The following is a 57,011-nucleotide window of genomic DNA, read 5'->3' as shown; positions in this document are numbered from 1 at the left end:
AACCCCCAGTAAACCTGTGGCAGTGCAGAAAGAGGAGCACTGAGTACCTTCACCTGGCGTTTTGGTGCCTGTTTTGCCTTTGCCCCCGCACAAGAACCTTTCTTTCTTTTGGGCTATCGCATGACGAGCGGGTAATTACCGGCTGCAGAACAAAACACGTTCATAAACAGTTCATTCTGCTGGCGTTGTCCATTCGCCCGATTTGCCCCTTCGAGTCTCAACGTTTCGGCCGCCGGAAGCCACTCAAGCGTGCTTCCCGTTCTGCGCAGGCGCACGCAGCGAATAGCAGTCGCATTCCCCTCGGCGGTTACCCCAATTTTTTGCCATGACTCATGGAGTATTTAAATAACACAGGCAGATCCGATCGTTCTGGCTGTTTTACTTGTTTCACATGCAAATTTTGAACCGATCTATGTCCAGAATTTCGCGTCTAACAATCTTCGGCTGGTGCGTATAACAATTTAGTGAGCTAGAGTCTGCTTAGGGGCTAGTTAATTGCTGCTCTGGTGCTGGGAGCGAATGATCGCCTCGAGCGTGCGTTCCGTCTGCTCGCCGCACTCGAAGCGATGGTAGTCGACGACCTCGCAGTTGTGATCCTGCAAAGCCTCGCCCACAGTCTTATCCGCATCCAGGAGGTACTCCTGGTGGATCAGGCACGTCTCGTCGTCCTTGTTCTCGGCCGGCTTGTCCTTGTCGTACTCCCCGATCTTGGAAGGCTTCATTCCCACGATCTGCTGGCAGATGCTCTTGTGGAATTCAAAGTCCAGCAGCTTGTGAGTCGATCTGTAGGCCACGATCGCTCCGTACTTGCCCACCTGGGTGATGCCCTCGGTGCTGCCTACGTTGGTGGGTGCCGGGTGGGCGTAGCCGACTAGTTTCAGATCGTTGTTGACCTTGAAGCACAGTGCCCGTCGGATGCTGGCATTCTCGCCGATGGCTCCGATCAACAGGGCCAGGTGGTCGCCCAGAGTGCGACCCTCCTCGGTGCGCAGGTTCTTAAGGGCGTCCGCATCGAAGCCGAGCTGGAAAGGTAGATATTTTAATACAAGGCCGATTTATAAAGCCGAAGAGTTTTTAGGTATGTTCAAACTAGAGCCCTTCGTGAATCATTAAATTTTTGTATTATGAAAATTCTGATTAAATTCTGTGTTAAATAAATTAAATGTTTTTCTAATTCATTTTAAATTGAATGAAAAAATGAATAATTTTTATGCATTTTTTTTAATTTTCCAGATTTTTTTTGTGCTTTCTTTTGAGAACAAAAAGTGGAAAATTTATAACAAATCAATGTTAACTGCTTAGATAATAAAATTCATGCAGATTTAATCACAAAATGATGGCCCTTTCTTCTTCAATAAAAATTGTCGTTTGGATTATTTCGGAATTTATGCCATTCATTCATTCAATTCTATTAAACTCAAAATTCAAATTCATTCAATTCTATTAAACTCAAAATTTTAATTAATTCATTCATATAAAACAAAAAATTCAAAATAATTCATTGAATCCATTCATGCAGGGCTCTAGTTCAAATACTTTAAAATCAAATTAATCAACTAGAATTTACAAGCTCTAAAAAAACAGAATTCTTAAACATTTGTTTGGTTGATAATTTGTATTTACTATTACTTTTATTTTTGTTACTAAGCGGGATACTAAGCTATGTCTATTAAATTTGTTCATCCTTCTCACCTTCCACAGATCCCCATCGAAGTCCGTCAAATCCGTGTAGTGCAGACACATGCAGGCAACATGGTCCACGAACCGCTTGAAGGTGTCGTTCCTGGCCACGAAATCCGTCTCGCAGTTGAGTTCGACCATGGCACCGCGATTGCCGCGGATGAGGACTCCAATCAGACCCTGGGCGGTGGCTCGATCTGCGAGTTTGGTGGCCTTTGACCAGCCGAGCGTCTGGGCCTGTTCATGCAGCCACTTTTCAGCCTTTAAAATGTGGAATTTATAATAAGATAAGATACATAGTCTAAGGAAATAATTTTGGTTGTAAACGATGCAGCGGCTGCATGAGAGTACTTAAACCTAATTAGTATAAATATTATAATAATTATAATGCTTTGTGGCTGCGAGTGAAGTATTTATGACTGTGAGGCTCTAATTTCAATTATTGGCTTCAGTAACTAAAGGCAAATAGTTATGTAAAATGGTAAATATACATTTTAACAGCTGCGAACAGCGGATTCAAATTATAGAACTTTAGCAATATCATGAAAAATAAGTAATATGGGCACTTCCAAAATGTCGCTCGGGACATTTGCACACCTTTAAAGTTGAAAAAAAATTGTAAAACAATGGATTTTAATTTTAATTATGGGCTTTTCTTTTCACTCTTCCCAAGCTCTATTTTTGGGAAAAATCTTAATTTTGTACCACTTTTAGTTTTTAAGATATCGGTAAAAAACTGCCGTATTCGCTCGGGACAAAAATAGAAGTGGATTTCGGGGAAGTTCATACAACACCAGAAATTAGCAAATTCTGATGGAATATTTGAATGCGATTTTTTTTAGAATGTTGTTCAAACATGTCGCTGTGAAATGCTTTTGGTTTTACTCAAAAATTCTTTGCCGTTTTTTTTTTATGCAGTTTCAACCACATTCGCTCGGGACATGTCGCTCGGGACATTTTTTCCGACTGTTTTGTAAAGCGGATTTCTTTACCTCTATCTCTCAATTGCTGGATGTTTTGCTTTTAACTTAATAGTTTAGCATGTGAATGAAGCATTCAGTACAGAAAAATGTCACATATTAGCATTCCTATAGGATAAATTTACAACAGAAGACAGGTCCAAAAAATAACAAAAAAATAGCCAAAAACTGATTTTTGCGTATATTGGTGGGGTTTGTCATAAAAATAATCAAACTATGCTCCAAATTTGTAGTTAAGCTCAGTATCCAACTAATTAGAAACTAATATCGGGGCAAAATCATGTGGAAATATGTTTTATTCAAGTTTCAAGGTTTTTGGCTTGGTGGACTTTTTTTTGGAAGTGCCCATATGCATTAAAGTCATAATCCTAAATAGCAAATATATTGTGAAGGATTCTGGCTTCAGGAATGCTCCAGATACAAAGAAGCTGCTAGATCGTTTACAATAAACTGAAAGAATAACCCAATAACCCACCAATCCGACATCGTTGTTGTGCTTTTCCAGAGCTTTCTTGCAGTTGGCGAAGGTGTAGCCGGTCTTTTTCCTCAGGGCCGCCAGAGCGCTCTTCTCCAGACCTCCGGAGCTACCAGTTCCGGCGTAAAGTTGCCGCGTGGAGTGGAAAGCGCGGGTGAAAATTCTTTGCAGCAACATTTTGTGCCAACCGAAGTTCAAACTAAACAGATGATTTTTGGGGGGTGATGTGTGTAGACTTGTTGCTCTTTGCCTGCTGCCACGGGCAACTCTCTGGCTTGTTTGTTTTTCCTTGTTTTCGACCTGTCGTTATGTAGTTGCCAGGAAAATCAATTCATTCTAAACAACGGAAAACTCTGTGTGTGATTTGCATTTGTTTTCAGCTCCCTCGTATGTTCGGATCGAGTCAGTTTAATTAATCGCGTTGCGGCGCGAATTAATCCAAACCGTGTGTGTTGCCTCGATAGGTGAACGAGTGGTGAGTCGGCAGGCCAATTTGCCGGTTTTGTGTGTGTCCGGTGTGTGTAATTTATTTGGACACTATGAAAATTTTGACAATTTTCCGGGTTGCACAATTCGAGCGTTAGGGATGGCAAAAAAGCCGGCCAGGCGCGTGTGCCGAACAGCTGTTCGCTTGCTATCGATAGTTGCGCAACTATCGTTTGCCCACAACGTGTAGTGGAGACCACAACCGCTATACCGTTTATAACCGCTTCGGTTCAAAACTTGAATTTTCAAAAAGTTGAAAAATAAAATTAATTCAGTGGTTTATGAACTTAAATTGTATAACATTAAACTTTGAGAGAAAAAATTAATATATTGTCAAAAATAAAATATAGGTCATATACCTTTTTTTTATTATTGATAATTTCGTTCGTTTATAATACATTTTATTTGTATTTCAGGCTACACCATGCAGGGCAGACAGAATCCGAATCGGGAGATCAGCATCCCCAGCTTCACGTCCATATGCGGTGCCCGCCGCCTGTGCGACAAGTCGAAGATGCTGTACACCCGACCCAAGCCCGATGTCCTGCAAAGTATCCTGCAGTCCAAGGCCAATCCGGAGTACAAGTCGCGTCGCCTGTGGTACGAACTGAACATGCCGGAGTGCGCCAGCTCGCTGCTGGACGGAAAGATGCAGTCCGACCTGCCCGACAACATCCTCTGCTACAAAAAACAGCAAAAGAAACGCCAGAGGAAGCGCGAAAGCACGGTGGCCAAGGCCAACTACATGACCATGCGACTGGAGCGCGAGCATTTCCGGCGCAAGCTGGTCGAGCTCATACTGCACATGGACGACGACCAGGACCCGGAGCTGGCCGCCCAGTGTGCCGTGCCCTTTCCCGACCAGGAGGAGCGCGAGATTCTGCGTTATTACTACTACATCAAGCACGGAATCGACACGATTCACGTGTCTCCGTTGAGCAAGAAGATTCTCAAGAGGTGGGTAAACCATACCTAACTTTAAATAAGATTTGTATTGGATTTTAAAAACCAAAAATAATATCCCAATTAAATCTAAACTGCTTATAATTACAGAATAACCGATCTTGTGCCTCCGTTGCTCTACAAATGGCAGACTGCCCTGAATGAGAACATAGCCGAGGTCCGGGCGGATTATGTTTTCGCCATGAAAAAGGCCGTTGTAGACTTTGTCCTGCGTCACACGGTTCTCGATCGACTGACTAAAGAAGGAGTGGGTGGAAAATTCGATACCGCCGAGCGGAAAGAGGTGCAATCCATGACGAACTTCTGGCGATATCGGTGAGTTGGATTGGCCATCAATAATTTAATATATAAATACTATTTTTATGCTCCAAAATGGCCAAACCAAAAATGGAAACTTTCCTTAAGCCAATATAATTCAAATTGAAAATGACTCCCAGTGAAATAAAAGTAAATAAAGAACAAGTGAAAATTTCCAGCCAAATGGATTTTAAGTCTATAAAACAAACAAATGAATATGTAGATGTCACACCGAAAAGGGTTCGACTTTTATTTAAAAATAATTTTCGCATTCATTTTTATCATTTTATTTTGCGTATCAAATCGAAACTTTCTTAAGCCAAAATGATCCAAATTGAGAATGACTTTGCCAGAAAAATATATACGATTTTTATTTAAACAGTAAATAAAAAATGAAATTTTTAAGCCAAATAGATTTTAAGACTATAAAAAAAAAATCAAACCGAAAAGGGTTCGATTTTTATTTAAAAACAATTTCCGCATGGATTTAGCCTTTTTTGATTTTATTTGGTGTATCAAATCGAAACTTTCCTTAAGCCAAATGGATTTTAAGAGTATAGAACCAGATTTCTCTAATTGATAATGACTGGCGCTGAAATGTTTGCGCTCTTCATGTACAAAAAGTGGGAAAAACAATGCATACGAAGGCCAAATTAAAGTTAGAGCTTCCCCGCATGTGGAAAATTCAAATTTTTTAATTAAAATAAATTACACCCGCACCAAGTGCCAAGTAAATTGTGCGCATTGTAAAGAGGAGGCAGGAAAAAAGTGGGAAAAAGAAAAAGTTGCCATAATTGAATGCGAGTGTTGTATGTAACTTCCCCTGTAACTGCCTGCCTCGCATTTGGCAAAAAAGGCGTGCAATTGACATGCAATTACACCCAACCAAACACTCGAGCCCAGAATCACGCCCCCACATATGTACTTTTATATTCACGGATGCCTTGGCTTTATTGTGGATTAAAACCCCAATCCGATTTTTACGAAATGAATTGCCCTTTGAGTCGGCAGCGCGCGAAATCTTATGAAAATAACTGACAAAGTTGCCTGGCACACAGGGGAAAAGTGGGGGAAAAGCGTTAAGAAAATAAGGAAAATAACGAAAGTCGTGCGACATTATTAAAAGCTTCTTGCAATCGGGGGAGAACGCGAGAAATCGCTTTGCGGCGTGCCAAAAACTTTTTAACCGCACTTTTTCAACTACAATGCCACGGAAATGGAAAAGTGGAAAAGGCTGTGTGGATGCGAAAATGGAAGCTCCAGAAAGTTAAGTCCTCCTGTGTATTGGTTTGACATTTGATGAGCAACAGCATTTTTAGCAGCTGGAGGGGAACGAGGGATAATGCCGCGGCCCAGAGATTCCGCCCGACATAAATTGCAAAGAGGATATGCTTAAAAATGAATTGAACTTGTTTGTGACACCGGGGGAAAGGGATTTTGAAGCACATCATCGCATTGTGCGGTTATCAGTGCTGACTTTGTCTATTGTGAGAATATCAAAAACTTTGGTTATCCTTTTGTCTTCTCGAAAGTTAAACAATGGCTCTATTCACCAGCATCAGTAATGATTGATGCACTCTTAAATTAAGCTAAGTAAAATTGGTGATTATCAGAAAATGAGAATGGAAAAACTATTGAGTGTCTTAGTATTATAAAGTATAGAGTAATTGAGTATATTGAAATATCTTATAAGAAACTTTAAAAGTATGTAACAATATACTAAACTACTTTCTTGATTTTACTTTTTACTGTATGACACATTTTTAACTTTTGAAGAAAGCGAAGTGAAGGATGCTTAAAAAAAAATACCTGATAATGTTGTATTATTATTATTTGCTTTTTGAATTTATTTACCATACATTTAAGACTTTTCAAAAAATGCTTTCATAAAGAACAAAAAGGTACATATACTTTTAGAAAACGTCTTCGCTCTTCTCGAGCGTCTTTAATGCGAGCTCAACCCAAGCTCTTATGTGGTTTCTGTTTAGTTTTTTTTTTGGGTGCAAAGTGGGTCGAAGGCCCATCGATATCCACGTCCGCGTGAGCTTTGCTAATTTATTGCCTTCGAGCATTTGGCATCATTAAGGAGGGCCTTAGGTGCTTTTTGTGGTTCGGTCGCTGGGTGGTTGCCCGCTGGGTGCTCCTGTGGTTGGGCGGTTGCGGTTCCCTGCACTGTTTAATGGGCTGTGACGGAATAGCTGGAGTGAAAAGTTTTCCCTTAGTCTCGAGATAATTTGCATAAAAAGACGGTACAAACTGTGGCCATATTCTCATCCCAACCAATCCAATTTATTCGACAGCTACGACGAGAATCGCAATGTCCTGATGAAAACGCTCTTCTGCATACATCGAAGTGTGGCCAGCATCTTGGAGCTCTGGAGCATGAAATATAAGGATAAGTCCTTAATCGACATCAAGGAGTTGGGAAAAATCGAGACCCCATTTTCATTATTTTCGTTTGTGGTAAGATCTAATGAGGATTATTACAGAAACTATATCGTTATAAATTACTTGGGAACATGGTAAATATTTTTTATCGTTGTAGTAAGAGCTGCAAAAGAAAGAGTTTTAAAGATTTGGCAGGCTTGTTTGATGTAGATATATATGGGCATTTCCAAAATAAAATATTCAGTACGACATCATTGCGTCATTCTAATAAAAATCGCTTTAAAATATTCCACCAAATTTCTGGGAAATTGGGAAAAAATGTAGCGTGAAAAGAGTGAAAGTAAAGCCCAAGACTAAAATATTTTTTATTTCCACTTCTTTTTTTTTTCAACTTTAAAAGTGTGTCAACTTTTTGAGCGACTTCCTGGTACTGCCCTGTACATCTTTCACTCTTAATTTACTTTAAGAAATCATTGAAGAGATAAAATCAATCATCTGTTAAGTTAAAAATTATTTATATTATTAAAATCTCTTTTAAATATTTAAACCCTTCTAATAATGACTTGTCCTTGGCAGTATTTGTGTGGTTCCCACATCGACAATGGAAAGACATTGCTGGAAGAGAGCTGGTACGGCGAAATTCACTCCTCCCTGCTGAAGGCCAGCAAACGAGGACAATTACCAGACATCCGTCGTTTTACGCTGGTCAAGCGATTCTTTAACTGCGTTGCCGCTCTGATGACCCAACAACTGGAGGACATTTGCATAAGGAGTCTGAAGGAATATGCGGACTTTATTTGCGACTATGGGGTTAGTAATTGATGAATGTAAAGTTATAATATTAAAATATTACATTTCTCGCAGCATTCTAATCCAGGCTTCGAAATCTCCGTAATGCTGGCCGACGAGGACACGATCCAGTTCAATCCCAGCTTTTCGAAAGTACAAAGCGAATTGCTTCGCGTCATAGACTCGATCCTATTGAGCATCCAGATGCTGCCGCGGATTGAGAGCAAGCTCTACACCGATCTGATCGTGTCCAAGAAGATCTTCCTCACACCGACGGTTCCCGATAGCATCGTTCAGGAGACGAAGAACCGGATTTGTGCCATGTTGGAGGATCAGCGCATCGGACCAGAATTGCGACTGCAGGACTTTGATCCGTTCATTGATCTAATAAATGGAAGCGATGCGGAAAGGGTGGGTAACTTCATGGAGGGCGATGCCACCTTCGAACAGTATACGGAAATGGTTTACGAGTACAAGGAGAAGGAGGATCGCATCGCCAAAGAAGTGTGGGCCGTGATCCGAATGGGTTTCTACGAGTTCCACAGGGATAAGTTCATCACTCACCTGGAAAGCTTGTGCCGGCAGCTTCAGTTGGATTTGCTGGCTAGGATGGTGACCGATCAGCAGGCAAGGATCTCTCGGTTGGGCAAGGAATACGATGCTATTGCCAAGAAGGCTCTAACTGTGCCCAAGGACACGGCCGAATTGATGCAACTAAAGGCCTATGTGGTCCATGCAGAGGAGAATTTAGTGCCAGAAATGGAGGCAAGACTTAAGGTCAACATGAGTGAAATCCTTTGGCTGATGGACCACACTCTGTACTCCCCGCTGGAGATCAAGAACAACAGCAACTCCTTCCAGTGGTATCTAAAGCTTCCGTCGATCTTTGAGCAACATCGTGCAATTATTGCCGAGAAGGTCATCGAGTATCAGGAGCTGCTCAAGAAACGCATCGAGCTATTCCGCCGGGAACTGCAAAATTATTACGAGCAGGTGCAAACCTACGACACCTGGGGCGACATTAAGCAACTGTCCAGGTACAAGAAGCGAGCTGGGGTGCTGGATCAGAGATTAGTCCAGGCCATGGAGACAATTGATCAAATTAACGAAGAGGAAACCTCTTACGGCTGGGATCTTTCCCAATATCCCATGAGAAAGAAAGCACACGACCAACTTAAACCGTACAAAACCCTATTTGATGCTGGCCAGGATTTCATGGACAAATGGGACCTGTGGATGCACTCTCAAGTTGGCTCCTTTGACCCCGACGAGATTGATGGCGATGTGTCCAACTTGTATCGCATTATCCAAAAACTAGACAAGCAGATGGGCGAGCATCCCATCACGATGCAGCTCATTCAGGATGTCAAGGCCCAAATCGAGGCCTTCCGCGAGCACATGCCTATTATAAATACATTGGGTAATCCAGGAATGAAGGCCCGCCATTGGGAACTGGTATCCGAGATTATTGGCTTCCCCATCAAGGTGTCGCCCGAGCTGACGCTGGAGAAGATCATCGAGTACCAGCTGGACGAGTATGTGCCCAAGTTCGAGGCCATTTCAGAGAGCGCCACCAAGGAGAACAATTTGGAGAGGGCGATGGCCAAGATGGTCAACGAGTGGGAAGGTGTCGAGTTCGCCATATCGCCCTACAGGTATGTACTCCCATTCTTGTTCGAGGGATGTCTCCTGTAATTGAAATGCCTCCCGCAGGGATTCCGGCACATACAAACTGGCTGCTGTGGACGACATCCAAATATTGCTGGACGATCAAATCATCAAAACGCAGACGATGAAGAGCTCACCCTACATTAAACCATTCGAGGCGGACATTCTGTAAGTGAATCGATTTGGGCTGTTATTTGAAACAAAAACGATGTCCTTTGATGTTTTAAGCACATTTTGGCTTTAAATAGTTTTTGTTTTCGGGGAATTTTACTTCCAATTATCTTTTAATCAGTTTCTAAGCATGTAGAGCGCTAAGCATTCCCATTATCCCGTCCAGTTGTTCAGCTTTTTGTTGGCCCGTCAATGTCAGCGGCAGACAAGTCACACATTGCTAACCTTTGTTGTCCTTTTGCAGTAAGTGGGAGGCCAAGCTCATGCTGCTTCAGGAGATCCTGGACGAGTGGCTGCGCGTGCAGGCCACCTGGATGTACCTGGAACCCATCTTCAGCAGCCCGGACATTCAGCAGCAGATGCCCGAGGAGGGGCGACGGTTCAGTGCCGTGGATAAGGTGAGTTTGCCACCTAGTCGGTGTCTTTAAGATTAGTTCTTGTTGGTTATGTGCCCGAATAAAAAACAAATATTTTTAAATTCCTACTTCATCGGTATCTTTAAGATTGTTTCTGTGTATGTTGCTATACCCTTGCAGAGGGCATTAAGATTTCAGTCAGAAGTTTGCAACGCTGTGAAGGAGACGTTTCCTACCCTACAAAGTATATATATTATTGATCAGCATCACTAGTCGAGTCGATCTAGCCATGTCCGTCTGTCCGTTTTGAAGCCATCGGGTTGAAACTTTCCCAAAAGTCTTTTTTCTAGTGCAGGTATACAAGTCGGAACCAGCCGGATCGGACAATTATATCCTATAGTATAGCTCCCATAGGAATAATCGGAAAAATAATGGAAACAAATTCTAGTTGCGGTGTTTTTTAAAATATTAACTTCTATTTTTGAAAATAATGTTTTATATATAGTTTTGAATTTTGGATTAAGTTTAAATAAAAAAAATTGAACGACTATATCATATAGCTGCCTTAGGAACGATCGGAAAATTAATGGGAAAATAATAGGAAATAAATTGTAGCTTCTTTGGTTTTTATTGTATTCTCTTCTAGGATATGATTTTGTTTGTATATTTCTGAATTTCGAATTAAATTTAACAGGAATCGGACTAATTTATTATAAAGCTGCTATAGGAAGGACAGAAAAAATAATGCCAAAATCATAGGAAATTTAAAATTTTAGCTATTTTTCAATTAATAGGAATGATCTGCTGACCGAAGCTAGCTTCCTTTCTTGTTGATGATTAAGATTAGTTATTGTTGAAACTCTCCTTTGTTGCAGATATGGAAGGAACTGATGAAACAGGTTGCCCAAGATCCCAAGGTCATGGTGGTGGTGCAAATTGACAAGATGAACGACAAGCTGAAGAAGGCCTACAGCCTGCTGGAGGTCATCCAGAAGGGTCTGAACGCCTACTTGGAGAAGAAGCGCCTCTACTTCCCGCGATTCTTCTTCCTGTCCAACGACGAACTTCTGGAGATTCTGTCAGAGACGAAAGATCCAACTCGGGTGCAGATTCACTTGAAGAAGTGTTTTGAGGGCATCGCCACACTGAACTTCACCGAGGAGTTGGACGTGACTGCAATGCGATCCTCAGAGCGCGAGGAGGTGACCCTGGTGGATGTGATCTCGACGAGCAAGGCGCGCGGCCAGGTGGAGAAGTGGCTGTTGGAGCTGGAGATAGACATGAAGAAGAGCGTGCATCACAAGGTGTCGGAAGCCTTCTACAGCTACCTCAAGATGTTGCGTCACGTTTGGGTGCTGACCTGGCCGGGCCAGTGCGTCCAGTCCATTTCACTCACCTACTGGACTCTGGAGATCACCGAGTGCTTTGAGAGCGAGGAGCCCAAGGAGAATCTGGCCAAGTATTTGCAAAAATGCGTCCTGCAGATCAACAAGATTGTGGACTTGGTGCGTGGCGACTTGAACACACAGAATCGCATCACCTTGGGCGCCCTGGTGGTCTTGGATGTCCATGCCCGTGATGTCCTGGCGGAAATTGTGGCGAATCAAGTGGAAGACTTGCAGGATTTCCAGTGGCTTTGCCAGTTGCGTTACTATTGGGAGGATAATAATCTCGATACAAGGATGATAAACTGCTCTTTGCCGTATGGATATGAGTATTTGGGAAACACCACTCGACTGGTGGTTACGCCTCTCACGGATCGGTGCTATCGAACCCTGTTTGCTGCCTTAAATCTGCATTTGGGTGGTGCTCCAGAGGGTCCTGCCGGCACTGGCAAGACGGAGACCACAAAGGATCTGGCCAAGGCCGTGGCCAAGCAGTGTGTGGTGTTTAATTGCTCCGATGGACTGGACTACCTGGCTCTGGGCAAGTTCTTCAAGGGATTGGCCTCGTGTGGCGCCTGGTCCTGCTTCGACGAGTTCAACCGCATCGACCTGGAGGTGCTATCGGTGGTGGCGCAGCAGATCCTGACCATCCAGCGGGGCATCAACTCGGGCAGCCCTACTCTGGTGTTCGAGGGCACCAATTTGACCCTGGATCCCACTTGTGCTGTGTTCATCACCATGAATCCCGGCTACGCAGGACGCTCCGAGTTGCCTGATAACCTCAAGGTGGGGTTATGAAGTTTTCCAAAGTTTTGTTTTATATATTTCCCTTTCTTATAGGCTCTCTTCCGTTCGGTGGCTATGATGGTGCCGGACTATGCACTGATCTCGGAGATAGAGTTGTACTCTTATGGTTTCTTGACCGCCAAACCGCTTTCGGTCAAGATTGTGGCTACCTACCGTCTGTGCTCGGAGCAGTTGAGCACGCAGTGTCACTACGATTACGGAATGAGGGCTGTGAAGTCGGTGCTCAAGGCAGCGGGTGCCTTGAAGCTTCGCTATCGGGATGAAAACGAGGATATCCTGGTGTTGCGGTCTATCAAGGATGTGAACTTGCCCAAGTTCCTCAACCAGGACATTCCTTTATTCCAGGGCATAACCTCCGATCTGTTCCCTGGAACTGTTTTGCCGGAAGCCGACTACGTACTGTTCAATAAGTGCACACAGATGGCCTGTGAAAGGCAGAATAAGCAGTGCACTCCTTTTGTCCTGGAAAAGGTGCAGCAGGTGGGTGAAATATAATTTTGGATACTTTTTTACAGACTTAGATATTCTATCTATTTATGTGTATAATTTAAAAAACAACCAAAATCCTTGTATCCTTCAGCTGTATGAAATGATTGTGGTGCGGCATGGCCTTATGTTGGTGGGTTATCCATTTGGAGGCAAGTCAACCACCTACCGCGTCCTAGCCGAGGCATTGGAGTGCATGGAAAAGACGGTTGGTTGTTATTAACCATTTATTTTTTTTAAATTTAAATTAACTCCTCTTAAATCCCAAGGATGGTTCGGAAAACAAAGCTATTTACACGGTTATCAACCCAAAGGCCATTACAATGGGTCAGCTGTACGGTCAATTTGATGCAGTGTCCCACGAGTGGAGTGATGGAATTTTGGCGGTAAACTATCGTATATTTGCCGTGTCTGATTCCCCAGATCGCAAGTGGCTCATTTTTGATGGACCAGTCGATGCCATTTGGATCGAGAACATGAATACCGTGCTAGATGACAACAAGAAATTGTGTCTGATGTCCGGTGAGATTATCCAGCTTTCGAATACCACCAATTTGGTCTTTGAGCCCATGGACTTGGAGGTGGCCTCTCCAGCGACGGTCTCTCGATGTGGAATGATATATTTGGAGCCCAGTTCCTTGGGTTGGGAACCCTTGGTGGCCTCATGGAAGAACACTCTTCCTCCGGCTTTCCACACGGTTAGCAAGCAACTAATATCGATGCTAATCTCTCGATTTTGTCCCATCCTCCTGTACATTCTACGCAAGAGTCTGAAGGAGATTGCACCCACCTCGGATGCCAATCTGATGGTCAGCTTGATGAACTTCTTCGAATGTTTTATAGATGACTTCCGGGATGAGAAGTATGTGGCAAATGTTTCAGACTTGGATTTTAGGGCCCAAACCGAGGGAATATTCCTGTTCTCTTGTATTTGGTCACTTGGCGGCGCTTTAGATGCCGACAGCAGGGAGAAATTTAATGTAGTTTTTAGGGCTCTGATGGAGAAGACCTTCCCACAAAATCTCTATGACACTTATGGAGTTCCGGAGGATCTCTACGTGGAAACCTTGGCCAAGCCATTCATATTCCCCATTCCTAAACAGGGATCAGTGTTTGATTATAGGTATATAAAGGAAGGCAAGGGCAAGTGGAAACCGTGGCAGGATGATGTAAACTCCGCTCCACCGATCCCTCGAGATATACCCGTCAATCAGATAATCATTCAAACCAACGAAAGTGTTCGCATTGGAGCTGTTTTGGATCTGCTAAATCGTCATGGCAAACCTATTATGTTGGTGGGACCGACGGGAACAGGCAAGAGTGTCTATGTGATCGATTATATGCTCAAGAGAATGGATCTAGCCGTTTATAAGCCCCTGCTGATCAGCTTTTCCGCACAGACATCCGCCAACCAAACTCAGGACATCATTATGTCCAAGTTGGACAAGCGTCGGAAAGGTGTCTTTGGTCCACCACTCAACAGTCGCTTTGTTATCTTTGTGGACGATGTTTCGATGCCATTAAAGGAGAACTACGGAGCCCAGCCGCCAATTGAGCTACTACGAATGATGCTCGATCACATGATGTGGTACGACAGAAAGAACATTGTGCCGATGAAGCTTATCGACCTGCAGATGATCGTAGCCATGGGACCTCCATCAACAGGAAATACGGTGACACCTCGTTTCCAGCGCTTTTTCAACGTGATATCTATTGATGATTTCAACAACGATATTTTGAATACCATATTTAGTAAGATTGTGCTGTGGCATCTGGACACCAGGTGAGTTTTTAAATCTGCTGTACCGAAAACGTATTGAAAAAATGTCCGAAAAAAATGGAAAAGCTGTCTGAAAAATATTTAAGTCATAAAATACCTAGTCGACATAATTATTTTTATCATAAAAAAATACAACGAAAGAGGTTTTGAATTTTTTTTTTTGCAGTTACTTTTAATTTTGCTTTGGGGAAATTTTTTTATACCCGTTACTCGTAGAGTAAAAGGGTATATTGTATTCGTGCAAAAGTATGTAACAGGGAGAAGGAAGCGTTTCCGACCCCATAAAGTATATATATTCTTGATCAGGATCACTAGCTGAGTCGATCTAGCCATGTCCGTCTGTCCGTCTGTCCGTCTGTCTGTCCGTCTGTCCGTCTGTCTGTCTGTATGAACGCTGAGATCTCAGAAACTATAAAAGCTAGAAGATTGGCATTTTGCATGCAGATTTTAGGAGTTCCTACGCAGCGCAAGTTTGTTTCAAAATGGTGCCACGCCCCCTCTAACGCCCACAATCGCTTATTTACGATTTTAAAAATTTTAATATTTTGGAAAAGTAAAAATGCAGTTTTATTGTGTTAAAAATACCTATCGAAATGTAGAAGAATTTTTTCAAATCGGACCATTCGTTAAAAAGTTATGCGTGATCAACGTTTTCTATCTCTATCTCCATCTCCCTCGCACTCCCTTTACCTGAGTAACGGGTATCTGATAGTCGGGGCACCCGACTATAACGTTCTCTCTTGTTTTTTTTAAAGCCCCAGGAAAAAAATTTTTTAACTTTTTAAAGGGTGCATAATGGGTTAAGAACATTTTTGTGTCATTTAAACCAAATTGAAGTGCTCTTTCCATAGGTGCCAAAAGTTTATATTATAAGTTCAAAATATAAGTAGATCCAACTTTAAAATCTGCAAAATAATTATGACGACTAGTGTATATTCCCAGCTTCGGTTTTCGAAGATTCTCCCCTATAATTGTGTTCGTAATGCATTTTCCCAACCCAAACCAACCCAGGGGCTTTTCCAAGGAGTTCGATCCTTGTATTGACGAGATCGTAGGCGCCACCCTGACCATTTACAATGACGCCAAACTGAATCTGCTTCCCACCCCGGCCAAATCGCATTATCTCTTCAATCTGCGCGACTTCTCGAGGGTGATACAGGGCGTCCTGCTGTCCGTTCCCGAGGCGACCGAAGATGTCAACTCCATGAGGCGACTGTGGGTGCACGAGGTGTTGCGGGTGTACGGGGATCGTCTGGTGGAGGATGCCGATCGCACGTGGCTGTTTGAGAATATCTGCAGCACGGTTAAGGCATCCTTCAACACGGATCCCTCGCGCCTATTTGGTCGACTTGTGGAGAAGGACAAATCCCTGCAGGAGTCCGATTTCCGTCAGTTGATATACTGTGACTTTACCAATCCGAAGGCGGACACCAAAAACTATGTGGAAGTGCAGGATCTGGAGGAGTTGCGCCGGGTGGTGGAGGCCTATCTGGTGGAGTACAACAACATGTCGAAGAAGCCCATGAATCTGGTGCTTTTCCGCTTCGCCATCGAGCATTTGTCGCGCATATGCCGCATCATAAAGCAGCCGAGGAGTCATGCTCTGCTCATCGGGGTCGGTGGCTCCGGGCGCCAGAGCCTGACTCGATTGGCTTCGCATATATGCGACTATGAGCTGTTCCAGGTGGAAATCACGCGATTGTATGGGCCGTACGAGTATCACGAGGACATCAAGGCGATCCTACGCAAAATTGGGGCATCCGAGATGCACGGAGTCTTTCTCTTTACGGACGTTCAGGTGGGGAACCGCAATTGGCAATTCGACTGTGTCCCGGGCTTTCCTTGGTCTCGCTAACTCTTCTAGACTCTTCCAGATCAAAGATGAGTCCTTCCTGGAGGACATCAGCAATCTACTCAACTCCGGCGAGGTGCCCAATCTCTTTAGCAACGAAGAGAAGATCGAGGTGCAGGAGAAGATGGCCCAGATTGACAAGCAGAGGGACAAGGCCGTGCAAACGGATGGCAGTCCCGTGGCCCTCTTTAACTTTTTTGTCACGGTGGGGTTCTTAAGCACAAACTATATAACTATCTTTATTTTCAAAGTCGATTTTAATGGAGTATTTGTAATCCGTTTAAATCGAATATTTCAACTAATTTTATAGGACCTTTTATTTTAAGTCTGTTTCTTTTAAACACATAAAACTTAAACAGAAAAACTCAAAAGTGTATTATCTTAAAATTTAAATTTCCCTACTAATCCCTGTAAATAATTCGCTCGACAGACCTGCAAGGATCAGCTACATATTGTCTTGGCTATGTCGCCAATTGGCGATGCACTGCGGACCCGCATCCGTAAATTCCCCTCGATTGTCAATTGTTGTACGATCGATTGGTTCCAGTCCTGGCCGGAGGACGCACTGCTGGCCGTCTCCACACGTTTCCTGGCCAACGAGGATCTCACTGCGCTGGAGCGCCGCACAGCCATTGATATGTGCATGGACTTTCACACTTCCACCCAAGAGCTTTCCGCCAAGTTCTTCTCAAGGTTGCATCGGTACAACTATGTGACACCCACTTCCTATCTGGAATTGATCCAGACCTTCAAAACATTGCTTGGACAAAAAAGAAAGTGAGTGTGTAAAGTAAAAGTAAACAAAATATAATCAAGACAGTTCGCTATAGTCGAGTACTTCGACTATCAGATACCCGTTACTCAGCTAAAGGTTACTCAGCGGCTGTTGAAATTTTTTATGGCTCCATCTAGCGGCTGTTTAAATTTTTGCTCATAACTTTTTAATGAATGGTTCGATTAAAAATTTGCATTTATACCTTCCTTATGCACGAATTCTATATAACAATTTACTCCACGGGTTTAACTTTCACGCAAAAGGTGTGAATTTTATGTTTAAAATCACTGATAAATTTAAACTTTTTCCCCTTTATTTTAGCAACATTACAATGAATCGCAATCGCTATTTGACGGGAATTTCCCAGCTGGACATTGCTGCTCAGCAAGTGGCTGTGATGCAGGAGCAACTTATCGCCCTGGAACCGAAATTGAAGGAAGCCTCTGAGATTGTGGCTGAACAGGTGGCCAAGGTGACAGCCGATAGCAAGCTGGCCGAGGAGCAGCGGGAAATTGTAAAGCTGGATGAGAGTGCGGCCAAGGAACAGGCGGCCGTAGCCCAGGAGATCAAGGACGAGTGCGATGCCAAGCTGGGAGAGGCGTTGCCCATTTTGGAATCGGCTTTGGCCGCTTTAAATACCCTAACCACTGCGGATATTGCGGTGGTCAAGACCATGAAGAGTCCGCCCATTGGTGTGAGAATCGTAATGGAGGCGGTTTGCATTCTGAAAGACGTAAAGCCCGACAAGGTGCCGAATCCGAGTGGCCTGGGCACTATTGAGGATTATTGGGGACCCTCGAAGCGTGTTCTCAGTGACATGAAGTTCCTGGACAGTCTGCTCAACTTCGACAAGGATAATATTCCCGTGGAGGTGATGAAGAAGCTGGCACAGCGCATTCTTAGCAACGAGGCCTTTGATCCGGAAAAGATTAAGAGCGCCTCCACGGCCTGCGAAGGTCTGTGCCGTTGGGTTATTGCCTTGTCTAAGTACGATGTAGTGGCCAAGATTGTGGCGCCCAAAAAGTTGGCTTTGGCCGAGGCCGAAGCCACTTACAATGCGGCTATGAAGACGCTCAACGAGAAACTGGCCATGTTGGCCAAAGTGGAGGCCAACTTGGCAGCCATTCAGAAGATTCTCGATGAGCAACTTCGGCAATATGGGTGAGTCGAAGAAAGATTCTAATTTATCAAATACTAATGCTGTATTCCATATAGTATTTTGCTGGCGGAGCATGAGGCTTGTACCAAGAAATTGCAGCGAGCCCAGGAGCTCATTTCTGGTTTGGGTGGCGAGAGGACTCGATGGTCTGAGACGGCCAAAATGCTGCAAGCCAGCTTTAAAAGCGTCACCGGCGATGTACTGATCTCATCTGGCGTCGTCTCGTACTTGGGTCCCTTCACCATCGATTTCAGGTTGGAACAGATTCGCAAGTGGGTGGCCAAGTGCCTGAATTTCGGTGTTACTTGCACTCCCGACTTTCAACTGGCTGTTGTCCTGGGCGAACCTGTGGAAATTCGGTTCTGGAACATTTGCGGTCTGCCAACGGATGCTTTCTCCGTCGAGAGTGCTATTATGATGAAGTGAGTAGGAACTTGTTATAGCAACAAATAATTAAGTTAAGGTAACCAGTGATTTATACATTTTCAGTCACTGATAGATTTATAGATAGATCTAATTTTGGGAAACTCAATAATATTTTACCTTTACATTTAAATTAATCAAACACAATTATTTTCAAACACAAATATGCTTCAGGTTGATATTATATAACTACAAATTTAACCCAATACCATTTCAACCACAAGTTATGACAACATCTGGCACTGCCCCTCGGAAAATCCCCTGTGGTGATCGCTAAGCCAGCTATCGCATCAATTAAACAACCTGACACGGTAATTATGGTCCTGCCTTGGCTGTCAGCGGCACGGAAGTTCCGAGCACACGGCTTCTGTGTTTCTTCGTTTTCTAATTACAAAACATAAAACGTTAGAATTCACGCGTATTAGGAAAATTAAAGATACGCCTCGTGCTAAGCGGGTGGAGTGTGGGAACGGCACCGGATGCTGCACGGGACCGCGAACTGGAACGGAATCGGGAATGGGAATGAAAACAGTAGCTGGGGTAGGTGTTTAGCCGGAAAGGGAAAGGGGGAGGGATGCATGCGCGCATTAAGCAGCGTACCCGCATGTGGCCAGAAGGACTCGTTGCCAGGACACGCCATCTCGGTGGTGGCTGCTGTGCCCGCCAAAGGTACAAAGGGCACATAAACCGAGATGGGGTGCACCGAGAAAAAATCTGAAAGCCAGATTTGTATTTAATTTAAATATTTGAAATAATGATATTAATTTTAATGATTTTGTGTGTAAGCGACGACAACCTAAAATATTTTAAGCTAAAATAATAAAAGATGATTGGTTCCAAGTAGAGCTTAAAAATTATCGATATTTTAGATTATTTCAAATTATTGATTCGATAATATCGATGCTTCGAAGGGAAAACATATAAAATATCACTAAATTATCAAACTTACGATTATTTTTTTGCTTTAGTTTGAAGACTATTTTTATGTAATCACTCTTTGCTTTTTTATAACTTTTTTTATATTAGTAATACGCTTTAACAATTTTTTTCTCGTGTGAGAGGTTGCTTTGGGTGGAATAGTGAAGGAGGCTGGCAGGCAGAATTTTCATGTTTGATGCGTGTATTACGCATCTGGTGGGTTTCTCGGAGGTCAGAGAGCGGGGCCACATGCCACTCCACGACGTTCCATGCCACTCCAAGTCGATTTAATAAAGGAAATTCCTGGCCGCTTTCCACGAAAGTGTTCAAAGTAATTTGGAGCATGCCCGAAAATACCTGAGGGGCCCCGGCTTTTTCCGAAGGGAGGAAAATGCGGGCAGGGCAACTCCAGAATCCCGAATCGCCCTGTATAAGCAATTGATTAATGTGCGCCCAGAGCGGATTAGGTTTAATTTTTACCCAGCCGGAGGGGTAGCTGCGATATGCGATAGCGACAGACGATTGCACATCCTTGGGGATTTGCTTTCTAGTTTCGGGCCTTTGTCTATCCTTCTGTCTATATAGACGAATTTGTATTTGTGTTTGCCAAATATCCCGAGAGCCAGCAGGGTGGCTGGAATGTTGTCCTTACTATTAACATTCATTTGCTTAATATTTCGGGTGACACGTAGCACATATGGTGACCTCCTCTTTCAGCCGTCGTAAAATGCTACGGCCGTATATTGGGAATCAGGTGTGGATGTCTTCCATTTCGGGCAGCCGGTTTTTAGGGTAATGTGAAATTTGAGGGCCGTGCCTTTGATTAAATAATGTTAATTTGAAAAGGGCAAAAACAATTTGTAACCGTCCATTTTGGGTCCATTTTATTAAATTGTCAGGGAGGTTTTTGTCGTATTTTAAATGTATTAGTTGAATTACATTTCCCAGTTCAATGCTATAGGTCCAAAAGCCATTGTTAGGTATTGGAAAATATAAACAAAAGAATATTATGCAGTGGTGCTGCAACTTTTCTAAAATCGCCTTACCCTAAGTCGTATTCTTTATATTAAGTTCTCCTCGCGGAATTATAAATGAATATAAAACAATGACGGGGATTCTGTGAAAATAGTTGCTGTTTTTTTTGTCACCAACAGTAAATCTCCAAATTCTATTCAACAGATTCTCAACTGGTTTACAACGCGAGTTGTATTGCATTTTTAACTGTATTCTAACTATTTGCCGGGAAACTTTCAGTTTTGTTTTGTCACAAAAAGTTGTATCTTTTTCCAATCCCAGCTATTCATTCCTCCCTGGCGGTGCGCTCTGAACTTTAACCGGGTATTCACATGCCAACTGACTACCGCCGAGGTCCCAGCCTCCATGTGTTTCCATTGTACTCCGTGTCCTGGCACATCGTATGGGGTTTTCGGCTGGAATTCGTTGTTCAAAAATTGTTGGTGCTCTTCTTTTTTGATTTTGGGATACGTGTGCCGACTGTGGCGACGGCGACGGCGACGGCATATTGCTCTTTTCTTTTTCCATCAAATATTTTTCATTCATCAAGTTTTCAATTTACAAAAATGTTCATTCATTCGCACGAGCAATTTGTATTCGGTGTGAATTTGTCATGTGTTGGCTGCCGTTGTTGCTGCTCGCGCTGCAACTTATTGTTGCTATTCCCGCTTTCTCTATTTTTTTTGTCGCCCCCGATTTCCACTTCCATTTATTTTTTCTTCACTGGCTGTGAGTTATCGCATCAGCTATATGTATATGCAGTTCCCGACACACCCAACGACCGCAATTGAAGTATACATAAATGTGTATTTGTATATTTATATCACAAATCAGGGGCTTAGTCGTAGACTGTGATTTTAAGGGGGTGGTAAAAATACTAATCACGGTTAGTTAATATTATTTATTAGAATTTGGACTTTGAATCACCCACAAAGTTTTACCAAGTAATTTAAAATAAAAACCTCATAAGTTAATCATAATTTAATATAGAATTAAGGGTTATTATGCAAGAAATGTAAAAAATGTTGTCACTTTAATTATATTTCAATATATTATACTTTATATACCCCCTTTTCTGGCTGGGCCTCTGACTAAAGTCCTTTTGTAATATAGTTCTGTTTGTGGCTTAACGTTTGCATGATGTATTGGCGTATTTGAAGCCAGAGGTTTTGCTCCCATTCCAAAACCCACAAGGCACACACACTCACACCGATATATTCGAATAATGCGAGCAGAAAATACTTTCTATAGCATTATTTACGCTTATGAATTATTGACGTAAATATTGAATGTTTATTTATGCGGTATTTTCTTTTTTAATATTCCAACTTCAACTAGCTGATGAGCTTGTTGTGGTGGCCCATTGTTGGCCCATGTTGACAAATTTTTTTTGCCCTATTATATCATTTAAAGTACAAATGTTTAGCAAGGATATTTAAATGTTTTTGCAGAAATGCTCGACGCTGGCCCTTAATGATTGATCCACAAGGACAGGCCAATAAATGGATCAAGAACTATGAGAAGAACAACAAGCTCTGCGTAATTCGTCTCAATCAAGCGGATTACACTCGTGTCATGGAGAATGCCATCCAATTTGGTCTGCCCGTGCTCCTGGAAAACATTGGCGAGGAGCTGGATCCCGTCCTGGAGTCCGTGCTCCAAAAGACGCTTTTCAAACAGGGCGGCGCACTCTGCATTAAGTTGGGCGACTCGGTGATTGAATATAATCATAATTTTAGGTGGGTTGGTACCCATTCATAACTGCATATAAAAGAAGGCCTAACATGCTATAATTATGTTATTACAGATTCTATATGACAACTAAGCTCAGAAATCCGCACTATTTGCCTGAGGTTGCTGTCAAGGTAACCCTGCTGAACTTTATGATCACCACTCAGGGATTGCAAGATCAATTGTTGGGAATAACGGTGGCCAGGGAACGTCCTGATTTGGAGGCGGAGAAGAACAACCTAATTGTCCAGGGAGCTGACAACAAACGGATGCTAAAGGAGACCGAAGATCAGATTCTGGAAGTGCTCTCATCAGCCGAAAATATTCTGGAGGACGAGACGGCCGTACAGATTCTGAGTTCAGCCAAGGCCCTGGCCAATGATATTAGTGAGAAGCAGGTCATCACTGAGGCCACAGAAAAGCAAATTGATATAGCACGTTTGAGTTATGTGCCTATAGCCGAACACTCAACTATATTGTTCTTTACTATAGGTGGAGTTAACCTAACTTAATTCGTTTTATTGTTATAATTTTAAAAATATGTCTGTTTCTCTAACAGTGGAACTGGCCAACATCGATCCCATGTACCAGTACAGTCTGGCTTGGTTCGTCAACCTGTACATGTCATCCATCGATAATACGGAAAAGGTGGACGACATAGCGGCACGTCTGCTGGATCTTCGAAATCACTTCACCTACAGCCTGTATGTCAACATCTGTCGCAGTCTCTTCGAGCGTGTGAGTGCCCATTGGATAAACCCAATTATCGTCAAACGACGGTCCGCTGGCCAGTATCCTGGCCCTTTAGCCTCGTTAGTCCCGTAATTGCGCATAATCTGATAATGTGACATTTGAAGCGTGGTCCTTTGCGTTTCATTTGCTTTGTGGCTGAGCATCCTGCTCAGCTTGACTTGACTTGACTGCTTTTAAATAATATTTAAGCATTACTGCTCCACAAGTACATTGTACTTGTACGCCACTTCGACGAACAATGGAGTTGAAGCAGTTGCAGTAACTGGAAGCTGAGTGGTCACAATGGAAAGTAAAAATAAAATCGTAGGGGAAAATATTTCTGTATAATTTTATGAGATTTTAACGAATATTAGGAAATAACTACACTTAGTTTTATGTAATTTAAATTACCATGTTTTTGATTCCAGTGGAATCTCAATTTATGTTTGCTTCTGACTATAGATTTCTTTCCAATTCGTTTAAATCCACTGTGCAGCTGCTCGAATAATGTTATTACATTGCTGGTGCAATCAAAGGATGTACCCAGCCAAAGGAAGCTGGGGCAAAAAGGAAATAATAATCCAAACAAGTTCTAGCTAGATTTATGCTGTTTTCAGTCAATTATGCCATGGCCTTTCCCTGTCCTCTAGCCTTTGCCTTGGCTCCCAGTTGCGACCCTTCGAAGGGCTAACCTTTGATCCCCAGCTTTTAATTTTCTTGTGCACAAAAAAAAAAAAACGAAGTGAATTGCTATCAGAGAAGCAGCATCACCGCTTGGCCTCGGAAATGCTTTGATTTCGGTGGGCAACCTTTCCGTGTAACCCATTTAATGCGAGAGTGAGCACCTAAGCCCTGACCCTGAAAGACCCCAATCACATCACATCACTTGTTACCCCTTACCAATTTATACATTCAGAGAAAAATACTAGGATTTTGAACTTCCGGTGCAAACGTAAATATCTTGTAGATCCTTCAGCTAGAAAATTATTAATTAGGAAAAGAAGAGATTAAATTAATGTTGAAAATTTATTTTGATTTTAATCAATTTAATCTGAGTGTAATGAAATGTTTTGACCTTTGAACAGGATAAGCTGCTGTTTTCGCTCATATTGAACGTCAACATGATGAAGCACGACAATCGGATTGACAATGCCGAATGGATGTTTCTGCTGACTGGAGGCGTTGGTTTGGAGAATCCGTTCAAGAATCCTACCACCTGGCTGGGCGTCCAAAATTGGGATGAGCTCTGTCGCCTGACTAATTTGCCCAATTTCAAGGGCTTACGCGAGGACTTCACCGACAATTCGGCCCAATGGAAGCCGTTCTTTGATTCCAAGACGCCGCAGGATAATAAGGATGTACCGAAATCCTGGGAAAAGCGAGTGAGCATGTTCCAGAAGCTCTTGCTTCTTCGCGTCTTTCGGCCGGATAAACTGGTACCGGCTGTCTTGAACTTTGTGAGCGCAGAACTGGGTGAACGATTTGTGGATCCACCGCAGTTCGATTTGATGGCTTCTTTCGGCGACTCGCACTGCTGTGTGCCCTTGATATTTATCCTGACCCCCGGCTCGGATCCCACGGCCACACTTCTGAAGTTTGCCGAGGACCAGGGCTTTGGTACCAATCGATTGTTCTCGCTGTCCTTGGGTCAAGGTCAGGGCCCTATTGCCATGAAGATGATCGACGAAGGCGTCAAGATGGGCAATTGGGTGGTGCTGCAGAACTGTCACTTGGCAGCTAGTTTTATGCCCTTGCTGGAGAAGATTTGTGAGAACCTAGTGCCGGATGCAACACATCCTGACTTTAGGCTGTGGCTCACCTCCTATCCCGCGGATCATTTTCCAGTGGTGGTCTTGCAGAATGGCATCAAGATGACCAATGAACCGCCCAAGGGCTTGCGCTCCAACATTCTCCGCTCAATGTTAAGTGACCCTATTAGTGATCCCGAGTGGTATGAGTCCTGCACTCAGCCGAGGATTTTCAAGCAGCTCATTTACTCGCTGTGCTTCTTCCATGCGGTTATCCAGGAGAGGAGGTACTTTGGCCCGATCGGATGGAACATCCCCTACGAATTCAACGAGACTGATCTCAGGATATCCCTGATGCAACTAAGGATGTTCCTCAACCAATATGAGACTGTTAACTATGATGCGTTGCGATATTTGACGGGCGAGTGCAATTACGGAGGACGTGTAACGGATGACTGGGATCGCAGAACGTTGAAAACCATTTTAGATAAGTATTACTGTCCAGCGGTTATTGACTTGGAGAAGCCGTACTATCTCGACGAGACGGGTCAATACTATGTGCCGGTCTTCAAGGAGGTGGATTTGTATCTTAACTTTACGAAAGACCTGCCGCAGATCTCGACTCCGGCCATCTTTGGCTTCCACGCCAACGCGGATATCATGAAGGACCAAAAGGAAACGGACATGTTACTGTCGCACACTCTGCTCACACAGGTAAGTAAACCCTATATTGTATGGTAAAATATTTATAGAGCGAGTAGCTTTCGTATTCGATATTGTTATTGCTAAATATTTTTGCTTTTTCATTGCTTGCTTTGCCATAAAAGGAACGTTGGGTAAGAGTTTTAGAATAGATTTTGAACGCATACATTTAATTAACGTTACGGTTTTATTGTCACACTTTATATAGGACCTCTATGATCGACGCGTAAGTATCGGCTAATCCTTTTTGATGCTTTAACACTCCCTACAGCTATTTAATGAGTATCTTGCTTTACACGCTGCATATTAGAAATTGGAGAAAAAACAAAGGGTCTATGTAGAAACTCTTAGCAGACGCTTTCCCGAGAACCTTTCCCTACCCACTTATCCCACCTGTCCTCCCTTCCTTGCCCTCCATCATTTGCCCCTGAAGGACACGAGCGCAACCTCGGATGACAGCGGCGGTTCCAAGGCACTGACGCCCGAGGAGGTCGTTACTAATGTGGCCACCGATATACTGGAAAAGTTGCCAAAGCTTTTCGATCGGGATGCGGCTCTGCTCAAATATCCGACTCTGTACCACCAAAGCATGAACACGGTGTTGGTTCAAGAGATGGTGCGCTTTAATGTCCTACTGAACACGATCCGAACTAGCCTTATTACGCTGCGCAAAGGAATTAAGGGTAAGCGAGTCAGTTTCCTTTCAGTTACAACTGCAACAATAAAAGAAGATCAATATGTCAGCAGATTCATAACGAAAACGATATCAATTCTACACACATAAAAAATCCACCCCGGGTAGGCTATCCACCCCACATGGTAAACTTCTGATATGTATACGCAAATCGTTAATACCATGCAATGCTGGTAAAATTGATATTAGGTAGTGTCGTTTTGACGATTTCTCTCTCTCGGAGATTCTCTGACTTAAAAAATAGTAGAAGCGAAAAGAACAAATTCACTCAAATCGGACGGAAAACATTCGAAATTCGAATTGCATTTCGAGCATATCGAATTGGGTAGCCGCATATTAAGTCTAAATTGATACCAGATAATATCAAATTGGTTATAGTTTCTTATAAATTTTTTATTCGTGGTTGCTGGTATAATTTTTAGTTTATGTTATTCGGTATCTGAAAATATCCTACTTGCGGCTTCTAGTGTTTTATCATTGACGGGCAAGTGGTCTTCGCTTGTTTGAATGGGGATCAATGCGTCAAGTGGATTATTGAAATGGGAGCCCAAGGAGCCCATGTGCCGTTTTTCCTCATTTTCCTCAGTTTCCTCCTCTTGTGACTTCGGCTTAGCTTTTTTAATAGGTACTGGCTTTCCTTTGATTTTAGCTTTATCAGTTTTAAGTAAAGCCGGTGTTGGCATCATATTTTTTAACCCAGAAGAACGTACGGGTACGGGTATAAAAGATTCTGCTTCTTCGACCATGACAGGCTCAATAGGATCAGCTTGCAGATCGGGTCCGGCTTCGGCCTCGGCTTCGCCCTCGCGATCGGCCTCTCGTATGGCCTCGTGTTCGGGTAAGGGCTTTGGTTCGATTTTGAATTCTGGATCCGGTTCCTTTGCCGTTTCTTTAGGTGGTTCCAATTCCTTGGCAGTTGAATCAATGGTTTTTATATTCCTGAAATCTGAGGAAATCGGTTTCAAATCCTTTGGAATTGGATCAATAACCGGTTCAATTCTCTCGGGAATCGGAGCAATAACCGGTTCAGTTCTCTTGGGAATCGGATCAATAACGGGTTCAATTTCCTTGGGAGTTGAGACCACTGGTTCCAAATTATCAAGAGATTTTGACTGATCCAATTCCAATTGATTTGAGTCCAAAGGTTTTAATTCGGCAGCTGCAATCTTTATCTCTTCTCGATCAGTAAGAGTTTTGGGTGGCTGGGAAGTCTTCAAGCTTATTCCTTTTGCTAGACTGGTTGGTACTTGCATTTCATGAAATGAGACTTTCTGCGATTCAATACCAAGCATCACGTCCTCTTCTTCTTCTTCTTCATCTTCTATTTCCATTTCATTCATGATATCATTTTCAAAAATCTTTTTGGCTAATTCCATTTTTTCTTCCTCTTTGTCCTCATTTCTGATAAGTTTTACAATCTCAATAGAAACATTTCTTTCTTCCTCATTGGGGAGCATTACCCTGTAGCCTCTGCCTATGAGGGATGGCAAGTTTGACTGTTGCGAAAAATCTAAAGTACTTCTAAGACTGAACAAATCGCTGGGTTCGATTTTTAGGTTGCCAATGGGATTTATTATTTGAGACTTTAAAAACTCATCGCTACCAGACGCCGGTTCATCCCCAAGGGGATTATCCACGTTTACTAATGTTCTTGTGACATTGTCGATTTTAAATTTTTTAGTTAGGTTCAACGTCTGTTGTCGTAAAAAGTCCGAACCTTTCACGGAAGGTTGATTTCCGATATCAAGATTTTCTTTTTCGCGAATATTGTCCCAGCTATTTATCTCACGCTGAGAAGGAGTCATACGGAGATCTATTAAATCGATGGATCTAATGGGTGGTGGATTGTTCATCTTGTGGAAAATTTCGTGGAATACATCGTTAAATAGATCGTTATAGTTTTCGGTCACGATCCGTTCACTTTCTTCTAGCCACCGTCTTCCGGGAACTGCCCTTCGAATGACCTTTCTTATTATGGCATGAGCCTCGCACCAGGAGGACTTCTGAGGGATTTCACTTTCGCTGTCCGTGGACATGAGGTATAAATCGTTGTCGATGAGGCGATCGATGAGATCGCTCGTTAACGAGCTGCCTATGTCAAACGGATCTAGTTCCATCCACACTTTTTGAAAGATCACATCCTCCACCACATATTGCACGATCAGTGAGTTTTCATGACGCTGGAGAACTTGATTCATATTGGGGGAGATCATGTCGTTCAGCATCAGCCGTAGAGGAACGTAGGTGAGGGGGTTCTGGATCAGCTTGAAGCTCTCTAGCCATCGATCTATATCCGTATCGATTTGCTTTGCCACTTCACTTACTGTCTCGGCAGCCGAGCACTCGGCCACATTGTACATATCTGAGCTCAGAATCTGTGCGAAATATTTATTCGAAATTTCGTTGTTGACCACATTGCAGTGCTGGAACAACTCCTCGTACATCAATCTCATATCGTTCTCCTTCTGTCTCAATCCAGCCTCGGTTGCCTCGCGCCGCCATCGCTCCTTCTGAGCCATAATCGCGAAAAAGTGAAGCCTGCGTAGTTCAGAGAGACGAGTCATCTCTTCTGATAGGAACTGCATCACCCATCCTATGTAGGTGCCCTCGTAAGTGTTCAACAAATTCTCCATGCCTTCTCGCTTTCTATCGTTCTTCAAATTCGTTAACATATCCTCTGAAATTTCCTTTTTATTAGCCTCAAGGTAATCGGCATTTTTACTATAGGCTACTCTATCTACGGAACCACCCTTTACAGATGGATCGGAAGACTTAACATCATAGAGGTCTGTCAAATACGTCAAGGTCACTTGGGATGCCGCTCTACTCAATTCTTTCCTTCGTCGCTTCTTGAGACACTTTGGATCTTCTTTCTCCTTGGCGGCCTGAGTTCTGAGGGCCTTTAGGCATTCAAAGAGCTTTTGAAGATTGTCCTCATTGCAGAAGTTTCGCTCATACTCCTGGTCATACTTTTTGGGCTTGGACCAATCCTTTAGCTTTCTGAACGGACATTTTAAATGGCTCATGTTGACTTTCTTCTCCAGTTCGTCGATTCTCATGTCGAAAGCATTTTGTCCGGTTTTTGAGACAAAGTTTCGATGTGCCGGATCGACGCCATATCTTAAAAGCGGAGCGTAGAATTCGGAGCACGGAGAACCCAAAGAATGCATGGGCTTTTGCTTTTGCCATCTTCGTGGAGTCTTCGTGACTTGGAACTCCAGTCGCCGCATTCCCCGCTGGAATTCGATCTCGTTCTTTCGCAAGCCAGCTAGTCGTCGTTCCTCAATTCGCTTGCAGGCCTGTTCAATCCGTGACTTGGAGGCGGCGTGCATTTCCTTCTCCCTTTTGTCAAACATCTTGATCACGATCTGCAGACGCATCATCTGACACTCCTGTATGTCCTCCTCCCGCTGGATCCACTGTTCCCACTCGAAGGCTTCCAAAATCTCCTGGTACTCGGTTTTTATAGCCACTTCCCTTGCATCGTTCAGTAGTCTTTTAAAGTTTGCCTTAAGGGCATCACTGAAGGCCCATCGCTTCCTGGCACGCTCCAGGATCTCGACCTCATGCAAGCCTGGTCGATTTGATCCTGGCAATACGGATGGCAGCGAGAAGAGCTCCAATTTCTTAAATTGTTTTGTTTCTAAAATTTCCGGCAAATAACTCATAGTCTGCGCAGAGGATTCCCTAAGAATTACGCAGACAAAAGATAAAATAAGATTTTATAAAGTTCCCTTTCAATTTACCTGTAAAGCGTCTGGGTAATTTTATTCTTAAAGGGTCGCGTGTCCTTCACTTTAGAGAAGAAATCGCATTTGTGCCTTAGCTCTTTTTTCATGACTACGCTGGGACTCATTTTGACCTCATGGGTGTTTATAGTCGTGACTCGTTCGTTAAGAAAACGGAATCCCGGGGCCTTAAACTGACATTCGCTGTCGGTGCGCGGCAATTTTCCAACATTACGAGGGGCTGGATCGTTTGCACCTAGAAAATTGGACAGTTAACTAAGTGGAATCGAAAAAGAATGTTTTTACAAAGTTTTTTTACCTCCGACGATACGTAAATTGGGCGAGCTGTTGGTCAAACACGATGTTAAACCACTTTGCGCCTGCTTTTCATTTTTCTTGGTGAGTTTTTTTCTTTTGATATTATCCTGACGGCGTCTAGAAGTTGGTGGACTTACAGCTCTGGTTGACCTATCTTCCGAAAGAACCCTGAACTTAACCTGACTTGCTAGTCGCGTATTATGTATTGGCATTATTAAATAATTAAACAATTTTTTTTTTATTTTTTATTAGTGTTATTTTTGTGTATTTTGATGGGTATTGTGTCAGCAAATGAGTTTCATATTTAATTAATTTCGATTTGTATTTTCAGTGGGCTACTAAGTTTTATTTTGTATCAACATTCAATTACATCATGACCTATTTTAAGAAAACCAATACTTTCTTTTATCTTTACTTTACCTTTTCTATTTTAGGTTTGGTTGTAATGTCTGCCGCAGTCGAGGCGGTTTACAAGTCCGTTCTGATAGCCAAGATCCCAGCAATGTGGGCTGGAAAATCATACCCAAGTCTGAAGCCTCTGGGCAGTTATGTTAACGATTTTCTTCGCCGCCTTGAGTTCCTGCAGGTGAGTAAGCAGTATGTTTTAATATTAGTGCTCTTTAATAGCTTTTCTTCTCCATATTACAGCACTGGTACGATCATGGAGCGCCTTCAACCTTCTGGCTATCTGGCTTTTTCTTCACCCAAGCCTTCCTAACGGGTGCCCAGCAGAATTATGCGCGAAAATATGTTATATCCATTGATCTGCTTGCCTTCGACTATGAGGTTCTCTCGCTGGAAGAGACACAAATTAAGGGTTTAAGCAGTCCCGAAGATGGTGTCTTTGTGTATGGTATTTTCCTAGAGGGTGCTCGTTGGGATCGAACAGGAAAGTATCTTGCTGAATCTCGGCCAAGGGAACTGTTCGATACGATGCCGCTGATTTGGTTGAAGCCACTCAAGCGGGTTGACCTGCCCGAGCGTCATAATTATCTGTGTCCAATGTATAAGACGGCCGAAAGACGAGGAGTACTGTCCACAACAGGTCATAGTACCAACTTTGTGGTGGCTATGTTGCTACTCTGCAATCCAAATACCCCAGTCTCCCATTGGATTATTCGCGGGACGGCACTGTTATGTCAGCTGAGTTTTTAAAAACTGCATGTTTATTCGATTAATCTATATTTTGTAAGGTTTGGTTGAGACTAAAATAAAAGAAAAGTCTGAAAATGTAATTAATGGCTCCATCCTTAAATAAAACAAATATTTTAGATATTAGCCTAATAAGAATGACTGATTATGATTATGATTAATTTTAAGTAAACGTAAATAATCCATAAAATCCAAAGAATACATACATTAATCCCAAGTAAAATATGATCAAATCTGCTCAAGATAGTGTACACTTTTTATTCGTATTGCTTTTCAAATATAAATTTCATAAATGTATGCGTATGAAAGTAACGAAAGGTACCGTTACCGAAGAATCGAATTTCAGAAGTTATCTGAATTTGAAGACCTGTGAATCCTTGGGGTAATAAACCACAATCTCTTCACCCACATCGGTATGCTCTTCCTCAAATTCCTCGTCATAAATGGTTGTTGAGCTATCTATTTCTTTCACAGACTTGTCTGATTCATCTTTTTGTTCTAAATCTTCCTGTTCAACTTCAATTTCTTCATTTTGCAATTCCTCACGATCTACCTCTTGTTCAGAAACGCTAACATGTTTTATCTCGTAGCTACTTTCAGAGGCAATTGCTTCTTCTTTTGAAGAGCTATCCAGCATCAACCTAGAACCCCGCAGGTCATTTAGATTATTTTCGTACTCGGAAATATTGACAGTACTTCTGATGCTGAATAACTCAGGATGTGCTACTGGAGATGCAGTTCCCAAGACATCAGATTTTTGAAGTACTTCGCTTCGAATATAGTTGTCAAATAACTCATCGTCATATTCATTCATTGGTAATTTCTCTTCGGCCTTCAGTTCCTTGGTAATCTTGTCTTCTTTAAATTTTTTAATGAGGGATAGAAATTGCATTCGTAAAAGATGCGTATGTTTCAGCGAATCTGATTGGGAGGACTCGTCCGACGATGGCATCCTCGTTGGAATCTCGTGCGCAAAGACAGCATATGATTTACTTGCACACAGCTGGATAAGTTCGGATGGCAAAACTCTAGCCGGATTTTCGATGCCGAATAGGATTTCGGAGAACACATCGTCGAACAGGCTGTTAAAGGTTTCGGTGACAATCCTCTCGTCCTCCTCTTTCCAGCGTCTTCCGGGAACCGCTTGGCGAATGAGTTTTCTTATTATGGCATGGGACTCATTCCAGGATTCCTTCTGGGGACTATCGCTATCGCTGTCCGATGAGAACAAAAATAGATCGTTGTCGATCAGGCGATCGATAAGATCGCTGGTCAGAGTACTGGCCACATCGAAAGGCTCCAGTTCGTGCCAGACTTTGCCAAAGATCACATCCTCCACTATGTACTGGGCAATCATAGAGGTCTCATAGCGCCGGAGCACAGCTCCCAAATCCGGAGAGACCATGTCCTGCAGCATCAGTCGAAGTGGAGTGAAATTGAGCGGATTCTGTATCAACTTGAAGGACTCCAGCCATCGCTCTATGTCCAAATCGATTTGCCTTGCCAACTCAGTAACAGTTTCGATGGTCTCGTCCTCTACAATGTGCCCCACATCGGTGGTCAGTATGGTGTCGGCATATTTGTGTGCCGTGTCACTGTGAACTGCATTGGTATGTTGGAACATCTCCTCGTAGAGCAGTCTTATCGTGTTCTCCTTCTGTCTCAGACCCGCCTCGGCTGCCTCACGTCGCCAGCGTTCCTTTTGGGCCAAAATGCAGAAGAAGTGCAGCTTGCGCTGCTCCTTCAGTCGATGCATTTCATCGGCCAGGAACTGCATGATGGTCCCAATATAGCTGCCTTCGTATGACCCTATCAGATTCTCCAGGTCTTCTCGCCCTATCACTGAGGCCCTCACTGGCTTCTCAACTCTTTGCGGTGTAGCCTTAACGCTTGTCTTTTCGGTACCACGGTGCGAATCTGGGAAGTCGATAAAACGAGACTTTCTAGCCTGATAGTAGGGCCGGAAGGAATCGCTTGAACTCGTACTGGGCGTTCGACGCTCTCTACGTATACGTGTTTTCAGGCAATTAGGTGGTTCCTTAACCGCGTCTGCCTGCGTTCGTAAGCTCTTTAAGGACTCGTAGAGCCTCTGTAGATTGCCATCATTGCAGAAGTTTCGCTCATACTCTCTGTCGTACTCCTTGGGCTTGGACCATTCCTTGAGCTTGCTGAAGGGACACTGAACATTACGCATATTGACCCGCTTCTCCAGATCGTCGATCCGCATGTCGAACGCCCTGCGTCCAGTGGTGGACTCAAAGCATCGTCGTGCCGGATCAACACCATGTCTTATCAGGGGACCATAGAACTCGGAGCATGGGGATCCGAGGGCTTGCATGGGACTCTGTTTTTCCCACTTTCGAGCTGTTTTGGCCAACTGGATATTTATGCGGCGCATTCCCCGCTGGTACTCAACTTCATTCTTGCGCAGACCCGCCTGACGACGTTTCTCGATGCGTTCGAAGGATTTCTCAATGCGAGCTTTGGAGGCGGCGTGCATTTCCTTCTCCCTCTTCTCGAACATCTTGATCACGATCTGGAGACGCATCATCTGGCACTCCTGTATGTCCTCCTCTCGCTGGACCCACTGCTCCCACTCGAAGGCCTCCAAAATCTCCTTGTACTGGGTTTTTATCGACACCTTTCTGGCCTCCCGAAGAAGTCTTTTAAAGTTCTCCTTCAGAGCCTTACCGAAGTCCCAACGCTTGCGAGCTCGCTCTAGAAATTCCACTTCATGCAATCCTGGTGCCTTGTTGCCCGGCAGCAATTTGGCCAAGGTGAACAATTCAAGAGTTTCGGATTTGTCTTGGCTTAAAATTTCTGGTAAAAAGGCCAAGGTCTGCGCCGAAGACTCCCTAGAAATGGATTTATTACACATCATCAAAAACCATCTAGAACTTATTATACCTGTAAAGGGTTTGTGTAGCCTCATCCTTGAAAGGTCGATTGTCCACAAACTTTGGAAAGTAGTCACATTTGTTTTTCAGCTCCTTTCTCAAAGGCTTCGAGTTCAGCTTGACTTCTTGAGTGGCATAGTCAGAGTGAAATTTTTGCAAAAAGAAGATGCCTGGCTCCTTGAATCGACATTCGCTGTCGGTTCGAGGTAATTTGCCAACATTTCGCACCGCTGGATTGTTGGCACCTGTAAATATCGAAATAAAAAGATTTTTATATTTGATTGGGACTAAACTTAGGCTAAACCCACCTGCAGTTAATCGGGAATCTGGTCTCCGCGTGCATGATGACTTAGAATGGCCTTTGTTGTCTGCTCGAGACTGGTTCTCCACAACTCTCTCGACTGGGTCGTTGCCGCCTGGAAATTAAGAACATAATTTGTTTTAAGGTCTAATATCACTCGATTGAAGTCAACTCACCACTCGTTAGTCTGGTATTTGAGGGCTTGGTGATTAAGCAAGACGTAAGGCCCTGTCCGATATTTTCCCTGACCATGGGCAATTCGCCAATGCTTCGCTGCTTCTTTCCATGGGTAAATGTGACTCGTTTCTTCTGTCGCAAAGAGTCATCCTTTGTTGGCACAGGGGACTGAAGTACCGTCGTGGAGTTGATGGGCCTAAGCTCTCTGTTTTCCCGGATAAACTCCAGGATTCTTTCCTTCCGCAAACGCTTCTCCTTTGCGGAGGGCATTTCTTACTTTTCGTGAGTGGAATTTCAATACCTTGAATTCTATTTTTTTTGTGTTCCTACGTGTTTTGGTTTAAAATGTGATTAATGCACGCTTGTAATTTACGTTTTCAGTTGTTATATAAGTGGCTTACTGGGTTAACTTCTCAACTTGCTGCCTTTCAGCTCAAGCTATTGTGAGTTGTGCGAAGCATTGGGTTAGTCAGTCAATCAGGAGCAATTACAATTCGCCAGGCAACCGACTTGTTGCTAAGGATCCACATTGTTTGTTGGCCAATCGATAGGCGCCCAAAATAAAATTGTAAGGCACCTCTTAACTAGTCAAAGATCTCAGGTAGCCAGACTATTTGCCAGTTCTTTTTTCAGACTTACTGTGATTCTTTTGCCAGGAATTTATCTAAAGACATAAATTATTCTAATTTTTAAAAATTTCATTATTTATTAAATGTAAATTAATGAAATAAATAAGCTGATCGTTTATTTTATTCTAATCCAAGAGTACATAGTTTTTAAAAACTTTGTAGGAATAACATTTATTAAAAATATACTCAAAGAAGATGGTTTAAATACGAGTCTCAGAAAACAATGATCTCAAAACTTTGCATTCTTCTCTTCCCTTCATTAAGGATCCCAGGTGATTGTCGATGTATAGTGGATGTTTTCATCCAGATTAATCTTCGATAGACTCCGAGTCGGACAATCTGGAAGCCAAGGCCACGGACAATCCTCGTCGTCGGGCAACAGGGTTTCAGTGTCTCCAAACTTCACATCAATGGAAGGTGGTGGCGATCCTTTGTATGCTTCATCAGGATCTATTTTCTTTCTTTCTAGTCCCCTTTTTTTCTTTATCAGGCTTAAAAATTGGGTTTTAAGTATCCGAGTGTCCATGGCACTTGAATCGGATTGATATTCCTTTAGTTGCGCCATAAAATTATTCTTTAATAGAATGTCGTCCGTGCCTATAAGGCATTCGTTAGAAAATTCCGAATGTACTATGACTGGTTCCATGGTTCGAGGATTTTCCATTTTGTGAATAATTTCGTCAAAAATATTATCCAACAGATCATTATAGTTCTCGTAAACAATGCGTTCCGACTCCTCTTTCCAACGCTGGCCGGGGACCGATTGTCGAATAAGTTTTCGTATAATCGCATGAGATTCGTACCAGGATGGCTTTTGCGCTGTTTCACTTTCACTCTCGGAGGAAAATAAATACAGATCGTTGTCGATGAGGCGGTCAATTAGATCGCTGGTCAGGGTACTCGATATATCATATGGTTCCAGTTCCTTCCACATTATGGCCAAGATCACATCGTCCACTATGTACTGGGCAATCAGAGTCTTCTCACAGCGCTGCAGGGCAGAATTCAAGTCGGGACAGACCATATCGTGCAACATCAGACGCAGTGGAATATATGTGAGAGGATTCTGGATCAGCTTAAAACTCTCCAGCCACCTTTCAATGTCCACATCGATTTGCTTGGCCATTTCCGTGACTGTCTCAGCTGCTTCGTTGGCAGCCATGCAACCCAAATCTGTGGTCAGTATGCTGTGGACATAGTGATCACTGACATCTAAGTGGTTAACGTTGGATTGCTGGAACATCTCCTCGTACAGCAACCTCTGGCAGTTCTCCTTCTGCCTCAGGCCCGCCTCGGTGGCCTCGCGCCGCCAACGTTCCTTTTGGGCCAAAACCGAGAAGAAGTGCAGCCGACGTTGCTCCTTTAACCTAGCCATTTCATCGGATAGGAACTGCATCATGAAACCAATCAAGCTGCCCTCGTATGCGATTATCATATGCTTTATATCTTTTTGATGTTCGTCTTTGATCACTTGCTTAGCGAATTCGGTCGACATCTGATCTTTCTGCCATTGAAGATGCTGCCTAAAAGCCTCCTTTTCTGAGGGTCTATGCGATGCGGGTGCTACTACTTCGTCCTTGGCATAGAGGCTGCTGAAACTCTTGATCGTGGCCAATGTCATCCTGCCGTATCTGCCTGATTTATAAGGTGGTATATGACGCACCTTAAGACATTCGGGCTTTGGCATGCGATCTTCATAGCTGGCCCTCAAGGTCTTCAGGGATTGGTAGAGGCTTTTCAGATGCTCCTCATTGCAAAAGCGATATTCAATCTCAGAAAGACGCGGCTTGGGCTGTGACCATTGCTTTAGTTTGGCGAACGGACACTCGACTATTTTGAGATTTATTTGTTTCTCCAGTTCGTCGATTCTCATGTTGAAAGCACGGGTTGCAGTGGTCGAAGAGAAATTGCGGCGAGCGGGATCCACCCCGTATCTTATGGATGGGGCGTAAAATTCGGAGCAGGGGGATCCCAGCGAAAACATGGGTGTTTGTTTCTCCCACCTTATGGACGTTTTGGCCAGATGCTTGCTTATGCGGCGCATGCCACGCTGGTACTCGATCTCATTCTTACGCAATGCCGCCCTGCGACGTTTCTCGATCAGTTCGCATCCACGTTCCAATCGCGTCTTGGAGGCAGCGTGCATTTCCCTCTCCCTCTTGTCAAACATCTTGATCACGATTTCCAGTCGCATCATCTGGCACTCTTGGATTTGTTCCTCCCGCTCCAACCAGTGCTCCCATTCAAAGGCCTCCACCAGCGTTTTGTACTGATTTATCGCGAGTTTACGGCTATTTAGCCGTTGGTTGTTAAAATTTAACTTTAAGGCCTCCATGAAGTTTCGACGCTTACGAGAGCGCTCCAAAACTTCCACCTCAAATAGACCTGGTGGCTTATCTCCATGAAGAATTGAGGGCAGAGTAAAAAGTTCGAGAGTACGGTCCTCATCGATGTCATAGCTTTCTGGTAAATAGGCCAAAGTCTGCGCGGAAGACTCTCTATATAGGGTCTGAGTGATTTGGTCTTTGAAGGGAGACGGGTCCGCATATTTTGGAAAAAAGTCACACTTATTCTTCAACTCCTTTCGTATGGGCTTCGTGGGTTTTAAAATGACTTCTTGGTTGCTTACATTTTCGTTTCGCCCCCTAAGAAAAAATACACCCGGAGCATTGAACCGGCATTCTTCATCGTCCCGAGGCTGCTTTCCTGTTCGTCGAACGACGGGATTATTCTCTCCTAGGAAAGAAAGAGCTTGAAGCTTTAAAAAATAGGTTGACTTATATTATATTAATTTCACTGACCTGCTGCTAATCGCGGGTAAATGGTTGGAGTTGCGATTAAACATGATGTCAGATCCTTCTTCATATATTTTTCCACATTTTTAGGTGGTTTCTTTTGGCTCGCAGTCTTTTTTTTCTCTGGGACAGCTATGGGCTGGGAATCTCGGTTTTCTTGAAGAAATTTAAGTATTCGTTCCTTTCGCTCCTCCTGCAAATTCACTTTTTTCCGGTGCTTGCGCTCTCGCATTTTAAAAGGTAATTTTTTGTAGAAGTGGGTCTTTTAAAATTGATTAATTATTTCAGTTTTTGTACGTGTACGGCCTACTATTTTATATGGTTTTGTTTATAATCACAATGAATGCATTCGAATTAAGCAATTTCTATTCTTCTTTAAATTTTCTATTACACGACTAAGAAAATGTGATTACATTTGAAATTAGGGAAATGTAAATTTCTAATTGCAATTCTGATATTCTTTAAAAATGTTGACATCCTTATGATTAAAATGTTCCGCTTTTCATTAATTAAACCCTGCCCTAAATGGGATAAGGTCATCAATATCAATTAGAGTCATCGAAATGGTCAACATTTCTCCTGCAATCTTCAGAAATCTCCGAGCAAAGAAAGTGGTGGCGGTACTGAGATGTATACAAATGACCTTAAATGGGTTGCTGTCCTTAAAATACCACCCATCACCTCAGCAGGACGTTAATCATTTATTATCCGACATGTCTGTGATTATTTAGCTTTTTGTCTTGGCCCGGCCATATTTCATTTTCTTAGCAGGCTTTAAATTTTTTAAGTCATTGAAGATGTTTCTTGGATCCCTCGACTTTCCTCCGTAGAGAGTGCAACTAATTTTGTGTAATAATTTATGAGCCAAGTTTCCTCGGGGCTTGGGTAGAAGGAAATGTTTTTCGATAAGAAGTGCTTTTGACGATTAAGCGCAACACTCGTGCAAGTTGTGAGGCGTAAATTGTTGTTTTTCAGTCCCAGCTCGAGGGTTTTAAGCATTGAGGGTTCTTTTGTGGGCAATTTAAGGCTATTCTTGTTCGCCGAAAAGTTTTCTTGAAAAGCGAAAAGCGAATTTTTGGGGAAAGCTTAAGAACTTGACCCATTTTGACAGCTTCACAGATTGCCAACTTTTAATTGGCATCAATTTTTATCAACTTTATCCGATACCGCTGCTCAACAATGCAATTGAGGACTCATGTTCGTGCTTAGCAGGCACATTAATTATCGCTCGAAAGCTTAAACTCCGTCCAATTTTATCTCCCCGCCTGCACTTTTCCATTAATTACCTTTGCAAAGCATTTTGCCCATTTATCAGACTCGTTTCCATCTTGGTTTTGGTTCTTGGTAAGGGTATGTATTTTGGAGTTCTTTGCTGCCTGCGTGACCCCATCAAAAATAATGATGCTAATTAGGCAACAGCGTTTTCGACGAACATTTAAACAGATTAGTGCGAGCATTACAATCTTCCCAAGGCAATACCTAGAAAATCAGTGGAACCCATGCCGTTGTTCGATGTATCTACAATGTAGGTATAATATTACTAGACAACAATAAATACTGCATTTTTCTTGTTGTTTCGTATTGTTTGGCAATTCTACCGTTAGTTTAATATAATTTTAAAAAAATGCATTTCAACCAATTTTATATTCAGTAAGTTTTGGCATTAACGTGTTACTTCTATCTTTTCCCTTTTTTGTTGTAATTTGCGACCGTACTATCTTTTTTTCAGGAATATAATATTAATTTTAATTTTCTTACAAAATAATTATATTTTAAAAATTGTCTTTTTTATGTTTATATTTAAAAAATTATATACTATTTTAGGAATTTTATTTTACAATTAAAAAAAATTTGTAATTTTAAGAAAAATTAGCCAAACGAATAAAAAAACAAGAGAGAACGCAATAGTCGGGTTGGTGTCCCGACTATCTAATACCCGTCACTCAGCTAAAGGGAGTGCGAACGCGTGTCGGGTTGGTGTCGCGACTAATAATCGTAACTCAGCTAAAGGGAGTGCGAGGGAGATAGATATATAAATTTTGATTGCGTATAACTTTTTAATGAATGGTCCGATTTAAAAAATGTCTCGATAGGTATAAATATACACAACAGATTGCATTTGCCAAAGAATATGTGTGGGAAATCTCAACCTTCTAGCTTTTGTAGTTTCTGAGATCTCAGCGTTCATACAGACGGACAGACGGACAGACGGACATGGCTAGATCGACTCGGCTAGTGACCCTGATCAAGAATATATATACTTTATGGGGTCGGAAACGCTTCCTTCTAGCTGTTACATACTTTTGCACGAATCTAGTATACCCTTTTACTCTACGAGTAACGGGTATAATAAAACTGCATTTTTACTTATCTGAAATATTGAAATTTTTAAAATCGTATATAAGCGATTGTGGGCGTTAGAGGGGGCGTGGCACCCTTTTAAAATAAACTTGCGCTGCGTAGGAACTCCTATAATCTGCCTGCAAAATGTCAATCTTCTAGCTTTTATAGTTTCCGAGATCTCAGCGTTCATACGGACGGACAGACAGACAGACAGACGGACATGGCTATATCGACTCGGCTAGTGACCTTGAAATGCTTTTACTCTACGAGTAACGGGTATAATAAATCTTTGGAAAACCTAATGTTAAATCCCACCTTGAGGTTATCAGGCAACTCGGAGCGTCCTGCGTAGCCAGGATTCATGGTGATGAACACAGCACAAGTGGGATCCACGGTCAGATTGGTGCCCTCGAACACCAGAGTAGAACTGCCCGAGTTGATGCCCCGCTGGATGGTCAAGATCTGCTGCGCCACCACCGACAGCACCTCCAGGTCGATGCGGTTGAACTCGTCGAAGCAGGACCAAGCGCCACACGAAGCCAATCCCTTGAAGAACTTGCCCAGAGCCAGGTAGTCCAATCCATCCGAGCAATTAAACACCACGCACTGCTTGGCCACGGCCTTGGCCAGATCCTTTATGGTCTCCGTCTTGCCAGTGCCGGCAGGACCCTCTGGAGCACCACCCAAATGCAGATTCAGGGCAGCAAACAGGGTTCGATAGCACCGATCCGTGAGAGGAGTAACCACCAGTCGAGTGGTGTTTCCCAGATACTCATATCCATACGGCAAAGAGCAGTTTATCATCCTCGTGTCCAGATTATTATCCTCCCAATAGTAACGCAACTGGCAAAGCCACTGGAAATCCTGCAAGTCTTCCACTTGATTCGCCACAATTTCCGCCAGGACATCACGGGCATGGACATCCAAGACCACCAGGGCGCCCAAGGTGATGCGATTCTGTGTGTTGAGGTCGCCACGTACCAAGTCCACAATCTTGTTAATCTGCAGGAGGCATTTTTGCAGGTACTTGGCCAGATTCTCCTTGGGCTCCTCGCTCTCGAAGCACTCGGTGATCTCCAGAGTCCAGTATGTGAGTGAAATGGACTGGACGCAGGGGCCCGGCCAGGTGAGCACCCAAACGTGACGCAACATCTTTAGGTAGCTGTAGAAGGCTTCCGCCACCTTGTGGTGCACGCTCTTCTTCATGTCTATCTCCAGCTCCAACAGCCACTTCTCCACTTGACCGACTCGGAAACGCTTCCTTCTAGCTGTTACATACTTTTGCACGAATCTAATATACCCTTTTACTCTACGAGTAACGGGTATAAAAAGAAATGTTGTCTTTTAAGGTTAGGGGAATAAAATAATATTTTATATGTTGAAAAAATACGTTGCATTTTTTATAACAAATTATAAGACAATTATATTCGTACAAAATTTTAAATATATATATCATCTCTAAAAAATTTGTTGGAATACCAATATTGCTATTCAGAAATAATTATAAAATTTGTTTAAAAATCTCTCGCTTGTTGTAAATTAAGCTACTAGAATGCACTTAAAAACAAAATATCATCAAATTTATATCAGCTTTTATTAGTGAGAAAATGAGAAGAAAGCAAGCCCTACCAAAACGTTTCTATTATTTTTGCCACCAGTGTAAATACAGTTTTCTACCGGGCACAAAGTATTTTATCTTCCAGTGGCGTAGTCACGATTTGGTTATGGAGGGTTTTCTGAAACCAATATTGTGTATCGTACTTGTAACAAACTATTTTGCTTAAAATTCTACCTGAAAATGGTTATTTAGCCCTTAAAACTGACCCCTCCGCTTGCCAACGCCCATGGCGACATGTACATCCGTATATACATATATACACTGTATACTTTACATACATATCTGCATACCTACTTTAACGACCAGTTTGACGTCACTTCTATTTTCGTTTTTCGTTCTCGTTGTTGTGCGCTAACTATGTGTATACCACACAAATGGTTGAATTTACCAACACAACCGGCGGACCGGTTAGTCATCGTTTGGCGTTGGTGAGAGCAGCATGTCTGACGTTCAACTCAAAGAGTTACTAGAAAGTTGGGGCTTCGGCCACTTGTTTCAATACTTTACTGGTGAGAAAATAGAAGTAATATATATAAATAGTACCGTTTATATTGACAATGATTATCAAAAGATATTTGATAATGATTGTCTACTTGCACTGCAGTTCCTCAATTTACCAGTGCCTCAAATTCGTCCCGCAGTCGTCTACGACTGGGAGAGACGACTGCGAGACAAAACTCTAACCAAAGAGAATACGACCAACCCTCTCTCTCTCTCTCTCTCTCGATCTCTCTCCTTTAAAATTAACTTGATAAAAACACTGCGACGATGATTATACCCTTTACTCGTAGAGTTTCCGACCCTATAAAGTATATATATTCTTGATCAGAATAGACGTTATTTTTTGTTTTTAGAGTTGGATATCTAAGTAACGGGTACCTATTAGTCGAGGCACTTGATTTCTTTGGTTGTAAAATAAGGGATCAACTATTTAAATTAGTTTTAACATTTTTATAATTAACTAACTATTTTGTATCTTTATACAGCTGAAGAAATTACCCTTAAAAGACTTCATTATATAACGGAAGACGACCTCACATACATATTCCGTAATTCAAAATTAGGCGAAAAAATCGAATTTCGATTTCATTTAACGGAGTGGAAAGCCAAATTTGTAAGTTAATTATACCCGTTACTCGTAGAGTAAAAGGGTATATTGTATTCGTGCAAAAGTATGTAACAGGTAGAAGGAAGCGTTTCCGACCCCATAAAGTATATATATTCTTGATCAGGATCACTAGCCGAGTCGATCTAGCCATGTCCGTCTGTCCGTCTGTCCGTCTGTCTGTCTGTCCGTCTGTCCGTATGAACGCTGAGATCTCGGAAACTATAGAAGCTAGAAGATTGGCATTTTGCATGCAGATTCTAGGAATTCCTACGCAGCGCAAGTTTGTTTCAAAATGGTGCCACGCCCCCTCTAACGCCCACCATCGCTTATATACGATTTTAAAAATTTTAATATTTTGGAAAAGTAAAAATGCAGTTTTATTGTGTTTATCAATACCTATCGAAATGTAGAAGAAATTTTTCAAATCGGACCATTCGTTAAAAAGTTATGCGTGATCAACGTTTTCTATCTCTATCTCCATCTCCCTCGCACTCCCTTTACCTGAGTAACGGGTATCTGATAGTCGGGGCATCCGACTATAACGTTCCCTCTTGTTTTTATTTTATAGATGTCAATAGGTATCTCATTTGATTTCGCCCATTTTTAGGGTAATGAAAAACTTCTTACTTCAACACCATCTTTGGGGACCGATGTAGATGCTGAGGATTTTGCCCAGGCACAGTCGAGCACCTCTTCGTCTGCTTCTAAAAATGTGTGGATAAACAACAAAGCCGTTTTGGTAGGTTGTTATATATTTTAACGAAATAAGCTAATCTATAATATTTTAGGACCTTGATCATATTCTAAATGAGCACCCTACTGGCCACTATGTCAAACGATCAGTAAACGATGGCAATTCTTTAAACGATGCAACTAGAAAAATAATAATTGAAGCCATTGTTACATACATAATAAAAAATAAAATAAAGCCGAGCAGATCGGATTTTGAAAAAATATCTAGCGATATAGAAGCCCAATTCAATGACGATAAGGTAAAATTTTTGTTAATAGATTTGTATCTTTTATAAAAAGCTATGTTTTTCAGAAAATCTATTATAACAATGTTGGACCTCGTGCAGCTGGAAGGCTTTATGACAAATATTACAACACGATAAAAAAGTTAAAAAAGTGTGGAGAAGTATTTTATTCATCTACGTCTAAAATTGCTGATAGCCATGAGACGACATTTTCCCATGAAGATGGTAGGCAAAATCTTATGTACATTTAAATAACATTAATCTTATTTATATTTTCTTCCCAGCATGTGAAGCTCGAGAATGGCTGACTGTTAATAACGAACCGTGGTCCGATGTGTTGGAAATGTGGCGAAAGTGCTACACATTGCGAAGAGAAGATATTCTCAACGCAGATGGTCAAGACCCTGCAATATTCTACGTTTTGAACCAGTGGATGCAGTTTTCTAATTTCATGGGATACAGCTTGGTAAGACAATTATACAGAAACTGGCTTAATTTGTTAATTCTTTAAAAATTAATTAGGTTGAGATTGACTTCAAGTTTCTCTATCCGGAATCTACTTCTTTAACCTTTAAGTGGCAGTCGTTTAAGAGCAAAATTATTCCCATCTTAAATTCAAAACTAACGGATACCATTGACATAAATTACTTGGAACAAATTAATTCTCAAGCTGAAGGTTTGTGATTTTTGATAGTTTTAAATTAATACTAAAACCAATTTCGTCCGTAGGTTCCGATCAACTTCTTGCGCTTTTACTACATGTCTTGCTTCGATCACTGGGAAAACGCAAAGTTAAGGATAAAACTATCACTAAATCAATTAAAGACTCGCAGAATTCATTTATGATTCAATGCGTTACACACAGCGATGTGGAGAGTGAAATTCAGCTATTAAGAACTTCCCTTTTTAACCGCGGAGAGAACCTGCATCCCATTATTGTTGCAGTGGGTTCAGATTTGAGCTGTTCCAAATTGTACGTGCTATTCAATGACATTAAATATGCACTGCCGGGTTTCCTCAGTGTATTTGATTTATGCTTTCAAATGTTTCACGTCTTTCACCTTAAGTATCCTTCTGATAGCTTTGAGTTTTGGATGTTTGTACAAAAATATTTCTACGGAATTAATTTAGAGGAAGACTTGGTAGCTCCCAGTATATTATGTTTGATTAGTGACTTACGATAACAACAAAATATGGAAATTGAGAAAAACAATTAAAAAATATTGTTGATGTGGTTTTTTTTTAAATAAAAAAAATATTTTCTGAGAAGAAAATCAACGTTATTTGTATCTTATTGTTTTGCAGAAAAGCAATGGAATATTAACATGACTTTACACAATTTTTATAAGCATCAGCTTGTTTCTAATGCTTTTTTTAAGTTCATTAAAATCTTAAAGAAAACCGTTAGACTTTAGCTAATTAAAATTACTTCTTTGCTTGATTTTCCCATTTTTCTGTTGCTTCCGGTAAGAAGGGAGCTTTTCTATTTTCATTTTCTAAATAATGCGTACTTATGAGTAAACAATGAAATTATATTTATTTTTGCTCTGTCAATATTTGCATGCAATTAATTTTCCCATCCTCGGCGGGGACGCCAGCCAGCATAAACCATGACGAGCAGTGAAAAATCAAAACCAAACGAAGCATGGAGCGAGGGCAAAGTGCCGTAACGTGTGCAGAGAGCCGCCCTTTCCCGGAATCCCCGAAGATCCACACCCACTCCCACAATATCCTAGCTCCCGGGTCTGCCGCAATTTACTTTAAAAGTATTGCTAACGAAGGAATCGAAGACGAGTGGCTTGCCATCGACTTTGTTTTTTGTTGTGTCTGTTATTTTCGTATCTGACGCTGATGATGGGCGATGATAACGAGATGCTCGGCTAAAGTTTGCCAAGTTTGTGGCATCGCTTCCTTTGGCGCATCCTTTGTGGCCAGGACTCGTTGGCAAGTCGCCGGAAAGTTCGGGCTAATGCCAACCACATTTTGCTTTCCCTTAAAAAAAACTTCGTTTGCATGCTTTCGACTTTTTTAATTAAATCTTCGGGCAGAAGACAAATAGAATTGGCCAAAGTGCGGCTGAATATTGGGAGCATTTTAGGCAGGAACGGAAACCACCACCAGCCGAAAAACTCCGATCCCCTTCCAAAAAATGAAGCCATTAAACTATATACAACTCGTTTCGTTTAATGGCCAGGCCGTTTAAATTTTCAGGGCTCGTCGAGAAACAACAACAAGAAAAAGGGATCTCAGGACTCGCTTGGCTTGACTTTATGTTATCAAAAATATTTCCAGGCACTTAAATTAATTTATAGCTCAACAAACGGCTCTAAAAAAGCTAAATATCATTCTATTACCGTTCGTGTTGAGGCTCTTATCAGTAGCGCGACAAAGGGAGCCCAAAACCAAATCAAATTTACTGCGGCATTTTCGTTCTTAGCGGCGGATAATTGTATGTTTATTAAAGCCGAACCGTACCTATATTGATTGGAATTTTGTTTTACCTTCATTAACTTGTTCTTCTACACCCCTGGTTGTGCCTAAACTAATGTTCTAAGCGCAAAAAATTGTAAATCAATATTTATTGTAATGCCCTCTGCTTGTGTATGCTCTAAGCTTTAGGGGTATTTGGATTTTACTTTATAGATTGGACATAAAATACAGAACTTTATTGGTAAATATTAATGTCGGAATGAATGAATTAATGATAACAAATCAATAAGTTCATATAATGTAATGTCCCACAATTATGAAGATTTCGCATCTTAACATAATTATTTTATTTTTAAAAATAAAAAAAAGTAAGTATTAAAAGTAAGTAACAATTATTAAATAGCTACACAGAAATAAAATCGATATGAAATAGGGTAATTTCTAACTTATATCATATCATTAAAAAGCCGATGTGATTAATGTAAAATTTATGATTCAAACATTTCAACTTGATATTTTATTAATTTAATTAAATTGAATTTAAATTAAATTTTTTAATCCAATATTGTAAAGTAAGATAAAAATAATCTTTATTCATAAGTTATAAATAGGGGAGAGTGGGGGAATTTCGTCAGCATTTTTTCAAAGCTATTTTTTGTCCATCTTGAGACACGTTATCATATTTCTATTTTTATTGTTGAATGCGGTTAGCACCAAGCTTTAAAATGTGACATTCCCCTATTTTTTAATTAGCTTGGTGATTTATAAAAAAATAAAATGTAAAACCAATATACTGGGGCAATCTCACCACACAGGGGGGTAAAATCACCACACAACTGGGGAAATTTCGTCACCTGAAAAATGTAGGGAGTTTAACGCCTGAAAATATGCTACACTGATCAAGCGTACCATTTTTGTTGACGTCCTATATTTGTTGCTGCTGCTGGTAGTCTGTTCGTTAGCCAGCTCGTCAAATATAAAAATATGTATTTAAAATAGGTGCGAATTTACCCTTAGCGTAGGGTGGCGAAATTTCCCCAGACCGTACTTTTTTAGAAATAATTATTTTTCTTGCGAAATTAGGCGCGCAGTTAAAAATCACTGACGCAGAAATGCACATTATAGCACTGTGTATTATATAAAAAATCGTGTATCTTATTCCTTTTGAATTGTGGCATACAGAAAAAATTTCGTCGAGAACTAAATGTAGCTTTTGAACTGTTGAAACACATTTAATATTATAGCTTAATTATCTTGGCCTTCTGTGCAAAACAAATGCATTGGTTGTGTCTGGCCGTCTTGAGGGACTAAAACAAAAAAATTATTTATTTTTACGACTTATGGATTCCGAGATATTGCAGGTGACGAAATTGCCCCTGTGACGAAATTCCCCCACTCTCCCCTAATAACAAAATGACATGAAGATCAAATATCTTTAAAAAATATTAAATTAACCTATGGTATTTTCTTTCAATTTTTTTTTTCTGTGTAGCTTTCAGAATATACCAAATGCTTTCCAATCTGAAAGATTTATTTTAAAGTGGTAGAGCGGATTTCATTTTAGGGTAAAGAAACTTCTACCAATCTCAGCCTAACTTTTAGAAATTCCCTTATGCTGTGGTTTTTTGGTATGTTGTTGGCTTTTGTGCTGTTTTGCCCTTCGCGCTTGTGTCGTAAAATTTATGACACGAAATGTTTTGGCATTACTTTCGGACGGTTTATCTGCGGCCATGTAGCACACGGTAAGGTAGGCGTCTCGTTAGGCGTGGCATCTGGTGGTGCCAGCCCTTTCCTTGCTTTTTATTCTCGATATGGGACAGGCATAAAAAACAGCGACCATATTTATTTATATATGTATTTGAAATTTTTTAGATTTATGCACAGAAATTTGCATTTTTTTATGCTCTTGCTGCTTTTGTGAATTGTTTTGGGCATGGAAGGGATTTGGATTTTAGATTTTCGTCGGCCATCGTCGGTGTGCCATTTATCAACTACTTCGCTTCGCAGGCAACTTTTTGGGGCCAAACATAAAATTGCACTTATGCAGCAGTAGCGGAGCAACCAATCTAACCATAACCTACCAGCCATAACCAAAGCCCAGCCAAGTGCATGTGGGTTTTCTCTCCCTAATCCCAGTCCTTATTCGCCCTTTTACAGAAAAACTATTCTCGTATTCGGAGCGCACATCTTGAGTTGGTTGGCTGGATGGTTGGTTGCTTGGATGGTTGGTTGGTTGGTTGGGTATTTGTGTGTTTTTCGGCCGGCGAGAGTAGTTGGCGGCTACATCCCTCCCCGATGGCTGGAAACCGCATAAATTGCTTTAGCACCAAAGGGATTTGTGTCAAAATCAGACCAAAACAGCCAGCTCAAAGACAAGAAGCCTTCACTCCGCTTATCCGGAGTGCTGTCTATAAAAGGGAAAAAGATCTATGGATTTATGATGAAGCAGCTATTCCCTTCTTAAGGTTTTATGGCGTTCATGTTAAGGGGAATACCCGGGAGATAAGAAATTTATAATTATACAACATAGTTTTTTTTGTGACAAACATTTCGATAAAAGATTAATACGATTTTGTGAAAAATTGAAGAAAAATGTATTCAATTTAAACCATTTCATTATGCAAGCAGAAGATAAATAGATTTTTTGTTTAATAACATGAAAAACTATATGGTGTAAAAAGCCAAAAACAAATTATTCGTTTCATTATTTGGCTGAAAGACATTTCTTAATCACAACGGTATGTGTATAAGAATGCGTAGCGAATATTTTTTCAGTTTACTTAACCTTTAAGCAAACCTGCAATAAGAACACATATATTCTCCTTATTGTGCCAACTCACCCAAGTTCATTAGAAATGTATGAGACTCTTGCTAATGGCATCGCCAAAAAAGGGAATACATGCCAAAGTTGTGCCTTAATTTTAAGCATTTTCTGTTGCTACTCCAGCCAGAAAGTTTTTCCATTTCAATGGGCGAACTCCACCCATCACACACATATGTGCGAATATCTCGGATGTTCATATATGCCCACATACGTATATATATATAAGGTTTTCGTGGGTGTATACGCCCTAGCAAATCAGCTTACAACTTAAATTGAGGCACTTTCGTTTAGCTTCACTTTGCATGGTCGCTCCATCGCTGAATATCCTTGAATCCTTGAGTGGTTCGGAGGCCTTTGGAAAAGGCAGCAGGATGTGGAGTTGAAAGGAAGCAAACAAACCGCCGGTGGCACAATTTAGTTCCTCAGGGAAATGCTAAAGTTTTCCCTCTTGTTGTTGCATTTTTTTTGGGGAGAGAACTTTTCACTTGCTCTATTTACCAGGATATTCCTTCCGCCCCTTCCTACGCCCTCTACATGTGTGTATAAGTATTAGAAATAAATCAAGGGATTTTTGGGATTTCGGTTTTTTGCTTCGCTTCGTTTCGTTCATTGCTTTCCGTTTGCTCCATCCAGCCGCTTTCCATCGCATTTCCGACAAGTGTGTATGTGACTCAGGTTTTTCCCAGCGGGGTATTAGTTTGGAAAATTGTTTAGGCCACCGCAGGCCCGAGCAACAACTTGCTGTGGTTTTTCCTGGTCAGAGCTGTTACCCAAATACAATGCAATTAAGGGCGCTTTTCTTTTGTATATCAAAAAAGTTTTATTTACTCAACAATTAGATGAAAGCAGGCTTCACAGTTGATTGCTGTTTCATTTTTAAGATTTGCAAAAGTATTGGTAAAAAGAGGGAAATACTAGTTTTTCATAACATACATAAAATGGTCCGATTTGAAAGATATACACTCATCTCACTTCCGATGAATATACAAAACTCTAAAGAGTTCGAGACTTTACAATGTCACTCGTAACAAGAAAGGAAGCTAGCTTCGGCCAGCCGAAGCTTATATACCCTTGCAGATCATTCCTATTAATTAACAAATCGCAAAAATGTTCAATTTTCTTATATTTCTCCATAATTTTCCGATCGTTCCTATGGCAGCTATATGATATAGTCGTCCGATTTTGATCAAATTAAAATTGAAATTCGGAAATATTTAAAAAGAGTCATATCCTAGAGTAGAAGATAATACAATAAAAACCAAAGAAGCTAGAATTTATTTCCTATTACTTTTCCATTAATTTACCGATCGTTCCTATGGCAGCTATAAGATATAGTAGTCCGATTTTTTAAATATTTAATTCGAAATTCAGAAATATTTAAAAAATAACATCCCCAAAAGTAGAAGGTAATATTTCAAAAAACACCGAAGCTAGAATTTTTTTAACGTTTTCTTTTCCGATCCTTCCTATGGGAGCTATAAGATATAGTTGTCCGATTCGGTTGGTTCCGACATATATACTACCTGCAATAGAAAGAAGACTTTTGGGAAAGTTTCATCCCGATAGCTCAAAAACTGAGAGACTAGTTTGCGTAGAAACAGACAGACGGACAGACGGACAGACGGACGGACAGACGGACGGACAGACGGACAGACGGACAGACGGACAGACGGACATGGGTAGATCGACTCGTCTAGTGATGCTGATCAAGAATATATATACTTTATGGGGTCGGAAACGTCTCCTTCACTGCGTTGCAAACTTCTGACTGAAATCATAATACCCTCTGCAAGGGTATAAAAACACCGAAGCTAGAATTTTTTTAACGTTTTCTTTTCCGATCCTTCCTATGGGAGCTATAAGATATAGTTGTCCGATCCGGTTGGTTCCGACATATATACTACCTGCAATAGAAAGAAGACTTTTGGGAAAGTTTCATCCCGATAGCTCAAAAACTGAGAGACTAGTTTGCGTAGAAACAGACAGACGGACAGACGGACAGACGGACGGACAGACGGACAGACGGACAGACGGACAGACGGACAGACGGACAGACGGACATGGCTAGATCGACTCGTCTAGTGATGCTGATCAAGAATATATATACTTTATGGGGTCGGAAACGTCTCCTTCACTGCGTTGCAAACTTCTGACTGAAATCATAATACCCTCTGCAAGGGTATAAAAATGGTACTAAACTGGCTAAATGTATTACACCGAATTAAATTCTATAACACAACACCCATCTCTGATTTGTGAGCCACAAGTGCATTACACTAATTACAAGACTCGAGTGAGATTCGGAATGGCGAAATAAAGGACATACACTACTGAGTTGAATTGACTTGACCCGATCGAATGTGACTTTGGTGCTTAGTGTTAATTAAAGCAACATTTGGTGCAAGTTCGCCCCTTGGCTAATCAACTGGAAAGCCAACAGAGCAGAACCGGAGTTTCTGTGCATTATTGCGGAATGTCAAGCCATGTCTGATTAACGAATGTAAGGATCGCAATTGTGAAGGCCGGGAACAGACATTTGCCTTTGATGTTCCGCCGCAGAATTTACAGTGTGTTTATGGAATGTTCTTTGGCAAATGTGGTTAATTAAATGTACTCATATATTATCAAGATTATTTGAAACCATTGACTGCAGCTCCTTCTGCTAGTGAACAGGAAAATTATTTTTACCATTCTAACGAAAACAATGTGTGACAGGTATTGGCAGAAATTAATGGAAAAATATAATCATTTCAGTGTTTATAATTGCAGAGGACATTTCCGGTGCTTTGAAGTGTAAAATTCGCCACAAAAGAGGTAAAAGGAAAATTGTGCACATTTCAAAATGAATTTCTGACAGCTCGGAATATGAGTACTTTGCCGGAGGGCGTGGTCGTAGAACATGTACAAATATGCAATTGAAAACTAATTCGCGGAAATATTTAGCCAGGATGGACAATGGTTAGGGGCGTTCAAATTAATTAGTTAGTAATTAAATCCGTGCCGGACCAAAGCAGTCGCCTGGCAAAACGCTGCAGTCAAAATAAACGTTTCCGCTGCCAACGATGCGTATGCGCGATAATTGCGTTGGAATTTATAACGCATGCAAGAAATACGACATTGTTTGATTTAGCTTAGAGCTATTATAAGGATAAGAGTACAACATTAAAAATACAAATTAAGCAAAAAGACTTCGGAAAAAGGGGGAAATGTACGCAAACTTAAGAATGGGGTAGGGTCTTTGGCACAAAAAAATCGACTAACTTTGCGATTTTTTTTTTAAACTGGTTGGATGGATTTAATTTAAACCTTTAGTAAATTATTAAGTGTCATTTAAATAACATTCACTAATTTTTAAACCCGATACGGCGGCTAATATGTCGGAGGCAAAGCCATTGCTGAAACACTGAAAAAAAAGGCGTTTTTCGGTGTTCACTGTACCTCCGCTAAAAATGATCGGATTTCAATTTTGTTTTTACATTTCGCTTAAGAATTAAAAAAACCCTCTCCCTGGAAGCCCTTTTTTTAATTTTTTATTTTTGAGAATTTTTTTTCGAGATTGCAAAGTCAAAAATGCGTTTTTCACCAAAAAAATGTGAAAGCTAAAAAATAAAAAAAAAAACCCTTCACAGGGGGCGGATTTTTTTATGCAGAAAAATATGCGACGAATTTGAAAACGATCGGTTAAGCCGTTTAGAAATGCCGATGAACACGGACTTTTGAAACGTGGTTTCGAGAATAACTCACTTTATGCATGTACGTAAATAAAGTATTAGAGGTTAGGGTACTAATTTGGCACAACTTCTAAAGTTTTTGTCCGATTGACTTAAAACTTTTTTTGTTTAATCTTACGATGTTAATCTACGAGAAAAAATATTTTAAAAAAAATCGATTTTTTTTTGTGCAAGACCCTATATTTCCCTTAATTAATTTTAATGCAAATTGTAAAACATTAGGAACACATTTTTTTGTTGTAATAAACTATATTTAAAAGTTATGCAGCACCTATAGTGATTTTAGAAACAACAAGAGAAAACGCTATAGTCGGGTTCGTGTCCCGACTATCTATCTATCGGCTAAATGGAGTGCGAGGGAGATGGATATATAACTTTTTTTTGATTGCGTATAACTTTTTAATGAATGGTCCGATTTGAAAAATGTCTTTTACATTTCGATAGGAATAAATATACACAACAAAATTGCACTTTACAGACAGACAGACAGACGGACAGACGGACATGGCAAGATCGACTCGGCTAGTAACCCTGATCAAGAATATATATACTTTATGGGGTCGGAAACGCTAAATTCTAGCTGCTACATACTTTTGCACGAATACAATATACCCGTTTACTCTACCAGTAACGGGTATAAAAATGAAAAATAATTTAGTTGGATAACAACATAATTTAATCTTTAAACGGGCGATTCAGGAACAATAATTGTTGGTCATAATGGTTATTTTATGGCTTTTTATGTGAATATTATATTTCAATATTATTAGAAACCACTTACCTATTTATTAAATGCCGCTATTGAAAAGATGAAAAATACCACATTTAATTCGCTTGACTTAGTCAACCAGAAATGTCGAAAATAAAGTCATATGTTTTGGTTCCCACCTATTGAACCCATTTGTAGACGCTCGTCATGGATATTAAACCCTCACACCAATGGACGAAATCAAATTAAATGAAAATTTTCAGCTACGGCTCTCGACTCTAATGCCAGCAGACAAACGAAATGGAATAAATCAAATATGTCCATGGACCGTCCACTCGGCTAGAGCCGCCAAATGCTGTTCAAATCAAACGGACTGTCGGCCAGCATTTGACATTTAATTAAATAAGAGTCGCAGTTGGTTCTGTGGATGGGGCATATATATTTTGGTGGCGGGAAGAGTAAGTGCATAACTTTGCCACCTACATTTTTGGAGCATGTTGCCCTTTTTGTTTATTTGCCGAACTTTTTTCATTTATTTGCCATGCTGGTCACAGCTGCGTCAGTGCGCACTTCCTTGGTAATATTTTTTCTCATTTTTGTCCCTGGTTCTCCTGGTTTTTTCCTTGTGCTTTGTGACAGCTCATAAAATGTGAGCGACACGCATTAAAAGTGTATGCCTCCTAAGTAAGGGGAGGCGAGGATTTGACACTGAAGAATGGCCTTTGGGGGACTCCTGGCTGCTGCTGCTGCTAGCTGGCTTGGGCAATATTATGATGAGCCGGCAAAGAGCAATATGAAAATGAGGAAAAACATTGCACACTGGCGCCCCGGGCCAGCGAAAAAGGTCCTGGTCTCTGCAAAGGATATTTCTTAACAAGCAGAAAGCCTCGGGCAGCGGGCTAATGCCGCCTATAAAAGCGGATTGAACGCACTAAATAGTCCGGGCATTTATTTAATTGAAATCTGTGCCAGAGCCCATTAAATGTTTGCTCATTTATCACAGAGCCGGCCATGGGGGAATATTAAATTTGCACAGGATTATCCAAATATTACAGCAAGGAAATAGGCCTTAAGTTAAACTTAAAGCCATGCCAGAGAGTTGAAGTTCGTTTAATGTAACAATTACCTGCAAGTTCCATTATTTTCTCCACATTCCATTATACGATCTGTGCACCCACTCATCCCTGCTTATCCTTCCACTTTGCCCATTCTGACTTTATTTTATATTAATTATCGCTCTATTGAAAGACGGGATTTTTGGTGTTTTATTTTATTTTATTTCGTGTATATTTGTCTGGCATGTCCTGGGCAGCCATTTTGTGCGCAATTAAATTGCGTAAGCGTTTATTGCTCCCGGGCGTATATGGATTTTATTCGTGTATTATGCTTTCAACGTATTTATTTTTATTTTTAATTGGTTTCGTTGCTGTTGGATTTGTACTTTGTGTTTTTATTTCGGCCTCATAATGAGCCGGTTGCCATGCAGCATTAATGAGCAGTGCTCACACTCTTAATGAGAAGGATATTTTTCCCCCGCCACCAGAGAACAGGTTTAAATGAAGTGTTGCTTCATTAAATATGAAAATTAATGCTATTTATTTTGATTAAATATTCATTCCGTTGCATTTCCTAAAAGTTATCCAATAGTCGAGTTCAGCCATGTATAAACATATTATCCATAATGTCGGCAATCATTTACGACGTTTGATTTGCTTACGCAAGCGGAAAGAAATGCGCTTTAAAAAATGAAAATACCTTTTTTTATATATCTTTATATATAAAAAAGTGATTCTAGATTGTCATTTCCGTATCAGTATTTTTCCGTTTTTTTTAATATTATTTTCATACATACAAAAAATGAATGGGGTAAACTTTAGAGTATTACTAGTGCTGTTCGACTCGCCGTGTTTTCATTTTCTCCACTTTTGTGTGTCATATTTGTTGCTAAATTTATGCAAAAACTTCCAATAAACTAACTTTGTCATGTAAATGTTTGGGCTACGCCGAAAATGCCTTTTCACCATTTTCCTGTGGCACATTAATCAAAGGCCGGACCGGTGGGCGAAACTCTGAATAAAAAACGAATAATATTTAAGTCCTTTTTAAAGCCTTGACCATTTCCAATTGTCCTGTTTCCAAGGCAACAATTTTATGAAGCGCGAAGCATTGAAGGGAACATAAAAAAATTTCCCTTTGACAAGGCACAAAAGGCCACGGGCTCCGGGGGAGAACGGCGGAATGAGTCTGATCCCCGGACCCAATCGAGTAATCCAAGCCCTATTAAGGCCCTTGGCGATGTGACTGACTATATGTATCTGACAACTGTCACCAGTTCGATTCATCCACTCGCCACCCCCTTTCCCTCGGAGTGGCAGCATCATCATCAACTGCATAAGGCTCAACCCCTTTTTATGATTTTTTTTATTTACCAACTCGTGCTGGTTGCACAACCCCCGCCAGATTATAAAATGCAAAACTAGATTTCAAAAAACTTGCTTTTATGTTTATGTTTAAATTTAGATTTTGCCCTCGGCTCGAGATAATAACAAAAGAGAGATTTCCTTTTTTTCGGCGGCTGGCCCTTTAATGCCCAGAGTTGTCCGGGTAGTTATAATAGTAGGGGAGGGTGGGGGAATTTCGTCACAGGGGCAATTTCGTCACCTGCAATATCTCGGAATCCATAAGTCGTAAAAATATATAATTTTTTTGTTTTAGTCCTTCAAGACGGCCAGACACAACCAATGCATTTGTTTTGCACAGAAGGCCAAAATAATTAAGCTATAATATTAAATGTGTTTTAACAGTTCAAAAGCTA

General features: G+C 41.4%; 7 protein-coding genes and 1 long non-coding RNA gene across 10 annotated transcripts; 3 read left to right on the top strand and 5 right to left on the bottom strand.

Moving 5' to 3' along the window:
• Positions 1 to 359: 359 nt before the first annotated feature.
• mEFTs (elongation factor Ts, mitochondrial) lies at positions 360 to 3,709 on the bottom strand. The gene is made up of 3 exons (XM_017138168.3): positions 3,136 to 3,709; positions 1,693 to 1,941; positions 360 to 1,022 (listed from the first exon to the last, which is right to left on the bottom strand). Exons 1-3 carry the CDS (start codon positions 3,310 to 3,312, stop codon positions 492 to 494), a joined length of 957 nt encoding a protein of 318 aa, XP_016993657.2. The 5' UTR covers positions 3,313 to 3,709; the 3' UTR covers positions 360 to 491.
• LOC108054991 (Dynein heavy chain at 36C) lies at positions 3,470 to 31,740 on the top strand. The gene is made up of 24 exons (XM_017138157.3): positions 3,470 to 3,610; positions 4,038 to 4,578; positions 4,675 to 4,899; positions 7,182 to 7,344; positions 7,846 to 8,079; positions 8,134 to 9,713; positions 9,772 to 9,894; positions 10,142 to 10,295; positions 11,129 to 12,424; positions 12,479 to 12,925; positions 13,026 to 13,139; positions 13,201 to 14,714; positions 15,723 to 16,509; positions 16,586 to 16,768; positions 16,994 to 17,340; positions 17,660 to 18,499; positions 18,554 to 18,919; positions 22,304 to 22,591; positions 22,660 to 23,075; positions 23,143 to 23,321; positions 24,401 to 25,777; positions 26,199 to 26,448; positions 30,940 to 31,091; positions 31,154 to 31,740. The coding sequence occupies exons 2-24, from the start codon at positions 4,046 to 4,048 to the stop codon at positions 31,658 to 31,660; spliced, it is 12,075 nt and encodes a 4,024-aa protein (XP_016993646.2). The 5' UTR covers positions 3,470 to 3,610; positions 4,038 to 4,045; the 3' UTR covers positions 31,661 to 31,740.
• On the top strand, positions 25,823 to 26,155 carry LOC138912819 (uncharacterized). Its single transcript, XR_011418376.1, has 3 exons — positions 25,823 to 25,899; positions 25,974 to 25,991; positions 26,076 to 26,155. It is a non-coding gene; the product is annotated as an uncharacterized lncRNA (long non-coding RNA).
• LOC108054970 (uncharacterized) lies at positions 26,847 to 30,817 on the bottom strand. The gene is made up of 3 exons (XM_070217536.1): positions 30,507 to 30,817; positions 30,206 to 30,443; positions 26,847 to 30,146 (listed from the first exon to the last, which is right to left on the bottom strand). The coding sequence occupies exons 1-3, from the start codon at positions 30,715 to 30,717 to the stop codon at positions 26,888 to 26,890; spliced, it is 3,708 nt and encodes a 1,235-aa protein (XP_070073637.1). The 5' UTR covers positions 30,718 to 30,817; the 3' UTR covers positions 26,847 to 26,887.
• A 150-nt stretch (positions 31,741 to 31,890) lies between the features above and the next one.
• LOC108054972 (uncharacterized) lies at positions 31,891 to 35,426 on the bottom strand. The gene is made up of 4 exons (XM_017138110.3): positions 35,032 to 35,426; positions 34,863 to 34,970; positions 34,565 to 34,799; positions 31,891 to 34,512 (listed from the first exon to the last, which is right to left on the bottom strand). The coding sequence occupies exons 1-4, from the start codon at positions 35,300 to 35,302 to the stop codon at positions 32,007 to 32,009; spliced, it is 3,120 nt and encodes a 1,039-aa protein (XP_016993599.2). The 5' UTR covers positions 35,303 to 35,426; the 3' UTR covers positions 31,891 to 32,006.
• Positions 35,427 to 35,775: 349 nt separating this feature from the next.
• LOC108054971 (cilia- and flagella-associated protein 91) lies at positions 35,776 to 38,719 on the bottom strand. The gene is made up of 2 exons (XM_017138109.3): positions 38,463 to 38,719; positions 35,776 to 38,397 (listed from the first exon to the last, which is right to left on the bottom strand). Exons 1-2 carry the CDS (start codon positions 38,686 to 38,688, stop codon positions 35,921 to 35,923), a joined length of 2,703 nt encoding a protein of 900 aa, XP_016993598.2. The 5' UTR covers positions 38,689 to 38,719; the 3' UTR covers positions 35,776 to 35,920.
• Positions 38,720 to 39,102: 383 nt separating this feature from the next.
• Positions 39,103 to 54,286, bottom strand: LOC123002897 (dynein axonemal heavy chain 7-like). 3 transcript variants are annotated; one of them, XM_070215863.1, is made up of 3 exons: positions 54,269 to 54,286; positions 41,115 to 42,108; positions 39,103 to 39,974 (listed from the first exon to the last, which is right to left on the bottom strand). In XM_070215863.1, exons 2-3 carry the CDS (start codon positions 42,003 to 42,005, stop codon positions 39,936 to 39,938), a joined length of 930 nt encoding a protein of 309 aa, XP_070071964.1. In that variant the 5' UTR covers positions 42,006 to 42,108; positions 54,269 to 54,286; the 3' UTR covers positions 39,103 to 39,935. The 3 variants fall into 3 exon arrangements, with proteins under 3 accessions (XP_070071964.1, XP_044249555.1, XP_070071956.1); XM_044393620.2 differs by lacking the exon at positions 54,269 to 54,286 and adding an exon at positions 42,708 to 42,842; XM_070215855.1 differs by lacking the exon at positions 54,269 to 54,286 and adding an exon at positions 42,712 to 42,833.
• On the top strand, positions 42,788 to 45,754 carry LOC108054973 (uncharacterized). The gene is made up of 8 exons (XM_017138111.3): positions 42,788 to 42,926; positions 43,404 to 43,531; positions 44,133 to 44,264; positions 44,314 to 44,517; positions 44,571 to 44,727; positions 44,787 to 44,968; positions 45,025 to 45,178; positions 45,232 to 45,754. The coding sequence occupies exons 1-8, from the start codon at positions 42,857 to 42,859 to the stop codon at positions 45,684 to 45,686; spliced, it is 1,482 nt and encodes a 493-aa protein (XP_016993600.2). The 5' UTR covers positions 42,788 to 42,856; the 3' UTR covers positions 45,687 to 45,754.
• Positions 54,287 to 57,011: the final 2,725 nt, after the last annotated feature.

The sequence above is a fragment of the Drosophila takahashii genome, chromosome 2L, assembly GCF_030179915.1.
Source record: "Drosophila takahashii strain IR98-3 E-12201 chromosome 2L, DtakHiC1v2, whole genome shotgun sequence".
Taxonomy (NCBI): domain Eukaryota; kingdom Metazoa; phylum Arthropoda; class Insecta; order Diptera; family Drosophilidae; genus Drosophila; species Drosophila takahashii.
Note: the sequence above shows the minus strand (reverse complement) of the source record. Positions and strands in the feature narration are given on the sequence as shown.

What these genes read in the sequence shown, in the direction of transcription:
- mEFTs (XM_017138168.3), bottom strand. Translation starts at nt 3,312, where the DNA reads ATGTTGCTGCAAAGAATTTTCACCCGCGCTTTCCACTCCACGCGGCAA. An exon ending in ACAACAACGATGTCGGATTG is followed by an intron (nt 1,942 to 3,135) that starts GTGGGTTATTGG and finishes CACATTTTAAAG; the next exon opens with GCTGAAAAGTGGCTGCATGA. An exon ending in TCGATGGGGATCTGTGGAAG is followed by an intron (nt 1,023 to 1,692) that starts GTGAGAAGGATG and finishes CTACCTTTCCAG; the next exon opens with CTCGGCTTCGATGCGGACGC.
- LOC108054991 (XM_017138157.3), top strand. Translation starts at nt 4,046, where the DNA reads ATGCAGGGCAGACAGAATCCGAATCGGGAGATCAGCATCCCCAGCTTC. An exon ending in GGTTCAGTGCCGTGGATAAG is followed by an intron (nt 10,296 to 11,128) that starts GTGAGTTTGCCA and finishes CCTTTGTTGCAG; the next exon opens with ATATGGAAGGAACTGATGAA. An exon ending in GCTGCGCAAAGGAATTAAGG is followed by an intron (nt 26,449 to 30,939) that starts GTAAGCGAGTCA and finishes TTTCTATTTTAG; the next exon opens with GTTTGGTTGTAATGTCTGCC.
- LOC108054970 (XM_070217536.1), bottom strand. Translation starts at nt 30,717, where the DNA reads ATGCCAATACATAATACGCGACTAGCAAGTCAGGTTAAGTTCAGGGTT. An exon ending in CAATTTACGTATCGTCGGAG is followed by an intron (nt 30,444 to 30,506) that starts GTAAAAAAACTT and finishes CCAATTTTCTAG; the next exon opens with GTGCAAACGATCCAGCCCCT. An exon ending in ATTACCCAGACGCTTTACAG is followed by an intron (nt 30,147 to 30,205) that starts GTAAATTGAAAG and finishes CGTAATTCTTAG; the next exon opens with GGAATCCTCTGCGCAGACTA.
- LOC108054972 (XM_017138110.3), bottom strand. Translation starts at nt 35,302, where the DNA reads ATGCCCTCCGCAAAGGAGAAGCGTTTGCGGAAGGAAAGAATCCTGGAG. An exon ending in AAATACCAGACTAACGAGTG is followed by an intron (nt 34,971 to 35,031) that starts GTGAGTTGACTT and finishes CTTAATTTCCAG; the next exon opens with GCGGCAACGACCCAGTCGAG. An exon ending in AGATTCCCGATTAACTGCAG is followed by an intron (nt 34,800 to 34,862) that starts GTGGGTTTAGCC and finishes CGATATTTACAG; the next exon opens with GTGCCAACAATCCAGCGGTG.
- LOC108054971 (XM_017138109.3), bottom strand. Translation starts at nt 38,688, where the DNA reads ATGCGAGAGCGCAAGCACCGGAAAAAAGTGAATTTGCAGGAGGAGCGA. An exon ending in TTACCCGCGATTAGCAGCAG is followed by an intron (nt 38,398 to 38,462) that starts GTCAGTGAAATT and finishes TTTCTTTCCTAG; the next exon opens with GAGAGAATAATCCCGTCGTT.
- LOC123002897 (XM_070215855.1), bottom strand. Translation starts at nt 42,833, where the DNA reads ATGACTAACCGGTCCGCCGGTTGTGTTGGTAAATTCAACCATTTGTGT. An exon ending in ACGTCAAACTGGTCGTTAAA is followed by an intron (nt 42,109 to 42,711) that starts GTAGGTATGCAG and finishes CGTTACTCGTAG; the next exon opens with AGTAAAAGGGTATATTAGAT. An exon ending in AGTTGCCTGATAACCTCAAG is followed by an intron (nt 39,975 to 41,114) that starts GTGGGATTTAAC and finishes CCTACATTGTAG; the next exon opens with ATACATCGAACAACGGCATG.
- LOC108054973 (XM_017138111.3), top strand. Translation starts at nt 42,857, where the DNA reads ATGTCTGACGTTCAACTCAAAGAGTTACTAGAAAGTTGGGGCTTCGGC. An exon ending in CTTGTTTCAATACTTTACTG is followed by an intron (nt 42,927 to 43,403) that starts GTGAGAAAATAG and finishes ATCTTTATACAG; the next exon opens with CTGAAGAAATTACCCTTAAA. An exon ending in CGGAGTGGAAAGCCAAATTT is followed by an intron (nt 43,532 to 44,132) that starts GTAAGTTAATTA and finishes GCCCATTTTTAG; the next exon opens with GGTAATGAAAAACTTCTTAC.